General features: G+C 61.0%; 1 protein-coding gene across 1 annotated transcript; it reads right to left on the bottom strand.

Moving 5' to 3' along the window:
- Positions 1-14,920: 14,920 nt before the first annotated feature.
- LOC309599225 (uncharacterized protein) lies at positions 14,921-44,151 on the bottom strand (the record flags this gene model as incomplete). Its single annotated transcript, XM_082338049.1, has 12 exons — positions 14,921-15,052; positions 15,571-15,660; positions 16,021-16,188; positions 16,794-16,906; positions 17,483-17,558; positions 18,142-18,235; positions 40,828-40,955; positions 41,474-41,563; positions 41,924-42,091; positions 42,698-42,810; positions 43,399-43,474; positions 44,058-44,151. Coding segments are annotated over 12 exons (1,342 nt in total), but the record flags the coding sequence as incomplete, so codon positions are not given.
- Between the last annotated feature and the right edge of the window lie 24,530 nt (positions 44,152-68,681).

Below are 68,681 nucleotides of genomic sequence, written 5' to 3'. Positions count from 1 at the left end.
GGGACTCGGTGCTCAGACAGTATTTCTGATGCTGCCGGCCAGCTCCACGTCTGTCAGTCCTCTCCTCCTCCCCACGCCGCTGGGGGTGCCCAGCTGTGCAGGGGAATGACAGCAGCCACCGGCCTGGTGGTGACTGCTTCTCTCACAGCGCCAGGAGGAGAAGGTCTGAGGGTTCTGGGAGACAGCGGGCGCCCACGTGAATGACAGCACACCAAAACTGAGGGCTTGCGGCATGGGCAGCAAAGGGTGGCCCAGCCGTTCCCTCTTCCAATGCAGTGGAGAGGAAGAGAGCCCTTCCAACAGCACAGGAACACGTGCGGGGGCAGCGGCGGAGGCACCCGTGCGCAGGCCCCCGTGCGGAGGCCGAGGGCAGGACTGGGAGGGAGTCTGAGAGAGCCACTGTGCCACAGCCTTGCTCTTGGACCCCATGAAGCATTGAAGCTCCCCCACTTTGGAGAGCAGCGCCCGGAGCACAGGCTTCTTTGGGGAGTGCTGCAGACAAGCGCAGGGCAAGGAGATTGGGCTGCTTGTGTCCATACCAGAGCTTTTCAGGGCCCAGTCAGACATCTCGACGTAGACTTCCGAAGCCATCTGGGACACTGCCTGGTTCACTTCCTGGGAACGCCATAAACGAACACAGAAAAGGACCACATCAGCAGGCACTTCAGCGTGGCTGCTAGCGCCGGCAGAGGCAAAGGGCCAGTGTCAGAAAGGCAAGGCAAGCCTCGTCCACAGAGCTGCAAGACTCTCTGCTGCTGATGTGAGCCACGAGGACTGAGGAAGAGAATCTGTGTCCACGGCCACGGCCATGGCCGCGAGGTGGGTTGACGAGGGTCGCCACACCCTCATCGCCACCCTCCACGCTCTGCAGGTCAGCGGGGAGATGGGCTCGGGCCCTGCAAGCGACGGCTGGCCCCGTCAGCGTGCCTGGGTCTCATCCCTGCCTCAGGAGCCCAGCCAGAGGAGCCAGAGTGCCGGCGTGCCAAGGGAAGGCTCTCGGGAGTCCTCTGCTGCCTCAAGCAGCCTGCTTAAACTGGGCCTGGAGAAGGGCCTGTGCAGCGCAGAAGCTCACCCAGCAAGCCCCTGGGGCAAAGGCTGGCTTGCTGCAGTCAGCAGTCTGACCCCACCAACAAGCCCAAGGAGTGCTTTCTCGGGGGTTCTGCCCAGCCAAGCCTCCTTCCCCAAAACGCAGCATCACCTTTGCCCTGCTGATCTCCGCCCTCAGTTGAGCCACCTCCTCCAGCAGAAGCTGCATCATTTGTCTTTGCTCCGCCAACAAAACGCAAAAGTTCCTGCATGACAGGAAAGCAGATCTTGTCAGAGAGCGGCCAGTCCCCTCTGGGGAGCGTCTCAGCTCAGCAAGAAGGAGAGACACGTGTGCTTCCCCTGCTTTGCGAGCGCTTCCCTTCCACACCAGTTTGAGCAGAAGGCAAAGGCAGGTAGGAGGTACGGGAGCCCTGGCTGTTAGCAAAACGAGTGCTGGTAGCACGAGGTCGGCTGACGCTTCTGCACAGAACCAATGCCAGCTCAGGAAACGTCTCTTACCGCAGGGTCTTCAGGTCTTCTGCAGACACAAGTGCCGGCGCCTGAAAGGGAAAAACGCTCGGTTCGAGCATCCGCTACCAGAGCCGCCGGGGCTTCCCAGGAGAGGCTTCCCTAGGAAGACTCGGCACAAGCTGCTGCTTCTTTGGGTCACCCTGCGTGGCAGCAGGAGAGCCCGTGATTTATCCAGCCGCTCTCAGCGATGCTCTGTTGCGAGAGGTGCCTGTGCCACAGGAGTCACCGACCTCCAGCAGTCCCTTTGGCTGCATTGTCCACGCTGACAGTGAGGTCCCGCAGTAAACAGCAGCTGCAATTCACATCATCAAGAGAGAGTTATTTTACTGGGGTCGCTAGCGATGCCTGCAGTCGCGTTGTCTCCGGCCTGTTGCCTTAGGGGTGGGGCAGCAGGTGAGCTGAGGAGGTGGGGAACGCGGGGTGCGGAGAGAGGACGCGCCTCTGCCCGGAAGCCATCGGCCCAGGCTTGAGGGGACTGCGCAGCCGTGAGCCTCAGGTGTGCTCAGTGCCCCAGAGCTATTCCCCGCTTCCCCTCGCTGCTTCAGGGAGCCCCGAGACCAGGCTGCATGGGCTAGGAGAGGTACGTACCTCCCCATGGGTCCCCCTGCACGGCCCCTCCCCTCTGGGAATGCCCAGTTCAGGCTTGGAAGTAGCTACGCCCTTCTCTCGCGGACTTGCAGACGAAGCAAGCCATGTGGTCCAGTGGCCAGAGCAGCAGCATGGCTGGGAGACTCCCAGTCTTACTGGCAGGCCAAAAGGCAGGCCCAGTCCGGGACGTACTCGGGAAGCGCTTGGGCCATGGGAGCTTCCGCCCATACTGGCCCAAAAGGAAAGCTGGCCAGCGGAAAGCTGGCATGCAGCACAGCCTGGCTGTCGCTCTCAGGTGTCTGCTCATGCAAACTCACCAAGAGCCACGGGGAGCAACAAGAAGACGACTTGGAAGATCCTCTTCTTCTGCAGGGCCACCTTTTGCCTGAAAAAGAGGGACTCCTGTCGAAAGGGTTAAAAACCACAAGAGCAAGAAAGATGTGGTAAATACCTTAGTCTCTTCATTAGCTCAGAAGACACCCTGGTGTGATTTAAGGGTGTTGTGAATGCCTTACAGTTTGATGTGATTTAGGGAGTAGCTAGAAGAACAGTTATAAGATAAGAGGGGGCTCCGGGATAATCTCGTTACAGACAACTCGGCCTTGGGAGAACAGATGCACGGAACCATGAAGATAGGAAGAAACAGAAGAATGGCAACAGTAGTCTTGAAGGACAACGTCTACGTGATCCTAGGACTGCGTTTGCGCAGAAGCAAGGGTCAATCGGCGAGCACAGTGAAGAAGGCGGGCAGGAGTAGCCTGAGTGGCGGCCCTTGCCAGAGGACGGGCCAGCACAGCTGGGCTGCTCCCAGCGGGCCCCCCCCCTCCTTTCCCCATCCTTTGCTTTACAGGCCTGCAGTGGGAGCAAGCTGGCAGCAGCAGACCCCCCGCCTCGGGAAGCCCACCCGGCAGCACAGCCCGATTCTCAGCCCGTCCCTCCCTGCTCCCTGGCCCCTGGCCCCACCCTGCCCCGCGGCAGACACCTCCCAGTGGCCGTTCGGGGAGGGGGCACGGGCTGCTGTCCCCCCCCACCGCCCCCTCCACCTCTTCCCCGGGCACTCCCAGGTCTCCCGACCCCTCTCTGCCCCGCACAGCTGCTCCCATCAGCCAGGCAGGATCGCGCCTCAACTTCCCGAGGGGGCCAGTCTCAGGCCCCAGGGGCTTGGCCTCCCCGTGCAGCAGGGCTGGGCTCCGACCCTGCAGCACGAGGCTACCGCCTCCCCAAAAGCCCCTGCTGCACACTGCCTTTTGGCTGCGAGAGTGAGCCAGGCTTTCCGCCGAGACCCGTCCCCACAGAAGGGGGGCGTCGCAAGCCACGGGGCTCTTCTTCAGAAAACTTCTGTCGGCTTCCCCAGGCTGCTCCGCACCCCACTGACCGTGCTAGGCCACGTCCGTGCTACCAGCCCAACCTGATGCCCCGGGCACATGCCAGGCTTCGTACCTACTCGTCTGGCAGCGGCTCGGCCCCGCTGCCTCCCCTGCCGGCTGTTGGCCGGCCTCGTTCCCCAAGGAGCCTTGGGAGGGCCCTTGGCGTCTTCTCTCGGCGGCCTTTCTCCTCGCCATCTCTGGGCAAAGGCAGGCTCCCCGCTCCGCTCTTCCCCCTCAGCCCCAGCAGCGTGGCCTGCCCAGGCAAAAACAGCTCCGGCAGCAGCCCCACGCTGCCCCACAGCAGGAGCGCGCCTGCCCAGGGCAAGAGCCACACGGCAGCTGGGGGCTCCTTGCCCGCGCGCCACAGGGCTGTGCGGGCGGCCAGCTCTGACCTCACACTGGTGGCTCTGACATCACACTGGGGCTCCCCAGGGCGCAGCAGGGCGGGGAGAGCCGGTGGGCTCCCCTGGGGCAGCACGGCTGCCGCTCTCCTGGGCGGTGGGAGCACATGCCTCTGGGCCCGCCAAACCCTGCCACGCTCCTGTGCCGGGCGGCTGCCTGGCCTGTGCTGCCGGGCAGGGTTCCAGCTCTCCTGGGCACCCCCGGGAAACCAGAAAGCAGCCTGGAACGGGGGCTTTGCTCTCAACCCGTGGGGCAGCTGCTTCTGCCAGCGTTTCTCCTTTCGGAACTCTTTTGTATGCCAAGAAGAAAAACCCAGTAAGAGGCAAGATGGGCTTGTACGAAAGGAGCGGATTTTCTACAAGCAGAACCCCATCGTTTTAAATTCCTACCCCTCCCCTCCTTTTCTAGAGCCAAGATCAGAGGATCCTGTGGGATTATTCTGCGTTCCTTCTGCCATTCCGGGTGGTTCCTTAGTGTGAAAAATAAATCCACGTCTGCTACTTCATCCCATTTACCCTCCCGCCTGCAAAGTACCATCAGTTGTACTATAGTAGTATATCTCAGAGTTCCATTCTTTGGCCATTTTGCCTGATCTTCGAGACTATACATTGGCCACCAATTGTTACCATATTCTAGAAGCTGTTTCCGAGTGAGAGGCTCCCCTCCCAATTTCCTCCAATGTTTCACGATACGTCCTAGGGGAGATCTTTTCCGAATCCCCCCTCCCGCAGCGGGCTTAGTGCCCGCCATAAAAGATACAGCAACACCAAACAGAGAAACAATAACTTGGCACAAAATAGTCAGAGGCATTCCCCAGAAGGGGACTCGAACCCCTAGATTACCTTCAGTGGGACTCCAACCCACCCCTTCGGCCAAAGGTTTCCAGACACAGGTGTCCTAGGGACTTGGGCCCCATAGGATCCAATCCTTCCCTTAGGTACCTTTACAGCCCAACCCTGCGAGGCCTTCGCCGCGCCTGACGGGCAGGCAACCGCCCTTTTAATCAGAAAAGGGATGCCTTTACCTTCCCAGGGGTCCTGCTCACAGCTCTTCGGTCCGGGCTTCGGAGGTTCTTCCCGAGAATCCCTCGGTGCCGGCTGGGGGTCCTGCGATCCCGCGGATCCGTCGAGATTCAGAAGCGGAGTCCCATCTGGGTCGCCCAAACTGTCACCGAAATGGGGAATCAGCCTCTTCACACCAACGTAGCATCGAGAAGCAGGCATTCTCTTTATTACGGCGCTGGATGCACGGGGGATGGTCCCACCTAAGGTGCCTACCGTCATACAAAGCTAATGGCACAATTGCCGTTTCTGCTTAGCTTTACAAACCATTTCCAGCAGCATGAGAACCCCCCCGAGCATCCTGGGATGCCCACTCCCCAGCCCCATCTCTCAGGAACCCCTTGGGAGCCTCCAGCACCCCGCAGGGAATGCTCCTGCCACCCTGACCCCCTCCCAATACTCCCTGCTGTTAGACAGCTGCCAGGAAGACGGGGTTCTAACCCTCCCCATCCCTGGAACCCTTTGGACGAGCTTTCCGACTGGCTGCCCGGGATGTCCTTAGCGCAGGCGGCGTTGTAGCCCAGGACACGATGCCCATGATAGCAACAGCGGGAGGGAACAGCCAAGTGTTGCACAATGCAGCACTGGGGGACCGAGGGGCCTCGAGTGTTACATGGTGGAGCCCATGACGGGAACAGCCCAAGGGCTGCAGAACCGCACAGCCTTTCTGGGAACCCCAGAGAGGGTGGTCCGTCAAGAGGAAAGACGGGTCAGGGTCGTCCCAATGCCAAGGGGAGAATAACCAGGGGCCAAGCGCTGGAAAATTCCCCGTCGACACTACTCAATGTGACACAAAAGGACCCCCGACAGAGAGCAGCCAGCTCTAGAGCGGGGACGTTGATGGGCCGAGGAACGGGGGGCTTTCCCACAGGCCGCTCAGACAGGCTCCCCACCCCCCTTTCACAGAAACTGGGGGGGTCACCGACAAACCGACAGCCGGGATGCTGGGAAGGTGCTAGGCCAAACGGTTCCATCTGCTCCTGCGGCGCCGCCGTCGGGAAAGTAAGGGAGGAGCTCCCAGCCCCCGGCCCTGGCAGCCCCGAAGAGCTGCCCCAAGGCTCCTCGCTCGGCCCGCAGGCCGTGCCTGCAGTCGGCCCCGTTGCCACGGCAGCGGGCCGGAGGGGGCGGGGACAGAGAAGGGCGCTGCACTGGCTGGGGGCGGGCCCTGCCTGTCACTGCCTGGCGGGCGCCATTGGCTGAGAGGCCAGGAAGAGGGTGGGCGGGCTCCGGGGAGAGCTCCTGCAGAGCCCGCTCGGGGCCGGGTGGCCGTCTGCCTGTGGTAAACTGCAGCCGGGCCCCTCTGCCCGCCCTGGGCCGGTGCCGCTTGCGGAGCCTCCCGGGGTGGCGGGAGAAGGAGCGGTGCCAGGCTGGGCCTCTCCTCTCTGGAGTAAACCTTAGGAGTGCTTACTGCCTTCCTCAGGTTGCAGAAAAAATTAAGGAGAGGTCCTAACGGTTCCCGCACGCTCCCGCCCTCCCCCCAAAGGGCCTTCTTGCGCACCCCACTTTGGAGACAGAGCTTCTGCACCAATCTGAATTGCCACATCTTTTTTATTTTCTTGTTCCTTCCCCTTCTGCTGCTCTTTTCTGTATGCCCTTCTCTTTTTCCTCTGGCTTTAGTCGAGGCTTTCTGGTTTTGCCATCTTCCCGTGAACCTGCACTCGATAAATGCAGGTGTACGCTGGGTTTCCCCAGTTGCTCTTCACCAGAAGTTTGACACGTGCAAAGGCTCTGGGAAGCGGCGCGTTCTGGGAAGAAAAGCGGGAAAAGGAAGCGGGGGTGTTAGGAGCGACAATGCAATGAAGGTGCCTCCCCCTGCCAGCCCTGCTCCTGCTCAGGAACGAGCTCCTGAAAGTGGGTGGGAGCGGCTGTGGCAATCTGAGGCTCGCTGCTGGTACCGGGGCTGCTGGGGACACGGGAAGGGGGAAGGCAGCTGGCATCCTCTGCATGCCAGCCCTGCTGGGGCTCAGTCTCCCTCCCCTCTGCCCCTTCCCTCTGCTGCTTGCTCTGTGCTGGCAGAGAGGCCGGGGAGGTGCTCCTGTGTGGGGGGCGGCTGCTGTGCAACCCCACCAAGCTCCCGCTGTCTGCTCTGCCCGCTTTCCTCCTGGCAGGCGTGAGAGCACGGAGAGAGAAGGGGCACGCTGTGCTGGGAGGAGAGGACACTGTCCCTCGGCCCAGGGAGAAAGCATTCACGCTCTTCCTGCCATGGACTTGCAGGCAAACCTGGTTTGCTCCCTGGCACCTTGCCCCTGCGCGTGGCCCGTACCTTCAGAGGGAAGGTCTGAATGGTCTCCTTTGCCACGTTGTACGTGAACGTCCCAAGGAGAGTTTCCTCTTCTCCGTCCGCATCCACTCCCTCAGGGGCAAAGCACAAGGAGAGCAGCTCAGACTCGTCCCCACAAAGAGGGAACCTACGTGCTGGATCAGCCCTGCTATCTCCCCACCCTCTCCTGGGGCTCTAGCAGTAGGCTAGCACTCGCTGTGGTGGAGCTCAGGCTCGGCCTTGACTTCTGCTCAGGAACCCTGAGGTGCTTGTCCCAAACAAGTCTCAAGAGGGATGAAACCCCTAGAGCCCTTGAAGTGTCCCGCTAGGGCACTGCAGTGCTCAGGAGAGAGCAGGACGCAAACCTCAGAGGACACACAAAAGCAAGCAAGACCCTGCCATGGCTTTCCCCCAGGGCCAGATCCCCGCCAGAAGCGCCCAGCAGAGACTCACAAAGACAGCGACGTCTCTGGGGGCGCTGATGACGGTCCCAGATGGAGAGACTTCTTTGGAGATGTGCTGCACAGTGACGGCAGTCAGATGGACTCGTGCTGGCAACCTGATGACCACCTGGCCCTGATCCCCTTGTAAAGGCCAGCAGTTTCCTGGGGAAACATCCGGCTGCAAGCAGAACGCGAGAGCAAGGAAGAGTGAGAGAGTGTTGGGGCCAACACAGTGGCCCGCGTAGCTTGAAGCGTAGGCACCGTTGTTTCCTTGGGGTCTATTTTGGCTTGAAAATGAGGCACGTGGGAGGAAATGGACAGAAGCAGGAGGCCTTCGTCCCTGCCTGACTGAAAGGGGGCTCTCAGGATTATGGGGCAGAGGAGACCAGCGGTTATGAAACCGTCCCAGTCAGAGCCTAGCAGAAACACCTCTCTGCCCAGTGGCTCTGCAGGGCACCCCCACCTCCCGCCTGCCAGCCCCAAAAAGGCGCTGTTAGGGATGGGCGTGGAAACGGGGTCACCAGGGAGAAAGTCTTTCACCCAGCTGGGGCAGAGCACTGTGGGCGAGATGCAGCGGTTTGGCTCCGTTCAGCTCCATTCCCCTCCTGAGGGGAAGCGCTGATTGCTAGCAAGCCCAGCCCTGTGTGCGAGCTTTGCTTTCAGGAACCTGATCAACACTGTGGGCTTGAGCAGTGCCACTGGAGCGAGGGCAGAGCCCCTGAGGTCGGTCCCCAACTTCAGCGGGAGGCAGGAAACCTTCCCTGAGGAGTTCTGCTACGATACCTGCAAAATAGTGTCGGGGGGGTTGGCAGTGCGAAAGAGCCATAAAAGCCTGCAGCCCCAATTCTCTTTGCAGATGTAGGTCTCGGAAGTTCTCTGCATGTCGATGGTGGCACCTGGAAGGGAGGGAGAGCAGGTGACGGGAAGAGGCCACATTCTAGGGGGACTCGGTGCTCAGACAGTATTTCTGATGCTGCCGGCCAGCTCCACGTCTGTCAGTCCTCTCCTCCTCCCCACGCCGCTGGGGGTGCCCAGCTGTGCAGGGGAATGACAGCAGCCACCGGCCTGGTGGTGACTGCTTCTCTCACAGCGCCAGGAGGAGAAGGTCTGAGGGTTCTGGGAGACAGCGGGCGCCCACGTGAATGACAGCACACCAAAACTGAGGGCTTGCGGCATGGGCAGCAAAGGGTGGCCCAGCCGTTCCCTCTTCCAATGCAGTGGAGAGGAAGAGAGCCCTTCCAACAGCACAGGAACACGTGCGGGGGCAGCGGCGGAGGCACCCGTGCGCAGGCCCCCGTGCGGAGGCCGAGGGCAGGACTGGGAGGGAGTCTGAGAGAGCCACTGTGCCACAGCCTTGCTCTTGGACCCCATGAAGCATTGAAGCTCCCCCACTTTGGAGAGCAGCGCCCGGAGCACAGGCTTCTTTGGGGAGTGCTGCAGACAAGCGCAGGGCAAGGAGATTGGGCTGCTTGTGTCCATACCAGAGCTTTTCAGGGCCCAGTCAGACATCTCGACGTAGACTTCCGAAGCCATCTGGGACGCTGCCTGGTTCACTTCCTGGGAACGCCATAAACGAACACAGAAAAGGACCACATCAGCAGGCAGTTCAGCGTGGCTGCTAGCGCCGGCAGAGGCAAAGGGCCAGTGTCAGAAAGGCAAGGCAAGCCTCGTCCACAGAGCTGCAAGACTCTCTGCTGCTGATGTGAGCCACGAGGACTGAGGAAGAGAATCTGTGTCCACGGCCACGGCCATGGCCGCGAGGTGGGTTGACGAGGGTCGCCACACCCTCATCGCCACCCTCCACGCTCTGCAGGTCAGCGGGGAGATGGGCTCGGGCCCTGCAAGCGACGGCTGGCCCCGTCAGCGTGCCTGGGTCTCATCCCTGCCTCAGGAGCCCAGCCAGAGGAGCCAGAGTGCCGGCGTGCCAAGGGAAGGCTCTCGGGAGTCCTCTGCTGCCTCAAGCAGCCTGCTTAAACTGGGCCTGGAGAAGGGCCTGTGCAGCGCAGAAGCTCACCCAGCAAGCCCCTGGGGCAAAGGCTGGCTTGCTGCAGTCAGCAGTCTGACCCCACCAACAAGCCCAAGGAGTGCTTTCTCGGGGGTTCTGCCCAGCCAAGCCTCCTTCCCCAAAACGCAGCATCACCTTTGCCCTGCTGATCTCCGCCCTCAGTTGAGCCACCTCCTCCAGCAGAAGCTGCATCATTTGTCTTTGCTCCGCCAACAAAACGCAAAAGTTCCTGCATGACAGGAAAGCAGATCTTGTCAGAGAGCGGCCAGTCCCCTCTGGGGAGCGTCTCAGCTCAGCAAGAAGGAGAGACACGTGTGCTTCCCCTGCTTTGCGAGCGCTTCCCTTCCACACCAGTTTGAGCAGAAGGCAAAGGCAGGTAGGAGGTACGGGAGCCCTGGCTGTTAGCAAAACGAGTGCTGGTAGCACGAGGTCGGCTGACGCTTCTGCACAGAACCAATGCCAGCTCAGGAAACGTCTCTTACCGCAGGGTCTTCAGGTCTTCTGCAGACACAAGTGCCGGCGCCTGAAAGGGAAAAACGCTCGGTTCGAGCATCCGCTACCAGAGCCGCCGGGGCTTCCCAGGAGAGGCTTCCCTAGGAAGACTCGGCACAAGCTGCTGCTTCTTTGGGTCACCCTGCGTGGCAGCAGGAGAGCCCGTGATTTATCCAGCCGCTCTCAGCGATGCTCTGTTGCGAGAGGTGCCTGTGCCACAGGAGTCACCGACCTCCAGCAGTCCCTTTGGCTGCATTGTCCACGCTGACAGTGAGGTCCCGCAGTAAACAGCAGCTGCAATTCACATCATCAAGAGAGAGTTATTTTACTGGGGTCGCTAGCGATGCCTGCAGTCGCGTTGTCTCCGGCCTGTTGCCTTAGGGGTGGGGCAGCAGGTGAGCTGAGGAGGTGGGGAACGCGGGGTGCGGAGAGAGGACGCGCCTCTGCCCGGAAGCCATCGGCCCAGGCTTGAGGGGACTGCGCAGCCGTGAGCCTCAGGTGTGCTCAGTGCCCCAGAGCTATTCCCCGCTTCCCCTCGCTGCTTCAGGGAGCCCCGAGACCAGGCTGCATGGGCTAGGAGAGGTACGTACCTCCCCATGGGTCCCCCTGCACGGCCCCTCCCCTCTGGGAATGCCCAGTTCAGGCTTGGAAGTAGCTACGCCCTTCTCTCGCGGACTTGCAGACGAAGCAAGCCATGTGGTCCAGTGGCCAGAGCAGCAGCATGGCTGGGAGACTCCCAGTCTTACTGGCAGGCCAAAAGGCAGGCCCAGTCCGGGACGTACTCGGGAAGCGCTTGGGCCATGGGAGTTTCCGCCCATACTGGCCCAAAAGGAAAGCTGGCCAGCGGAAAGCTGGCATGCAGCACAGCCTGGCTGTCGCTCTCAGGTGTCTGCTCATGCAAACTCACCAAGAGCCACGGGGAGCAACAAGAAGACGACTTGGAAGATCCTCTTCTTCTGCAGGGCCACCTTTTGCCTGAAAAAGAGGGACTCCTGTCGAAAGGGTTAAAAACCACAAGAGCAAGAAAGATGTGGTAAATACCTTAGTCTCTTCATTAGCTCAGAAGACACCCTGGTGTGATTTAAGGGTGTTGTGAATGCCTTACAGTTTGATGTGATTTAGGGAGTAGCTAGAAGAACAGTTATAAGATAAGAGGGGGCTCCGGGATAATCTCGTTACAGACAACTCGGCCTTGGGAGAACAGATGCACGGAACCATGAAGATAGGAAGAAACAGAAGAATGGCAACAGTAGTCTTGAAGGACAACGTCTACGTGATCCTAGGACTGCGTTTGCGCAGAAGCAAGGGTCAATCGGCGAGCACAGTGAAGAAGGCGGGCAGGAGTAGCCTGAGTGGCGGCCCTTGCCAGAGGACGGGCCAGCACAGCTGGGCTGCTCCCAGCGGGCCCCCCCCCTCCTTTCCCCATCCTTTGCTTTACAGGCCTGCAGTGGGAGCAAGCTGGCAGCAGCAGACCCCCCGCCTCGGGAAGCCCACCCGGCAGCACAGCCCGATTCTCAGCCCGTCCCTCCCTGCTCCCTGGCCCCTGGCCCCACCCTGCCCCGCGGCAGACACCTCCCAGTGGCCGTTCGGGGAGGGGGCACGGGCTGCTGTCCCCCCCCACCGCCCCCTCCACCTCTTCCCCGGGCACTCCCAGGTCTCCCGACCCCTCTCTGCCCCGCACAGCTGCTCCCATCAGCCAGGCAGGATCGCGCCTCAGCGTCCCGAGGGGGCCAGTCTCAGGCCCCAGGGGCTTGGCCTCCCCGTGCAGCAGGGCTGGGCTCCGACCCTGCAGCACGAGGCTACCGCCTCCCCAAAAGCCCCTGCTGCACACTGCCTTTTGGCTGCGAGAGTGAGCCAGGCTTTCCGCCGAGACCCGTCCCCACAGAAGGGGGGCGTCGCAAGCCACGGGGCTCTTCTTCAGAAAACTTCTGTCGGCTTCCCCAGGCTGCTCCGCACCCCACTGACCGTGCTAGGCCACGTCCGTGCTACCAGCCCAACCTGATGCCCCGGGCACATGCCAGGCTTCGTACCTACTCGTCTGGCAGCGGCTCGGCCCCGCTGCCTCCCCTGCCGGCTGTTGGCCGGCCTCGTTCCCCAAGGAGCCTTGGGAGGGCCCTTGGCGTCTTCTCTCGGCGGCCTTTCTCCTCGCCATCTCTGGGCAAAGGCAGGCTCCCCGCTCCGCTCTTCCCCCTCAGCCCCAGCAGCGTGGCCTGCCCAGGCAAAAACAGCTCCGGCAGCAGCCCCACACTGCCCCACAGCAGGAGCGCGCCTGCCCAGGGCAAGAGCCACACGGCAGCTGGGGGCTCCTTGCCCGCGCGCCACAGGGCTGTGCGGGCGGCCAGCTCTGACCTCACACTGGTGGCTCTGACATCACACTGGGGCTCCCCAGGGCGCAGCAGGGCGGGGAGAGCCGGTGGGCTCCCCTGGGGCAGCACGGCTGCCGCTCTCCTGGGCGGTGGGAGCACATGCCTCTGGGCCCGCCAAACCCTGCCACGCTCCTGTGCCGGGCGGCTGCCTGGCCTGTGCTGCCGGGCAGGGTTCCAGCTCTCCTGGGCACCCCCGGGAAACCAGAAAGCAGCCTGGAACAGGGGCTTTGCTCTCAACCCGTGGGGCAGCTGCTTCTGCCAGCGTTTCTCCTTTCGGAACTCTTTTGTGTGCCAAGAAGAAAAACCCAGTAAGAGGCAAGACGGGCTTGTACGAAAGGAGCGGATTTTCTACAAGCAGAACCCCATCGTTTTAAATTCCTACCCCTCCCCTCCTTTTCTAGAGCCAAGATCAGAGGATCCTGTGGGATTATTCCGCGTTCCTTCTGCCATTCCGGGTGGTTCCTTAGTGTGAAAAATAAATCCACGTCTGCTACTTCATCCCATTTACCCTCCCGCCTGCAAAGTACCATCAGTTGTACTATAGTAGTATATCTCAGAGTTCCATTCTTTGGCCATTTTGCCTGATCTTCGAGACTATACATTGGCCACCAATTGTTACCATATTCTAGAAGCTGTTTCCGAGTGAGAGGCTCCCCTCCCAATTTCCTCCAATGTTTCACGATACGTCCTAGGGGAGATCTTTTCCGAATCCCCCCTCCCGCAGCGGGCTTAGTGCCCGCCATAAAAGATACAGCAACACCAAACAGAGAAACAATAACTTGGCACAAAATAGTCAGAGGCATTCCCCAGAAGGGGACTCGAACCCCTAGATTACCTTCAGTGGGACTCCAACCCACCCCTTCGGCCAAAGGTTTCCAGACACAGGTGTCCTAGGGACTTGGGCCCCATAGGATCCAATCCTTCCCTTAGGTACCTTTACAGCCCAACCCTGCGAGGCCTTCGCCGCGCCTGATGGGCAGGCAACCGCCCTTTTAATCAGAAAAGGGATGCCTTTACCTTCCCAGGGGTCCTGCTCAGAGCTCTTCGGTCCGGGCTTCGGAGGTTCTTCCCGAGAATCCCTCGGTGCCGGCTGGGGGTCCTGCGATCCCGCGGATCCGTCGAGATTCAGAAGCGGAGTCCCATCTGGGTCGCCCAAACTGTCACCGAAATGGGGAATCAGCCTCTTCACACCAACGTAGCATCGAGAAGCAGGCATTCTCTTTATTACGGCGCTGGATGCACGGGGGATGGTCCCACCTAAGGTGCCTACCGTCATACAAAGCTAATGGCACAATTGCCGTTTCTGCTTAGCTTTACAAACCATTTCCAGCAGCATGAGAACCCCCCCGAGCATCCTGGGATGCCCACTCCCCAGCCCCATCTCTCAGGAACCCCTTGGGAGCCTCCAGCACCCCGCAGGGAATGCTCCTGCCACCCTGACCCCCTCCCAATACTCCCTGCTGTTAGACAGCTGCCAGGAAGACGGGGGTTCTAACCCTCCCCATCCCTGGAACCCTTTGGACGAGCTTTCCGACTGGCTGCCCGGGATGTCCTTAGCGCAGGCAGCGTTGTAGCCCAGGACACGATGCCCATGATAGCAACAGCGGGAGGGAACAGCCAAGTGTTGCACAATGCAGCACTGGGGGACCGAGGGGCCTCGAGTGTTACATGGTGGAGCCCATGACGGGAACAGCCCAAGGGCTGCAGAACCGCACAGCCTTTCTGGGAACCCCAGAGAGGGTGGTCCGTCAAGAGCAAAGACGGGTCAGGGTCGTCCCAATGCCAAGGGCAGAATAACCAGGGGCCAAGCGCTGGAAAATTCCCCGTCGACACTACTCAATGTGACACAAAAGGACCCCCGACAGAGAGCAGCCAGCTCTAGAGCGGGGACGTTGATGGGCCGAGGAACGGGGGGCTTTCCCACAGGCCGCTCAGACAGGCTCCCCACCCCCCTTTCACAGAAACTGGGGGGTCACCGACAAACCGACAGCCGGGATGCTGGGAAGGTGCTAGGCCAAACGGTTCCATCTGCTCCTGCGGAACTTGTAAACTGCAGCCGGCCCCCTCTGCCTGCCCTGGGCTGGTGCCACTTGCGGAGCCTCCCGGGGTGGCGGGAGAAGGAGCGGTGCCAGGCTGGGCCTCTCCTCTCTGGAGTAAACCTTAGGAGTGCTTACTGCCTTCCTCAGGTTGCAGAAAAAATTAAGGAGAGGTCCTAACGGTTCCCGCACGCTCCCGCCCTCCCCCCAAAGGGCCTTCTTGCGCACCCCACTTTGGAGACAGAGCTTCTGCACCAATCTGAATTGCCACATCTTTTTTATTTTCTTGTTCCTTCCCCTTCTGCTGCTCTTTTCTGTATGCCCTTCTCTTTTTCCTCTGGCTTTAGTCGAGGCTTTCTGGTTTTGCCATCTTCCCGTGAACCTGCACTCGATAAATGCAGGTGTACGCTGGGTTTCCCCAGTTGCTCTTCACCAGAAGTTTGACACGTGCAAAGGCTCTGGGAAGCGGCGCGTTCTGGGAAGAAAAGCGGGAAAAGGAAGCGGGGGTGTTAGGAGCGACAATGCAATGAAGGTGTCCCTCCCTGCCAGCCCTGCTCCTGCTCAGGAACGAGCTCCTGAAAGTGGGTGGGAGCGGCTGTGGCAATCTGAGGCTCGCTGCTGGTACCGGGGCTGCTGGGGACACGGGAAGGGGGAAGGCAGCTGGCATCCTCTGCATGCCAGCCCTGCTGGGGCTCAGTCTCCCTCCCCTCTGCCCCTTCCCTCTGCTGCTTGCTCTGTGCTGGCAGAGAGGCCGGGGAGGTGCTCCTGTGCGGGGGGCGGCTGCTGTGCAACCCCACCAAGCTCCCGCTGTCTGCTCTGCCCGCTTTCCTCCTGGCAGGCGTGAGAGCACGGGGAGAGAAGGGGCACGCTGTGCTGGGAGGAGAGGACACTGTCCCTCGGCCCAGGGAGAAAGCATTCACGCTCTTCCTGCCATGGACTTGCAGGCAAACCTGGTTTGCTCCCCGGCACCTTGCCCCTGCGCGTGGCCCGTACCTTCAGAGGGAAGGTCTGAATGGTCTCCTTTGCCACGTTGTACGTGAACGTCCCAAGGAGAGTTTCCTCTTCTCCGTCCGCATCCACTCCCTCAGGGGCAAAGCACAAGGAGAGCAGCTCAGACTCGTCCCCACAAAGAGGGAACCTACGTGCTGGATCAGCCCTGCTATCTCCCCACCCTCTCCTGGGGCTCTAGCAGTAGGCTAGCACTCGCTGTGGTGGAGCTCAGGCTCGGCCTTGACTTCTGCTCAGGAACCCTGAGGTGCTTGTCCCAAGCAAGTCTCAAGAGGGATGAAACCCCTAGAGCCCTTGAAGTGTCCCGCTAGGGCACTGCAGTGCTCAGGAGAGAGCAGGACGCAAACCTCAGAGGACGCACAAAAGCAAGCAAGACCCTGCCATGGCTTTCCCCCAGGGCCAGATCCCCGCCAGAAGCGCCCAGCAGAGACTCACAAAGACAGCGACGTCTCTGGGGGCGCTGATGACGGTCCCAGATGGAGAGACTTCTTTGGAGATGTGCTGCACAGTGACGGCAGTCAGGTGGACTCGTGCTGGCAACCTGATGACCACCTGGCCCTGATCCCCTTGTAAAGGCCAGCAGTTTCCTGGGGAAACATCCGGCTGCAAGCAGAACGCGAGAGCAAGGAAGAGTGAGAGAGTGTTGGGGCCAACACAGTGGCCCGCGTAGCTTGAAGCGTAGGCGCCGTTGTTTCCTTGGGGTCTATTTTGGCTTGAAAATGAGGCGCGTGGGAGGAAATGGACAGAAGCAGGAGGCCTTCGTCCCTGCCTGACTGAAAGGGGGCTCTCAGGATTATGGGGCAGAGGAGACCAGCGGTTATGAAACCGTCCCAGTCAGGGCCTAGCAGAAACACCTCTCTGCCCAGTGGCTCTGCAGGGCACCCCCACCTCCCACCTGCCAGCCCCAAAAAGGCGCTGTTAGGGATGGGCGTGGAAACGGGGTCACCAGGGAGAAAGTCTTTCACCCAGCTGGGGCAGAGCACTGTGGGCGAGATGCAGCGGTTTGGCTCCGTTCAGCTCCATTCCCCTCCTGAGGGGAAGCGCTGATTGCTAGCAAGCCCAGCCCTGTGTGCGAGCTTTGCTTTCAGGAACCTGATCAACACTGTGGGCTTGAGCAGTGCCACTGGAGCGAGGGCAGAGCCCCTGAGGTCGGTCCCCAACTTCAGCGGGAGGCAGGAAACCTTCCCTGAGGAGTTCTGCTACGATACCTGCAAAATAGTGTCGGGGGGGTTGGCAGTGCGAAAGAGCCATAAAAGCCTGCAGCCCCAATTCTCTTTGCAGATGTAGGTCTCGGAAGTTCTCTGCATGTCGATGGTGGCACCTGGAAGGGAGGGAGAGCAGGTGACTACTGGAAGAGGCCACATTCTAGGGGGACTCGGTGCTCAGACAGTATTTCTGATGCTGCCGGCCAGCTCCACGTCTGTCAGTCCTCTCCTCCTCCCCATGCCCAGCTGCGCAGGGGAATGACAGCAGCCACCGGCCTGGTGGTGACTGCTTCTCTCACAGCGCCAGGAGGAGAAGGTCTGAGGGTTCTGGGAGACAGCGGGCGCCCACGTGAATGACAGCACACCAAAACTGAGGGCTTGCGGCATGGGCAGCAAAGGATGGCCCAGCCGTTCCCTCTTCCAATGCAGTGGAGAGGAAGAGAGCCCTTCCAACAGCACAGGAACACGTGCGGGGGCAGCGGCGGAGGCACCCGTGCGCAGGCCCCCGTGCGGAGGCCGAGGGCAGGACTGGGAGGGAGTCTGAGAGAGCCACTGTGCCACAGCCTTGCTCTTGGACCCCATGAAGCATTGAAGCTCCCCCACTTTGGAGAGCAGCGCCCGGAGCACGGGCTTCTTTGGGGAGTGCTGCAGACAAGCGCAGGGCAAGGAGACTGGGCTGCTTGTGTCCATACCAGAGCTTTTCAGGGCCCAGTCAGACATCTCGATGTAGACTTCCGAAGCCATCTGGGACGCTGCCTGGTTCACTTCCTGGGAACGCCATAAACGAACACAGAAAAGGACCACATCAGCAGGCAGTTCAGCGTGGCTGCTAGCGCCGGCAGAGGCAAAGGGCCAGTGTCAGAAAGGCAAGGCAAGCCTCGTCCACAGAGCTGCAAGACTCTCTGCTGCTGATGTGAGCCACGAGGACTGAGGAAGAGAATCTGTGTCCACGGCCACGGCCATGGCCACGAGGTGGGTTGACGAGGGTCGCCACACCCTCATCCCCACCCTCCACGCTCTGCAGGTCAGCGGGGAGATGGGCTCGGGCCCTGCAAGCGACGGCTGGCCCCGTCAGCGTGCCTGGGTCTCATCCCTGCCTCAGGAGCCCAGCCAGAGGAGCCAGAGTGCCGGCGTGCCAAGGGAAGGCTCTCGGGAGTCCTCTGCTGCCTCAAGCAGCCTGCTTAAACTGGGCCTGGAGAAGGGCCTGTGCAGCGCAGAAGCTCACCCAGCAAGCCCCTGGGGCAAAGGCTGGCTTGCTGCCGTCAGCAGTCTGACCCCACCAACAAGCCCAAGGAGTGCTTTCTCGGGGGTTCTGCCCAGCCAAGCCTCCTTCCCCAAAACGCAGCATCACCTTTGCCCTGCTGATCTCCGCCCTCAGTTGAGCCACCTCCTCCAGCAGAAGCTGCATCATTTGTCTTTGCTCCGCCAACAAAACGCAAAAGTTCCTGCATGACAGGAAAGCAGATCTTGTCAGAGAGCGGCCAGTCCCCTCTGGGGAGCGTCTCAGCAAGAGGAGAGACACGTGTGCTTCCCCTGCTTTGCGAGCACTTCCCTTCCACACCAGTTTGAGCAGAAGGCAAAGGCAGGTAGGAGGTATGGGAGCCCTGGCTGTTAGCAAAACGAGTGCAGGTAGCACGAGGTCGGCTGACGCTTCTGCACAGAACCAATGCCAGCTCAGGAAACGTCTCTTACCGCAGGGTCTTCAGGTCTTCTGCAGACACAAGTGCCGGCGCCTGAAAGGGAAAAACGCTCGGTTCGAGCATCCGCTACCAGAGCCGCCGGGGCTTCCCAGGAGAGGCTTCCCTAGGAAGACTCGGCACAAGCTGCTGCTTCTTTGGGTCACCCTGCGTGGCAGCAGGAGAGCCCGTGATTTATCCAGCCGCTCTCAGCGATGCTCTGTTGCGAGAGGTGCCTGTGCCACAGGAGTCACCGACCTCCAGCAGTCCCTTTGGCTGCATTGTCCACGCTGACAGTGAGGTCCCGCAGTAAACAGCAGCTGCAATTCACATCATCAAGAGAGAGTTATTTTACTGGGGTCGCTAGCGATGCCTGCAGTCGCGTTGTCTCCGGCCTGTTGCCTTAGGGGTGGGGCAGCAGGTGAGCTGAGGAGGTGGGGAACGCGGGGTGCGGAGAGAGGACGCGCCTCTGCCCGGAAGCCATCGGCCCAGGCTTGAGGGGACTGCGCAGCCGTGAGCCTCAGGTGTGCTCAGTGCCCCAGAGCTATTCCCCGCTTCCCCTCGCTGCTTCAGGGAGCCCCGAGACCAGGCTGCATGGGCTAGGAGAGGTACGTACCTCCCCATGGGTCCCCCTGCACGGCCCCTCCCCTCTGGGAATGCCCAGTTCAGGCTTGGAAGTAGCTACGCCCTTCTCTCGCGGACTTGCAGACGAAGCAAGCCATGTGGTCCAGTGGCCAGAGCAGCAGCATGGCTGGGAGACTCCCAGTCTTACTGGCAGGCCAAAAGGCAGGCCCAGTCCGGGACGTACTCGGGAAGCGCTTGGGCCATGGGAGTTTCCGCCCATACTGGCCCAAAAGGAAAGCTGGCCAGCGGAAAGCTGGCATGCAGCACAGCCTGGCTGTCGCTCTCAGGTGTCTGCTCATGCAAACTCACCAAGAGCCACGGGGAGCAACAAGAAGACGACTTGGAAGATCCTCTTCTTCTGCAGGGCCACCTTTTGCCTGAAAAAGAGGGACTCCTGTCGAAAGGGTTAAAAACCACAAGAGCAAGAAAGATGTGGTAAATACCTTAGTCTCTTCATTAGCTCAGAAGACACCCTGGTGTGATTTAAGGGTGTTGTGAATGCCTTACAGTTTGATGTGATTTAGGGAGTAGCTAGAAGAATAGTTATAAGATAAGAGGGGGCTCCGGGATAATCTCGTTACAGACAACTCGGCCTTGGGAGAACGGATGCACGGAACCATGAACATAGGAAGAAACAGAAGAATGGCAACAGTAGTCTTGAAGGACAACGTCTACGTGATCCTAGGACTGCGTTTGCGCAGAAGCAAGGGTCAATCGGCGAGCACAGTGAAGAAGGCGGGCAGGAGTAGCCTGAGTGGCGGCCCTTGCCAGAGGACGGGCCGTCCCAGCAGCAGCGAGAGAGGCCAGCACAGCTGGGCTGCTCCCAGCGGGCCCCCCCTCTCCTTTCCCCATCCTTTGCTTTACAGGCCTGCAGTGGGAGCAAGCTGGCAGCAGCAGACCCCCCGCCTCGGGAAGCCCACCCGGCAGCACAGCCCGATTCTCAGCCCGTCCCTCCCTGCTCCCTGGCCCCTGGCCCCACCCTGCCCCGCGGCAGACACCTCCCAGTGGCTGTTTGGGGAGGGGGCACGGGCTGCTGTCCCCCCCCACCGCCCCCCCCACCTCTTCCCTGGGCACTCCCAGGTCTCCCGACCCCTCTCTGCCCCGCACAGCTGCTTCCATCAGCCAGGCAGGATCGCGCCTCAGCGTCCCGAGGGGGCCAGTCTCAGGCCCCAGGGGCTTGGCCTCCCCGTGCAGCAGGGCTGGGCTCCGACCCTGCAGCACGAGGCTACCGCCTCCCCAAAAGCCCCTGCTGCACACTGCCTTTTGGCTGCGAGAGTGAGCCAGGCTTTCCGCCGAGACCCGTCCCCACAGAAGGGGGGCGTCGCAAGCCACGGGGCTCTTCTTCAGAAAACTTCTGTCGGCTTCCCCAGGCTGCTCCGCACCCCACTGACCGTGCTAGGCCACGTCCGTGCTACCAGCCCAACCTGATGCCCCGGGCACATGCCAGGCTTCGTACCTACTCGTCTGGCAGCGGCTCGGCCCCGCTGCCTCCCCTGCCGGCTGTTGGCCGGCCTCGTTCCCCAAGGAGCCTTGGGAGGGCCCTTGGCGTCTTCTCTCGGGGGCCTTTCTCCTCGCCATCTCTGGGCAAAGGCAGGCTCCCCGCTCCGCTCTTCCCCCTCAGCCCCAGCAGCGTGGCCTGCCCAGGCAAAAACAGCTCCGGCAGCAGCCCCACGCTGCCCCACAGCAGGAGCGCGCCTGCCCAGGGCAAGAGCCACACGGCAGCTGGGGGCTCCTTGCCCGCGCGCCACAGGGCTGTGCGGGCGGCCAGCTCTGACCTCACACTGGTGGCTCTGACATCACACTGGGGCTCCCCAGGGCGCAGCAGGGCGGGGAGAGCCGGTGGGCTCCCCTGGGGCAGCACGGCTGCCGCTCTCCTGGGCGGTGGGAGCACATGCCTCTGGGCCCGCCAAACCCTGCCACGCTCCTGTGCCGGGCGGCTGCCTGGCCTGTGCTGCCGGGCAGGGTTCCAGCTCTCCTGGGCACCCCCGGGAAACCAGAAAGCCGCCTGGAACGGGGGCTTTGCTCTCAACCCGTGGGGCAGCTGCTTCTGCCAGCGTTTCTCCTTTCGGAACTCTTTTGTGTGCCAAGAAGAAAAACCCAGTAAGAGGCAAGACGGGCTTGTACGAAAGGAGCGGATTTTCTACAAGCAGAACCCCATCGTTTTAAATTCCTACCCCTCCCCTCCTTTTCTAGAGCCAAGATCAGAGGATCCTGTGGGATTATTCTGCATTCCTTCTGCCATTCCGGGTGGTTCCTTAGTGTGAAAAATAAATCCACGTCTGCTACTTCATCCCATTTAACCTCCCGCCTGCAAAGTACCATCAGTTGTACTATAGTAGTATATCTTAGAGTTCCATTCTTTGGCCATTTTGCCTGATCTTCGAGACTATACATTGGCCACCAATTGTTACCATATTCTAGAAGCTGTTTCCGAGTGAGAGGCTCCCCTCCCAATTTCCTCCAATGTTTCACGATACGTCCTAGGGGAGATCTTTTCCGAATCCCCCCTTCCGCAGCGGGCTTAGTGCCCGCCATAAAAGATACAGCAACACCAAACAGAGAAACAATAACTTGGCACAAAATAGTCAGAGGCATTCCCCAGAAGGGGACTCGAACCCCTAGATTACCTTCAGTGGGACTCCAACCCACCCCTTCGGCCAAAGGTTTCCAGACACAGGTGTCCTAGGGACTTGGGCCCCATAGGATCCAATCCTTCCCTTAGGTACCTTTAGAGCCCAACCCTGCGAGGCCTTCGCCGCGCCTGACGGGCAGGCAACCGCCCTTTTAATCAGAAAAGGGATGCCTTTACCTTCCCAGGGGTCCTGCTCAGAGCTCTTCGGTCCGGGCTTCGGAGGTTCTTCCCGAGAATCCCTCGGTGCCGGCTGGGGGTCCTGCGATCCCGCGGATCCGTCGAGATTCAGAAGCGGAGTCCCATCTGGGTCGCCCAAACTGTCACCGAAATGGGGAATCAGCCTCTTCACACCAACGTAGCATCGAGAAGCAGGCATTCTCTTTATTACGGCGCTGGATGCACGGGGGATGGTCCCACCTAAGGTGCCTACCGTCATACAAAGCTAATGGCACAATTGCCGTTTCTGCTTAGCTTTACAAACCATTTCCAGCAGCATGAGAACCCCCCCGAGCATCCTGGGATGCCCACTCCCCAGCCCCATCTCTCAGGAACCCCTTGGGAGCCTCCAGCACCCCGCAGGGAATGCTCCTGCCACCCTGACCCCCTCCCAATACTCCCTGCTGTTAGACAGCTGCCAGGAAGACGGGGTTCTAACCCTCCCCATCCCTGGAACCCTTTGGACGAGCTTTCCGACTGGCTGCCGAGGATGTCCTTAGCGCAGGCGGCGTTGTAGCCCAGGACACGATGCCCATGATAGCAACAGCGGGAGGGAACAGCCAAGTGTTGCACAATGCAGCACTGGGGGACCGAGGGGCCTCGAGTGTTACATGGTGGAGCCCATGACGGGAACAGCCCAAGGGCTGCAGAACCGCACAGCCTTTCTGGGAACCCCAGAGAGGGTGGTCCGTCAAGAGGAAAGACGGGTCAGGGTCGTCCCAATGCCAAGGGGAGAATAACCAGGGGCCAAGCGCTGGAAAATTCCCCGTCGACACTACTCAATGTGACACAAAAGGACCCCCGACAGAGAGCAGCCAGCTCTAGAGCGGGGACGTTGATGGGCCGAGGAACGGGGGGCTTTCCCACAGGCCGCTCAGACAGGCTCCCCACCCCCCTTTCACAGAAACTGGGGGGTCACCGACAAACCGACAGCCGGGATGCTGGGAAGGTGCTAGGCCAAACGGTTCCATCTGCTCCTGCGGCGCCGCCGTCGGGAAAGTAAGGGAGGAGCTCCCAGCCCCCGGCCCTGGCAGCCCCGAAGAGCTGTCCCAAGGCTCCTCGCTCGGCCCGCAGGCCGTGCCTGCAGTCGGCCCCGTTGCCACGGCAGCGGGCCGGAGGGGGCGGGGACAGAGAAGGGCGCTGCACTGGCTGGGGGCGGGCCCTGCCTGTCACTGCCTGGCGGGCGCCATTGGCTGAGAGGCCAGGAAGAGGGTGGGCGGGCTCCGGGGAGAGCTCCTGCAGAGCCCGCTCGGGGCCGGGTGGCCGTCTGCCTGTGGTAAACTGCAGCCGGGCCCCTCTGCCCGCCCTGGGCCGGTGCCGCTTGCGGAGCCTCCCGGGGTGGCGGGAGAAGGAGCGGTGCCAGGCTGGGCCTCTCCTCTCTGGAGTAAACCTCAGGAGTGCTTACTGCCTTCCTCAGGTTGCAGAAAAAATTAAGGAGAGGTCCTAACGGTTCCCGCACGCTCCCGCCCTCCCCCCAAAGGGCCTTCTTGCGCACCCCACTTTGGAGACAGAGCTTCTGCACCAATCTGAATTGCCACATCTTTTTTATTTTCTTGTTCCTTCCCCTTCTGCTGCTCTTTTCTGTATGCCCTTCTCTTTTTCCTCTGGCTTTACTCGAGGCTTTCTGGTTTTGCCATCTTCCCGTGAACCTGCACTCGATAAATGCAGGTGTACGCTGGGTTTCCCCAGTTGCTCTTCACCAGAAGTTTGACACGTGCAAAGGCTCTGGGAAGCGGCGCGTTCTGGGAAGAAAAGCGGGAAAAGGAAGCGGGGGTGTTAGGAGCGACAATGCAATGAAGGTGTCCCTCCCTGCCAGCCCTGCTCCTGCTCAGGAACGAGCTCCTGAAAGTGGGTGGGAGCGGCTGTGGCAATCTGAGGCTCGCTGCTGGTACCGGGGCTGCTGGGGACACGGGAAGGGGGAAGGCAGCTGGCATCCTCTGCATGCCGGCCCTGCTGGGGCTCAGTCTCCCTCCCCTCTGCCCCTTCCCTCTGCTGCTTGCTCTGTGCTGGCAGAGAGGCCGGGGAGGTGCTCCTGTGCGGGGGGCGGCTGCTGTGCAACCCCACCAAGCTCCCGCTGTCTGCTCTGCCCGCTTTCCTCCTGGCAGGCGTGAGAGCACGGGGAGAGAAGGGGCACGCTGTGCTGGGAGGAGAGGACACTGTCCCTCGGCCCAGGGAGAAAGCATTCACGCTCTTCCTGCCATGGACTTGCAGGCAAACCTGGTTTGCTCCCCGGCACCTTGCCCCTGCGCGTGGCCCGTACCTTCAGAGGGAAGGTCTGAATGGTCTCCTTTGCCACGTTGTACGTGAACGTCCCAAGGAGAGTTTCCTCTTCTCCGTCCGCATCCACTCCCTCAGGGGCAAAGCACAAGGAGAGCAGCTCAGACTCGTCCCCACAAAGAGGGAACCTACGTGCTGGATCAGCCCTGCTATCTCCCCACCCTCTCCTGGGGCTCTAGCAGTAGGCTAGCACTCGCTGTGGTGGAGCTCAGGCTCGGCCTTGACTTCTGCTCAGGAACCCTGAGGTGCTTGTCCCAAGCAAGTTTCAAGAGGGATGAAACCCCTAGAGCCCTTGAAGTGTCCCGCTAGGGCACTGCAGTGCTCAGGAGAGAGCAGGACGCAAACCTCAGAGGACGCACAAAAGCAAGCAAGACCCTGCCATGGCTTTGCCCCAGGGCCAGATCCCCGCCAGAAGCGCCCAGCAGAGACTCACAAAGACAGCGACGTCTCTGGGGGCGCTGATGACGGTCCCAGATGGAGAGACTTCTTTGGAGATGTGCTGCACAGTGACGGCAGTCAGGTGGACTCGTGCTGGCAACCTGATGACCACCTGGCCCTGATCCCCTTGTAAAGGCCAGCAGTTTCCTGGGGAAACATCCGGCTGCAAGCAGAACGCGAGAGCAAGGAAGAGTGAGAGAGTGTTGGGGCCAACACAGTGGCCCGCGTAGCTTGAAGCGTAGGCGCCGTTGTTTCCTTGGGGTCTATTTTGGCTTGAAAATGAGGCGCGTGGGAGGAAATGGACAGAAGCAGGAGGCCTTCGTCCCTGCCTGACTGAAAGGGGGCTCTCAGGATTATGGGGCAGAGGAGACCAGCGGTTATGAAACCGTCCCAGTCAGGGCCTAGCAGAAACACCTCTCTGCCCAGTGGCTCTGCAGGGCACCCCCCACCTCCCGCCTGCCAGCCCCAAAAAGGCGCTGTTAGGGATGGGCGTGGAAACGGGGTCACCACGGAGAAAGTCTTTCACCCAGCTGGGGCAGAGCACTGTGGGCGAGATGCAGCAGTTTGGCTCCGTTCAGCTCCATTCCCCTCCTGAGGGGAAGCGCTGATTGCTAGCAAGCCCAGCCCTGTGTGCGAGCTTTGCTTTCAGGAACCTGATCAACACTGTGGGCTTGAGCAGTGCCACTGGAGCGAGGGCAGAGCCCCTGAGGTCGGTCCCCAACTTCAGCGGGAGGCAGGAAACCTTCCCTGAGGAGTTCTGCTACGATACCTGCAAAATAGTGTCGGGGGGGTTGGCAGTGCGAAAGAGCCATAAAAGCCTGCAGCCCCAATTCTCTTTGCAGATGTAGGTCTCGGAAGTTCTCTGCATGTCGATGGTGGCACCTGGAAGGGAGGGAGAGCAGGTGACTACTGGAAGAGGCCACATTCTAGGGGGACTCGGTGCTCAGACAGTATTTCTGATGCTGCCGGCCAGCTCCACGTCTGTCAGTCCTCTCCTCCTCCCCATGCCCAGCTGCGCAGGGGAATGACAGCAGCCACCGGCCTGGTGGTGACTGCTTCTCTCACAGCGCCAGGAGGAGAAGGTCTGAGGGTTCTGGGAGACAGCGGGCGCCCACGTGAATGACAGCACACCAAAACTGAGGGCTTGCGGCATGGGCAGCAAAGGATGGCCCAGCCGTTCCCTCTTCCAATGCAGTGGAGAGGAAGAGAGCCCTTCCAACAGCACAGGAACACGTGCGGGGGCAGCGGCGGAGGCACCCGTGCGCAGGCCCCCGTGCGGAGGCCGAGGGCAGGACTGGGAGGGAGTCTGAGAGAGCCACTGTGCCACAGCCTTGCTCTTGGACCCCATGAAGCATTGAAGCTCCCCCACTTTGGAGAGCAGCGCCCGGAGCACGGGCTTCTTTGGGGAGTGCTGCAGACAAGCGCAGGGCAAGGAGACTGGGCTGCTTGTGTCCATACCAGAGCTTTTCAGGGCCCAGTCAGACATCTCGATGTAGACTTCCGAAGCCATCTGGGACGCTGCCTGGTTCACTTCCTGGGAACGCCATAAACGAACACAGAAAAGGACCACATCAGCAGGCAGTTCAGCGTGGCTGCTAGCGCCGGCAGAGGCAAAGGGCCAGTGTCAGAAAGGCAAGGCAAGCCTCGTCCACAGAGCTGCAAGACTCTCTGCTGCTGATGTGAGCCACGAGGACTGAGGAAGAGAATCTGTGTCCACGGCCACGGCCATGGCCACGAGGTGGGTTGACGAGGGTCGCCACACCCTCATCCCCACCCTCCACGCTCTGCAGGTCAGCGGGGAGATGGGCTCGGGCCCTGCAAGCGACGGCTGGCCCCGTCAGCGTGCCTGGGTCTCATCCCTGCCTCAGGAGCCCAGCCAGAGGAGCCAGAGTGCCGGCGTGCCAAGGGAAGGCTCTCGGGAGTCCTCTGCTGCCTCAAGCAGCCTGCTTAAACTGGGCCTGGAGAAGGGCCTGTGCAGCGCAGAAGCTCACCCAGCAAGCCCCTGGGGCAAAGGCTGGCTTGCTGCCGTCAGCAGTCTGACCCCACCAACAAGCCCAAGGAGTGCTTTCTCGGGGGTTCTGCCCAGCCAAGCCTCCTTCCCCAAAACGCAGCATCACCTTTGCCCTGCTGATCTCCGCCCTCAGTTGAGCCACCTCCTCCAGCAGAAGCTGCATCATTTGTCTTTGCTCCGCCAACAAAACGCAAAAGTTCCTGCATGACAGGAAAGCAGATCTTGTCAGAGAGCGGCCAGTCCCCTCTGGGGAGCGTCTCAGCAAGAGGAGAGACACGTGTGCTTCCCCTGCTTTGCGAGCGCTTCCCTTCCACACCAGTTTGAGCAGAAGGCAAAGGCAGGTAGGAGGTATGGGAGCCCTGGCTGTTAGCAAAACGAGTGCAGGTAGCACGAGGTCGGCTGACGCTTCTGCACAGAACCAATGCCAGCTCAGGAAACGTCTCTTACCGCAGGGTCTTCAGGTCTTCTGCAGACACAAGTGCCGGCGCCTGAAAGGGAAAAACGCTCGGTTCGAGCATCCGCTACCAGAGCCGCCGGGGCTTCCCAGGAGAGGCTTCCCTAGGAAGACTCGGCACAAGCTGCTGCTTCTTTGGGTCACCCTGCGTGGCAGCAGGAGAGCCCGTGATTTATCCAGCCGCTCTCAGCGATGCTCTGTTGCGAGAGGTGCCTGTGCCACAGGAGTCACCGACCTCCAGCAGTCCCTTTGGCTGCATTGTCCACGCTGACAGTGAGGTCCCGCAGTAAACAGCAGCTGCAATTCACATCATCAAGAGAGAGTTATTTTACTGGGGTCGCTAGCGATGCCTGCAGTCGCGTTGTCTCCGGCCTGTTGCCTTAGGGGTGGGGCAGCAGGTGAGCTGAGGAGGTGGGGAACGCGGGGTGCGGAGAGAGGACGCGCCTCTGCCCGGAAGCCATCGGCCCAGGCTTGAGGGGACTGCGCAGCCGTGAGCCTCAGGTGTGCTCAGTGCCCCAGAGCTATTCCCCGCTTCCCCTCGCTGCTTCAGGGAGCCCCGAGACCAGGCTGCATGGGCTAGGAGAGGTACGTACCTCCCCATGGGTCCCCCTGCACGGCCCCTCCCCTCTGGGAATGCCCAGTTCAGGCTTGGAAGTAGCTACGCCCTTCTCTCGCGGACTTGCAGACGAAGCAAGCCATGTGGTCCAGTGGCCAGAGCAGCAGCATGGCTGGGAGACTCCCAGTCTTACTGGCAGGCCAAAAGGCAGGCCCAGTCCGGGACGTACTCGGGAAGCGCTTGGGCCATGGGAGTTTCCGCCCATACTGGCCCAAAAGGAAAGCTGGCCAGCGGAAAGCTGGCATGCAGCACAGCCTGGCTGTCGCTCTCAGGTGTCTGCTCATGCAAACTCACCAAGAGCCACGGGGAGCAACAAGAAGACGACTTGGAAGATCCTCTTCTTCTGCAGGGCCACCTTTTGCCTGAAAAAGAGGGACTCCTGTCGAAAGGGTTAAAAACCACAAGAGCAAGAAAGATGTGGTAAATACCTTAGTCTCTTCATTAGCTCAGAAGACACCCTGGTGTGATTTAAGGGTGTTGTGAATGCCTTACAGTTTGATGTGATTTAGGGAGTAGCTAGAAGAATAGTTATAAGATAAGAGGGGGCTCCGGGATAATCTCGTTACAGACAACTCGGCCTTGGGAGAACGGATGCACGGAACCATGAAGATAGGAAGAAACAGAAGAATGGCAACAGTAGTCTTGAAGGACAACGTCTACGTGATCCTAGGACTGCGTTTGCGCAGAAGCAAGGGTCAATCGGCGAGCACAGTGAAGAAGGCGGGCAGGAGTAGCCTGAGTGGCGGCCCTTGCCAGAGGACGGGCCGTCCCAGCAGCAGCGAGAGAGGCCAGCACAGCTGGGCTGCTCCCAGCGGGCCCCCCCTCTCCTTTCCCCATCCTTTGCTTTACAGGCCTGCAGTGGGAGCAAGCTGGCAGCAGCAGACCCCCCGCCTCGGGAAGCCCACCCGGCAGCACAGCCCGATTCTCAGCCCGTCCCTCCCTGCTCCCTGGCCCCTGGCCCCACCCTGCCCCGCGGCAGACACCTCCCAGTGGCTGTTTGGGGAGGGGGCACGGGCTGCTGTCCCCCCCCACCGCCCCCCCCACCTCTTCCCTGGGCACTCCCAGGTCTCCCGACCCCTCTCTGCCCCGCACAGCTGCTTCCATCAGCCAGGCAGGATCGCGCCTCAGCGTCCCGAGGGGGCCAGTCTCAGGCCCCAGGGGCTTGGCCTCCCCGTGCAGCAGGGCTGGGCTCCGACCCTGCAGCACGAGGCTACCGCCTCCCCAAAAGCCCCTGCTGCACACTGCCTTTTGGCTGCGAGAGTGAGCCAGGCTTTCCGCCGAGACCCGTCCCCACAGAAGGGGGGCGTCGCAAGCCACGGGGCTCTTCTTCAGAAAACTTCTGTCGGCTTCCCCAGGCTGCTCCGCACCCCACTGACCGTGCTAGGCCACGTCCGTGCTACCAGCCCAACCTGATGCCCCGGGCACATGCCAGGCTTCGTACCTACTCGTCTGGCAGCGGCTCGGCCCCGCTGCCTCCCCTGCCGGCTGTTGGCCGGCCTCGTTCCCCAAGGAGCCTTGGGAGGGCCCTTGGCGTCTTCTCTCGGGGGCCTTTCTCCTCGCCATCTCTGGGCAAAGGCAGGCTCCCCGCTCCGCTCTTCCCCCTCAGCCCCAGCAGCGTGGCCTGCCCAGGCAAAAACAGCTCCGGCAGCAGCCCCACGCTGCCCCACAGCAGGAGCGCGCCTGCCCAGGGCAAGAGCCACACGGCAGCTGGGGGCTCCTTGCCCGCGCGCCACAGGGCTGTGCGGGCGGCCAGCTCTGACCTCACACTGGTGGCTCTGACATCACACTGGGGCTCCCCAGGGCGCAGCAGGGCGGGGAGAGCCGGTGGGCTCCCCTGGGGCAGCACGGCTGCCGCTCTCCTGGGCGGTGGGAGCACATGCCTCTGGGCCCGCCAAACCCTGCCACGCTCCTGTGCCGGGCGGCTGCCTGGCCTGTGCTGCCGGGCAGGGTTCCAGCTCTCCTGGGCACCCCCGGGAAACCAGAAAGCCGCCTGGAACGGGGGCTTTGCTCTCAACCCGTGGGGCAGCTGCTTCTGCCAGCGTTTCTCCTTTCGGAACTCTTTTGTGTGCCAAGAAGAAAAACCCAGTAAGAGGCAAGACGGGCTTGTACGAAAGGAGCGGATTTTCTACAAGCAGAACCCCATCGTTTTAAATTCCTACCCCTCCCCTCCTTTTCTAGAGCCAAGATCAGAGGATCCTGTGGGATTATTCTGCATTCCTTCTGCCATTCCGGGTGGTTCCTTAGTGTGAAAAATAAATCCACGTCTGCTACTTCATCCCATTTAACCTCCCGCCTGCAAAGTACCATCAGTTGTACTATAGTAGTATATCTTAGAGTTCCATTCTTTGGCCATTTTGCCTGATCTTCGAGACTATACATTGGCCACCAATTGTTACCATATTCTAGAAGCTGTTTCCGAGTGAGAGGCTCCCCTCCCAATTTCCTCCAATGTTTCACGATACGTCCTAGGGGAGATCTTTTCCGAATCCCCCCTTCCGCAGCGGGCTTAGTGCCCGCCATAAAAGATACAGCAACACCAAACAGAGAAACAATAACTTGGCACAAAATAGTCAGAGGCATTCCCCAGAAGGGGACTCGAACCCCTAGATTACCTTCAGTGGGACTCCAACCCACCCCTTCGGCCAAAGGTTTCCAGACACAGGTGTCCTAGGGACTTGGGCCCCATAGGATCCAATCCTTCCCTTAGGTACCTTTACAGCCCAACCCTGCGAGGCCTTCGCCGCGCCTGACGGGCAGGCAACCGCCCTTTTAATCAGAAAAGGGATGCCTTTACCTTCCCAGGGGTCCTGCTCAGAGCTCTTCGGTCCGGGCTTCGGAGGTTCTTCCCGAGAATCCCTCGGTGCCGGCTGGGGGTCCTGCGATCCCGCGGATCCGTCGAGATTCAGAAGCGGAGTCCCATCTGGGTCGCCCAAACTGTCACCGAAATGGGGAATCAGCCTCTTCACACCAACGTAGCATCGAGAAGCAGGCATTCTCTTTATTACGGCGCTGGATGCACGGGGGATGGTCCCACCTAAGGTGCCTACCGTCATACAAAGCTAATGGCACAATTGCCGTTTCTGCTTAGCTTTACAAACCATTTCCAGCAGCATGAGAACCCCCCCGAGCATCCTGGGATGCCCACTCCCCAGCCCCATCTCTCAGGAACCCCTTGGGAGCCTCCAGCACCCCGCAGGGAATGCTCCTGCCACCCTGACCCCCTCCCAATACTCCCTGCTGTTAGACAGCTGCCAGGAAGACGGGGTTCTAACCCTCCCCATCCCTGGAACCCTTTGGACGAGCTTTCCGACTGGCTGCCCGGGATGTCCTTAGCGCAGGCGGCGTTGTAGCCCAGGACACGATGCCCATGATAGCAACAGCGGGAGGGAACAGCCAAGTGTTGCACAATGCAGCACTGGGGGACCGAGGGGCCTCGAGTGTTACATGGTGGAGCCCATGACGGGAACAGCCCAAGGGCTGCAGAACCGCACAGCCTTTCTGGGAACCCCAGAGAGGGTGGTCCGTCAAGAGCAAAGACGGGTCAGGGTCGTCCCAATGCCAAGGGGAGAATAACCAGGGGCCAAGCGCTGGAAAATTCCCCGTCGACACTACTCAATGTGACACAAAAGGACCCCCGACAGAGAGCAGCCAGCTCTAGAGCGGGGACGTTGATGGGCCGAGGAACGGGGGGCTTTCCCACAGGCCGCTCAGACAGGCTCCCCACCCCCCTTTCACAGAAACTGGGGGGTCACCGACAAACCGACAGCCGGGATGCTGGGAAGGTGCTAGGCCAAACGGTTCCATCTGCTCCTGCGGCGCCGCCGTCGGGAAAGTAAGGGAGGAGCTCCCAGCCCCCGGCCCTGGCAGCCCCGAAGAGCTGTCCCAAGGCTCCTCGCTCGGCCCGCAGGCCGTGCCTGCAGTCGGCCCCGTTGCCACGGCAGCGGGCCGGAGGGGGCGGGGACAGAGAAGGGCGCTGCACTGGCTGGGGGCGGGCCCTGCCTGTCACTGCCTGGCGGGCGCCATTGGCTGAGAGGCCAGGAAGAGGGTGGGCGGGCTCCGGGGAGAGCTCCTGCAGAGCCCGCTCGGGGCCGGGTGGCCGTCTGCCTGTGGTAAACTGCAGCCGGGCCCCTCTGCCCGCCCTGGGCCGGTGCCGCTTGCGGAGCCTCCCGGGGTGGCGGGAGAAGGAGCGGTGCCAGGCTGGGCCTCTCCTCTCTGGAGTAAACCTCAGGAGTGCTTACTGCCTTCCTCAGGTTGCAGAAAAAATTAAGGAGAGGTCCTAACGGTTCCCGCACGCTCCCGCCCTCCCCCCAAAGGGCCTTCTTGCGCACCCCACTTTGGAGACAGAGCTTCTGCACCAATCTGAATTGCCACATCTTTTTTATTTTCTTGTTCCTTCCCCTTCTGCTGCTCTTTTCTGTATGCCCTTCTCTTTTTCCTCTGGCTTTACTCGAGGCTTTCTGGTTTTGCCATCTTCCCGTGAACCTGCACTCGATAAATGCAGGTGTACGCTGGGTTTCCCCAGTTGCTCTTCACCAGAAGTTTGACACGTGCAAAGGCTCTGGGAAGCGGCGCGTTCTGGGAAGAAAAGCGGGAAAAGGAAGCGGGGGTGTTAGGAGCGACAATGCAATGAAGGTGTCCCTCCCTGCCAGCCCTGCTCCTGCTCAGGAACGAGCTCCTGAAAGTGGGTGGGAGCGGCTGTGGCAATCTGAGGCTCGCTGCTGGTACCGGGGCTGCTGGGGACACGGGAAGGGGGAAGGCAGCTGGCATCCTCTGCATGCCAGCCCTGCTGGGGCTCAGTCTCCCTCCCCTCTGCCCCTTCCCTCTGCTGCTTGCTCTGTGCTGGCAGAGAGGCCGGGGAGGTGCTCCTGTGCGGGGGGCGGCTGCTGTGCAACCCCACCAAGCTCCCGCTGTCTGCTCTGCCCGCTTTCCTCCTGGCAGGCGTGAGAGCACGGGGAGAGAAGGGGCACGCTGTGCTGGGAGGAGAGGACACTGTCCCTCAGCCCAGGGAGAAAGCATTCACGCTCTTCCTGCCATGGACTTGCAGGCAAACCTGGTTTGCTCCCCGGCACCTTGCCCCTGCGTGTGGCCCGTACCTTCAGAGGGAAGGTCTGAATGGTCTCCTTTGCCACGTTGTACGTGAACGTCCCAAGGAGAGTTTCCTCTTCTCCGTCCGCATCCACTCCCTCAGGGGCAAAGCACAAGGAGAGCAGCTCAGACTCGTCCCCACAAAGAGGGAACCTACGTGCTGGATCAGCCCTGCTATCTCCCCACCCTCTCCTGGGGCTCTAGCAGTAGGCTAGCACTCGCTGTGGTGGAGCTCAGGCTCGGCCTTGACTTCTGCTCAGGAACCCTGAGGTGCTTGTCCCAAGCAAGTCTCAAGAGGGATGAAACCCCTAGAGCCCTTGAAGTGTCCCGCTAGGGCACTGCAGTGCTCAGGAGAGAGCAGGACGCAAACCTCAGAGGACGCACAAAAGCAAGCAAGACCCTGCCATGGCTTTGCCCCAGGGCCAGATCCCCGCCAGAAGCGCCCAGCAGAGACTCACAAAGACAGCGACGTCTCTGGGGGCGCTGATGACGGTCCCAGATGGAGAGACTTCTTTGGAGATGTGCTGCACAGTGACGGCAGTCAGGTGGACTCGTGCTGGCAACCTGATGACCACCTGGCCCTGATCCCCTTGTAAAGGCCAGCAGTTTCCTGGGGAAACATCCGGCTGCAAGCAGAACGCGAGAGCAAGGAAGAGTGAGAGAGTGTTGGGGCCAACACAGTGGCCCGCGTAGCTTGAAGCGTAGGCGCCGTTGTTTCCTTGGGGTCTATTTTGGCTTGAAAATGAGGCGCGTGGGAGGAAATGGACAGAAGCAGGAGGCCTTCGTCCCTGCCTGACTGAAAGGGGGCTCTCAGGATTATGGGGCAGAGGAGACCAGCGGTTATGAAACCGTCCCAGTCAGGGCCTAGCAGAAACACCTCTCTGCCCAGTGGCTCTGCAGGGCACCCCCCACCTCCCGCCTGCCAGCCCCAAAAAGGCGCTGTTAGGGATGGGCGTGGAAACGGGGTCACCACGGAGAAAGTCTTTCACCCAGCTGGGGCAGAGCACTGTGGGCGAGATGCAGCAGTTTGGCTCCGTTCAGCTCCATTCCCCTCCTGAGGGGAAGCGCTGATTGCTAGCAAGCCCAGCCCTGTGTGCGAGCTTTGCTTTCAGGAACCTGATCAACACTGTGGGCTTGAGCAGTGCCACTGGAGCGAGGGCAGAGCCCCTGAGGTCGGTCCCCAACTTCAGCGGGAGGCAGGAAACCTTCCCTGAGGAGTTCTGCTACGATACCTGCAAAATAGTGTCGGGGGGGTTGGCAGTGCGAAAGAGCCATAAAAGCCTGCAGCCCCAATTCTCTTTGCAGATGTAGGTCTCGGAAGTTCTCTGCATGTTGATGGTGGCACCTGGAAGGGAGGGAGAGCAGGTGACTACTGGAAGAGGCCACATTCTAGGGGGACTCGGTGCTCAGACAGTATTTCTGATGCTGCCGGCCAGCTCCACGTCTGTCAGTCCTCTCCTCCTCCCCACGCCGCTGGGGGTGCCCAGCTGCGCAGGGGAATGACGGCAGCCACCGGCCTGGTGGTGACTGCTTCTCTCACAGCGCCAGGAGGAGAAGGTCTGAGGGTTCTGGGAGACAGCGGGCGCCCACGTGAATGACAGCACACCAAAACTGAGGGCTTGCGGCATGGGCAGCAAAGGGTGGCCCAGCCGTTCCCTCTTCCAATGCAGTGGAGAGGAAGAGAGCCCTTCCAACAGCACAGGAACACGTGCGGGGGCAGCGGCGGAGGCCCCCGTGCGCAGGCCCCCGTGCGGAGGCCAAGGGCAGGACTGGGAGGGAGTCTGAGAGAGCCACTGTGCCACAGCCTTGCTCTTGGACCCCATGAAGCATTGAAGCTCCCCCACTTTGGAGAGCAGCGCCCGGAGCACAGGCTTCTTTGGGGAGTGCTGCAGACAAGCGCAGGGCAAGGAGACTGGGCTGCTTGTGTCCATACCAGAGCTTTTCAGGGCCCAGTCAGACATCTCGACGTAGACTTCCGAAGCCATCTGGGACGCTGCCTGGTTCACTTCCTGGGAACGCCATAAACGAACACAGAAAAGGACCACATCAGCAGGCAGTTCAGCGTGGCTGCTAGCGCCGGCAGAGGCAAAGGGCCAGTGTCAGAAAGGCAAGGCAAGCCTCGTCCACAGAGCTGCAAGACTCTCTGCTGCTGATGTGAGCCACGAGGACTGAGGAAGAGAATCTGTGTCCACGGCCACGGCCATGGCCACGAGGTGGGTTGACGAGGGTCGCCACACCCTCATCCCCACCCTCCACGCTCTGCAGGTCAGCGGGGAGATGGGCTCGGGCCCTGCAAGCGACGGCTGGCCCCGTCAGCGTGCCTGGGTCTCATCCCTGCCTCAGGAGCCCAGCCAGAGGAGCCAGAGTGCCGGCGTGCCAAGGGAAGGCTCTCGGGAGTCCTCTGCTGCCTCAAGCAGCCTGCTTAAACTGGGCCTGGAGAAGGGCCTGTGCAGCGCAGAAGCTCACCCAGCAAGCCCCTGGGGCAAAGGCTGGCTTGCTGCCGTCAGCAGTCTGACCCCACCAACAAGCCCAAGGAGTGCTTTCTCGGGGGTTCTGCCCAGCCAAGCCTCCTTCCCCAAAACGCAGCATCACCTTTGCCCTGCTGATCTCCGCCCTCAGTTGAGCCACCTCCTCCAGCAGAAGCTGCATCATTTGTCTTTGCTCCGCCAACAAAACGCAAAAGTTCCTGCATGACAGGAAAGCAGATCTTGTCAGAGAGCGGCCAGTCCCCTCTGGGGAGCGTCTCAGCTCAGCAAGAAGGAGAGACACGTGTGCTTCCCCTGCTTTGCGAGCGCTTCCCTTCCACACCAGTTTGAGCAGAAGGCAAAGGCAGGTAGGAGGTACGGGAGCCCTGGCTGTTAGCAAAACGAGTGCAGGTAGCACGAGGTCGGCTGACGCTTCTGCACAGAACCAATGCCAGCTCAGGAAACGTCTCTTACCGCAGGGTCTTCAGGTCTTCTGCAGACACAAGTGCCGGCGCCTGAAAGGGAAAAACGCTCGGTTCGAGCATCCGCTACCAGAGCCGCCGGGGCTTCCCAGGAGAGGCTTCCCTAGGAAGACTCGGCACAAGCTGCTGCTTCTTTGGGTCACCCTGCGTGGCAGCAGGAGAGCCCGTGATTTATCCAGCCGCTCTCAGCGATGCTCTGTTGCGAGAGGTGCCTGTGCCACAGGAGTCACCGACCTCCAGCAGTCCCTTTGGCTGCATTGTCCACCCTGACAGTGAGGTCCCGCAGTAGACAGCAGCTGCAATTCACATCATCAAGAGAGAGTTATTTTACTGGGGTCGCTAGCGATGCCTGCAGTCGCGTTGTCTCCGGCCTGTTGCCTTAGGGGTGGGGCAGCAGGTGAGCTGAGGAGGTGGGGAACGCGGGGTGCGGAGAGAGGACGCGCCTCTGCCCGGAAGCCATCGGCCCAGGCTTGAGGGGACTGCGCAGCCGTGAGCCTCAGGTGTGCTCAGTGCCCCAGAGCTATTCCCCGCTTCCCCTCGCTGCTTCAGGGAGCCCCGAGACCAGGCTGCATGGGCTAGGAGAGGTACGTACCTCCCCATGGGTCCCCCTGCACGGCCCCTCCCCTCTGGGAATGCCCAGTTCAGGCTTGGAAGTAGCTACGCCCTTCTCTCGCGGACTTGCAGACGAAGCAAGCCATGTGGTCCAGTGGCCAGAGCAGCAGCATGGCTGGGAGACTCCCAGTCTTACTGGCAGGCCAAAAGGCAGGCCCACTCCGGGACGTACTCGGGAAGCGCTTGGGCCATGGGAGCTTCCGCCCATACTGGCCCAAAAGGAAAGCTGGCCAGCGGAAAGCTGGCATGCAGCACAGCCTGGCTGTCGCTCTCAGGTGTCTGCTCATGCAAACTCACCAAGAGCCACGGGGAGCAACAAGAAGACGACTTGGAAGATCCTCTTCTTCTGCAGGGCCACCTTTTGCCTGAAAAAGAGGGACTCCTGTCGAAAGGGTTAAAAACCACAAGAGCAAGAAAGATGTGGTAAATACCTTAGTCTCTTCATTAGCTCAGAAGACACCCTGGTGTGATTTAAGGGTGTTGTGAATGCCTTACAGTTTGATGTGATTTAGGGAGTAGCTAGAAGAACAGTTATAAGATAAGAGGGGGCTCCGGGATAATCTCGTTACAGACAACTCGGCCTTGGGAGAACAGATGCACGGAACCATGAAGATAGGAAGAAACAGAAGAATGGCAACAGTAGTCTTGAAGGACAACGTCTACGTGATCCTAGGACTGCGTTTGCGCAGAAGCAAGGGTCAATCAGCGAGCACAGTGAAGAAGGCGGGCAGGAGTAGCCTGAGTGGCGGCCCTTGCCAGAGGACGGGCCGTCCCAGCAGCAGCGAGAGAGGCCAGCACAGCTGGGCTGCTCCCAGCGGGCTCCCCCCCCCCCTCCCCATCCTTTGCTTTACAGGCCTGCAGTGGGAGCAAGCTGGCAGCAGCAGACCCCCCGCCTCGGGAAGCCCACCCGGCAGCACAGCCCGATTCTCAGCCCGTCCCTCCCTGCTCCCTGGCCCCTGGCCCCACCCTGCCCCGCGGCAGACACCTCCCAGTGGCCGTTCGGGGAGGGGGCACGGGCTGCTGTCCCCTCCCACCGCCCCCCCCACCTCTTCCCTGGGCACTCCCAGGTCTCCCGACCCCTCTCTGCCCCGCACAGCTGCTCCCATCAGCCAGGCAGGATCGCGCCTCAACGTCCCGAGGGGGCCAGTCTCAGGCCCCAGGGGCTTGGCCTCCCCGTGCAGCAGGGCTGGGCTCCGACCCTGCAGCACGAGGCTACCGCCTCCCCAAAAGCCCCTGCTGCACACTGCCTTTTGGCTGTGAGAGTGAGCCAGGCTTTCCGCCGAGACCCGTCCCCACAGAAGGGGGGCGTCGCAAACCACGGGGCTCTTCTTCAGAAAACTTCTGTCGGCTTCCCCAGGCTGCTCCGCACCCCACTGACCGTGCTAGGCCACGTCCGTGCTACCAGCCCAACCTGATGCCCCGGGCACATGCCAGGCTTCGTACCTACTCGTCTGGCAGCGGCTCGGCCCCGCTGCCTCCCCTGCCGGCTGTTGGCCGGCCTCGTTCCCCAAGGAGCCTTGGGAGGGCCCTTGGCGTCTTCTCTCGGGGGCCTTTCTCCTCGCCATCTCTGGGCAAAGGCAGGCTCCCCGCTCCGCTCTTCCCCCTCAGCCCCAGCAGCGTGGCCTGCCCAGGCAAAAACAGCTCCGGCAGCAGCCCCACGCTGCCCCACAGCAGGAGCGCGCCTGCCCAGGGCAAGAGCCACACGGCAGCTGGGGGCTCCTTGCCCGCGCGCCACAGGGCTGTGCGGGCGGCCAGCTCTGACCTCACACTGGTGGCTCTGACATCACACTGGGGCTCCCCAGGGCGCAGCAGGGCGGGGAGAGCCGGTGGGCTCCCCTGGGGCAGCACGGCTGCCGCTCTCCTGGGCGGTGGGAGCACATGCCTCTGGGCCCGCCAAACCCTGCCACGCTCCTGTGCCGGGCGGCTGCCTGGCCTGTGCTGCCGGGCAGGGTTCCAGCTCTCCTGGGCACCCCCGGGAAACCAGAAAGCCGCCTGGAACGGGGGCTTTGCTCTCAACCCGTGGGGCAGCTGCTTCTGCCAGCGTTTCTCCTTTCGGAACTCTTTTGTGTGCCAAGAAGAAAAACCCAGTAAGAGGCAAGACGGGCTTGTACGAAAGGAGCGGATTTTCTACAAGCAGAACCCCATCGTTTTAAATTCCTACCCCTCCCCTCCTTTTCTAGAGCCAAGATCAGAGGATCCTGTGGGATTATTCTGCGTTCCTTCTGCCATTCCGGGTGGTTCCTTAGTGTGAAAAATAAATCCACGTCTGCTACTTCATCCCATTTACCCTCCCGCCTGCAAAGTACCATCAGTTGTACTATAGTAGTATATCTTAGAGTTCCATTCTTTGGCCATTCTGCCTGATCTTCGAGACTATACATTGGCCACCAATTGTTACCATATTCTAGAAGCTGTTTCCGAGTGAGAGGCTCCCCTCCCAATTTCCTCCAATGTTTCACGATACGTCCTAGGGGAGATCTTTTCCGAATCCCCCCTCCCGCAGCGGGCTTAGTGCCCGCCATAAAAGATACAGCAACACCAAACAGAGAAACAATAACTTGGCACAAAATAGTCAGAGGCATTCCCCAGAAGGGGACTCGAACCCCTAGATTACCTTCAGTGGGACTCCAACCCACCCCTTCGGCCAAAGGTTTCCAGACACAGGTGTCCTAGGGACTTGGGCCCCATAGGATCCAATCCTTCCCTTAGGTACCTTTACAGCCCAACCCTGCGAGGCCTTCGCCGCGCCTGACGGGCAGGCAACCGCCCTTTTAATCAGAAAAGGGATGCCTTTACCTTCCCAGGGGTCCTGCTCACAGCTCTTCGGTCCGGGCTTCGGAGGTTCTTCCCGAGAATCCCTCGGTGCCGGCTGGGGGTCCTGCGATCCCGCGGATCCGTCGAGATTCAGAAGCGGAGTCCCATCTGGGTCGCCCAAACTGTCACCGAAATGGGGAATCAGCCTCTTCACACCAACGTAGCATCGAGAAGCAGGCATTCTCTTTATTACGGCGCTGGATGCACGGGGGATGGTCCCACCTAAGGTGCCTACCGTCATACAAAGCTAATGGCACAATTGCCGTTTCTGCTTAGCTTTACAAACCATTTCCAGCAGCATGAGAACCCCCCCGAGCATCCTGGGATGCCCACTCCCCAGCCCCATCTCTCAGGAACCCCTTGGGAGCCTCCAGCACCCCGCAGGGAATGCTCCTGCCACCCTGACCCCCTCCCAATACTCCCTGCTGTTAGACAGCTGCCAGGAAGACGGGGTTCTAACCCTCCCCATCCCTGGAACCCTTTGGACGAGCTTTCCGACTGGCTGCCGAGGATGTCCTTAGCGCAGGCGGCGTTGTAGCCCAGGACACGATGCCCATGATAGCAACAGCGGGAGGGAACAGCCAAGTGTTGCACAATGCAGCACTGGGGGACCGAGGGGCCTCGAGTGTTACATGGTGGAGCCCATGACGGGAACAGCCCAAGGGCTGCAGAACCGCACAGCCTTTCTGGGAACCCCAGAGAGGGTGGTCCGTCAAGAGCAAAGACGGGTCAGGGTCGTCCCAATGCCAAGGGCAGAATAACCAGGGGCCAAGCGCTGGAAAATTCCCCGTCGACACTACTCAATGTGACACAAAAGGACCCCCGACAGAGAGCAGCCAGCTCTAGAGCGGGGACGTTGATGGGCCGAGGAACGGGGGGCTTTCCCACAGGCCGCTCAGACAGGCTCCCCACCCCCCTTTCACAGAAACTGGGGGGTCACCGACAAACCGACAGCCGGGATGCTGGGAAGGTGCTAGGCCAAACGGTTCCATCTGCTCCTGCGGCGCCGCCGTCGGGAAAGTAAGGGAGGAGCTCCCAGCCCCCGGCCCTGGCAGCCCCGAAGAGCTGTCCCAAGGCTCCTCGCTCGGCCCGCAGGCCGTGCCTGCAGTCGGCCCCGTTGCCACGGCAGCAGGCCGGAGGGGGCGGGGACAGAGAAGGGCGCTGCACTGGCTGGGGGCGGGCCCTGCCTGTCACTGCCTGGCGGGCGCCATTGGCTGAGAGGCCAGGAAGAGGGTGGGCGGGCTCCGGGGAAAGCTCCTGCAGAGCCCGCTCGGGGCCGGGTGGCCGTCTGCCTGTGGTAAACTGCAGCCGGGCCCCTCTGCCCGCCCTGGGCCGGTGCCGCTTGCGGAGCCTCCCGGGGTGGCGGGAGAAGGAGCGGTGCCAGGCTGGGCCTCTCCTCTCTGGAGTAAACCTCAGGAGTGCTTACTGCCTTCCTCAGGTTGCAGAAAAAATTAAGGAGAGGTCCTAACGGTTCCCGCACACTCCCGCCCTCCCCCCAAAGGGCCTTCTTGCGCACCCCACTTTGGAGACAGAGCTTCTGCACCAATCTGAATTGCCACATCTTTTTTATTTTCTTGTTCCTTCCCCTTCTGCTGCTCTTTTCTGTATGCCCTTCTCTTTTTCCTCTGGCTTTACTCGAGGCTTTCTGGTTTTGCCATCTTCCCGTGAACCTGCACTCGATAAATGCAGGTGTACGCTGGGTTTCCCCAGTTGCTCTTCACCAGAAGTTTGACACGTGCAAAGGCTCTGGGAAGCGGCACGTTCTGGGAAGAAAAGCGGGAAAAGGAAGCGGGGCTGTTAGGAGCGACAATGCAATGAAGGTGCCTCCCCCTGCCAGCCCTGCTCCTGCTCAGGAACGAGCTCCTGAAAGTGGGTGGGAGCGGCTGTGGCAATCTGAGGCTCGCTGCTGGTACCGGGGCTGCTGGGGACACGGGAAGGGGGAAGGCAGCTGGCATCCTCTGCATGCCGGCCCTGCTGGGGCTCAGTCTCCCTCCCCTCTGCCCCTTCCCTCTGCTGCTTGCTCTGTGCTGGCAGAGAGGCCGGGGAGGTGCTCCTGTGCGGGGGGCGGCTGCTGTGCAACCCCACCAAGCTCCCGCTGTCTGCTCTGCCCGCTTTCCTCCTGGCAGGCGTGAGAGCACGGGGAGAGAAGGGGCACGCTGTGCTGGGAGGAGAGGACACTGTCCCTCGGCCCAGGGAGAAAGCATTCACGCTCTTCCTGCCATGGACTTGCAGGCAAACCTGGTTTGCTCCCCGGCACCTTGCCCCTGCGCGTGGCCCGTACCTTCAGAGGGAAGGTCTGAATGGTCTCCTTTGCCACGTTGTACGTGAACGTCCCAAGGAGAGTTTCCTCTTCTCCGTCCGCATCCACTCCCTCAGGGGCAAAGCACAAGGAGAGCAGCTCAGACTCGTCCCCACAAAGAGGGAACCTACGTGCTGGATCAGCCCTGCTATCTCCCCACCCTCTCCTGGGGCTCTAGCAGTAGGCTAGCACTCGCTGTGGTGGAGCTCAGGCTCGGCCTTGACTTCTGCTCAGGAACCCTGAGGTGCTTGTCCCAAGCAAGTCTCAAGAGGGATGAAACCCCTAGAGCCCTTGAAGTGTCCCGCTAGGGCACTGCAGTGCTCAGGAGAGAGCAGGACGCAAACCTCAGAGGACGCACAAAAGCAAGCAAGACCCTGCCATGGCTTTCCCCCAGGGCCAGATCCCCGCCAGAAGCGCCCAGCAGAGACTCACAAAGACAGCGACGTCTCTGGGGGCGCTGATGACGGTCCCAGATGGAGAGACTTCTTTGGAGATGTGCTGCACAGTGACGGCAGTCAGGTGGACTCGTGCTGGCAACCTGATGACCACCTGGCCCTGATCCCCTTGTAAAGGCCAGCAGTTTCCTGGGGAAACATCCGGCTGCAAGCAGAACGCGAGAGCAAGGAAGAGTGAGAGAGTGTTGGGGCCAACACAGTGGCCCGCGTAGCTTGAAGCGTAGGCGCCGTTGTTTCCTTGGGGTCTATTTTGCCTTGAAAATGAGGCGCGTGGGAGGAAATGGACAGAAGCAGGAGGCCTTCATCCCTGCCTGACTGAAAGGGGGCTCTCAGGATTATGGGGCAGAGGAGACCAGCGGTTATGAAACCGTCCCAGTCAGGGCCTAGCAGAAACACCTCTCTGCCCAGTGGCTCTGCAGGGCACCCCCCACCTCCCGCCTGCCAGCCCCAAAAAGGCGCTGTTAGGGATGGGCGTGGAAACGGGGTCACCAGGGAGAAAGTCTTTCACCCAGCTGGGGCAGAGCACTGTGGGCGAGATGCAGCGGTTTGGCTCCGTTCAGCTCCATTCCCCTCCTGAGGGGAAGCGCTGATTGCTAGCAAGCCCAGCCCTGTGTGCGAGCTTTGCTTTCAGGAACCTGATCAACACTGTGGGCTTGAGCAGTGCCACTGGAGCGAGGGCAGAGCCCCTGAGGTCGGTCCCCAACTTCAGCGGGAGGCAGGAAACCTTCCCTGAGGAGTTCTGCTACGATACCTGCAAAATAGTGTCGGGGGGGTTGGCAGTGCGAAAGAGCCATAAAAGCCTGCAGCCCCAATTCTCTTTGCAGATGTAGGTCTCGGAAGTTCTCTGCATGTCGATGGTGGCACCTGGAAGGGAGGGAGAGCAGGTGACTACTGGAAGAGGCCACATTCTAGGGGGACTCGGTGCTCAGACAGTATTTCTGATGCTGCCGGCCAGCTCCACGTCTGTCAGTCCTCTCCTCCTCCCCACGCCGCTGGGGGTGCCCAGCTGCGCAGGGGAATGACGGCAGCCACCGGCCTGGTGGTGACTGCTTCTCTCACAGCGCCAGGAGGAGAAGGTCTGAGGGTTCTGGGAGACAGCGGGCGCCCACGTGAATGACAGCACACCAAAACTGAGGGCTTGCGGCATGGGCAGCAAAGGATGGCCCAGCCGTTCCCTCTTCCAATGCAGTGGAGAGGAAGAGAGCCCTTCCAACAGCACAGGAACACGTGCGGGGGCAGCGGCGGAGGCACCCGTGCGCAGGCCCCCGTGCGGAGGCCGAGGGCAGGACTGGGAGGGAGTCTGAGAGAGCCACTGTGCCACAGCCTTGCTCTTGGACCCCATGAAGCATTGAAGCTCCCCCACTTTGGAGAGCAGCGCCCGGAGCACGGGCTTCTTTGGGGAGTGCTGCAGACAAGCGCAGGGCAAGGAGACTGGGCTGCTTGTGTCCATACCAGAGCTTTTCAGGGCCCAGTCAGACATCTCGATGTAGACTTCCGAAGCCATCTGGGACGCTGCCTGGTTCACTTCCTGGGAACGCCATAAACGAACACAGAAAAGGACCACATCAGCAGGCAGTTCAGCGTGGCTGCTAGCGCCGGCAGAGGCAAAGGGCCAGTGTCAGAAAGGCAAGGCAAGCCTCGTCCACAGAGCTGCAAGACTCTCTGCTGCTGATGTGAGCCACGAGGACTGAGGAAGAGAATCTGTGTCCACGGCCACGGCCATGGCCACGAGGTGGGTTGACGAGGGTCGCCACACCCTCATCCCCACCCTCCACGCTCTGCAGGTCAGTGGGGAGATGGGCTCGGGCCCTGCAAGCGACGGCTGGCCCCGTCAGCGTGCCTGGGTCTCATCCCTGCCTCAGGAGCCCAGCCAGAGGAGCCAGAGTGCCGGCGTGCCAAGGGAAGGCTCTCGGGAGTCCTCTGCTGCCTCAAGCAGCCTGCTTAAACTGGGCCTGGAGAAGGGCCTGTGCAGCGCAGAAGCTCACCCAGCAAGCCCCTGGGGCAAAGGCTGGCTTGCTGCCGTCAGCAGTCTGACCCCACCAACAAGCCCAAGGAGTGCTTTCTCGGGGGTTCTGCCCAGCCAAGCCTCCTTCCCCAAAACGCAGCATCACCTTTGCCCTGCTGATCTCCGCCCTCAGTTGAGCCACCTCCTCCAGCAGAAGCTGCATCATTTGTCTTTGCTCCGCCAACAAAACGCAAAAGTTCCTGCATGACAGGAAAGCAGATCTTGTCAGAGAGCGGCCAGTCCCCTCTGGGGAGCGTCTCAGCTCAGCAAGAAGGAGAGACACGTGTGCTTCCCCTGCTTTGCGTGTGCTTCCCTTCCACACCAGTTTGAGCAGAAGGCAAAGGCAGGTAGGAGGTATGGGAGCCCTGGCTGTTAGCAAAACGAGTGCAGGTAGCACGAGGTCGGCTGACGCTTCTGCACAGAACCAATGCCAGCTCAGGAAACGTCTCTTACCGCAGGGTCTTCAGGTCTTCTGCAGACACAAGTGCCGGCGCCTGAAAGGGAAAAACGCTCGGTTCGAGCATCCGCTACCAGAGCCGCCGGGGCTTCCCAGGAGAGGCTTCCCTAGGAAGACTCGGCACAAGCTGCTGCTTCTTTGGGTCACCCTGCGTGGCAGCAGGAGAGCCCGTGATTTATCCAGCCGCTCTCAGCGATGCTCTGTTGCGAGAGGTGCCTGTGCCACAGGAGTCACCGACCTCCAGCAGTCCCTTTGGCTGCATTGTCCACCCTGACAGTGAGGTCCCGCAGTAGACAGCAGCTGCAATTCACATCATCAAGAGAGAGTTATTTTACTGGGGTCGCTAGCGATGCCTGCAGTCGCGTTGTCTCCGGCCTGTTGCCTTAGGGGTGGGGCAGCAGGTGAGCTGAGGAGGTGGGGAACGCGGGGTGCGGAGAGAGGACGCGCCTCTGCCCGGAAGCCATCGGCCCAGGCTTGAGGGGACTGCGCAGCCGTGAGCCTCAGGTGTGCTCAGTGCCCCAGAGCTATTCCCCGCTTCCCCTCGCTGCTTCAGGGAGCCCCGAGACCAGGCTGCATGGGCTAGGAGAGGTACGTACCTCCCCATGGGTCCCCCTGCACGGCCCCTCCCCTCTGGGAATGCCCAGTTCAGGCTTGGAAGTAGCTACGCCCTTCTCTCGCGGACTTGCAGACGAAGCAAGCCATGTGGTCCAGTGGCCAGAGCAGCAGCATGGCTGGGAGACTCCCAGTCTTACTGGCAGGCCAAAAGGCAGGCCCAGTCCGGGACGTACTCGGGAAGCGCTTGGGCCATGGGAGCTTCCGCCCATACTGGCCCAAAAGGAAAGCTGGCCAGCGGAAAGCTGGCATGCAGCACAGCCTGGCTGTCGCTCTCAGGTGTCTGCTCATGCAAACTCACCAAGAGCCACGGGGAGCAACAAGAAGACGACTTGGAAGATCCTCTTCTTCTGCAGGGCCACCTTTTGCCTGAAAAAGAGGGACTCCTGTCGAAAGGGTTAAAAACCACAAGAGCAAGAAAGATGTGGTAAATACCTTAGTCTCTTCATTAGCTCAGAAGACACCCTGGTGTGATTTAAGGGTGTTGTGAATGCCTTACAGTTTGATGTGATTTAGGGAGTAGCTAGAAGAATAGTTATAAGATAAGAGGGGGCTCCGGGATAATCTCGTTACAGACAACTCGGCCTTGGGAGAACAGATGCACGGAACCATGAAGATAGGAAGAAACAGAAGAATGGCAACAGTAGTCTTGAAGGACAACGTCTACGTGATCCTAGGACTGCGTTTGCGCAGAAGCAAGGGTCAATCGGCGAGCACAGTGAAGAAGGCGGGCAGGAGTAGCCTGAGTGGCGGCCCTTGCCAGAGGACGGGCCGTCCCAGCAGCAGCGAGAGAGGCCAGCACAGCTGGGCTGCTCCCAGCGGGCCCCCCCTCTCCTTTCCCCATCCTTTGCTTTACAGGCCTGCAGTGGGAGCAAGCTGGCAGCAGCAGACCCCCCGCCTCGGGAAGCCCACCCGGCAGCACAGCCCGATTCTCAGCCCGTCCCTCCCTGCTCCCTGGCCCCTGGCCCCACCCTGCCCCGCGGCAGACACCTCCCAGTGGCCGTTCGGGGAGGGGGCACGGGCTGCTGTCCCCCCCCACGGCCCCCCCCCACCTCTTCCCTGGGCACTCCCAGGTCTCCCGACCCCTCTCTGCCCCGCACAGCTGCTTCCATCAGCCAGGCAGGATCGCGCCTCAGCGTCCCGAGGGGGCCAGTCTCAGGCCCCAGGGGCTTGGCCTCCCCGTGCAGCAGGGCTGGGCTCCGACCCTGCAGCACGAGGCTACCGCCTCCCCAAAAGCCCCTGCTGCACACTGCCTTTTGGCTGCGAGAGTGAGCCAGGCTTTCCGCCGAGACCCGTCCCCACAGAAGGGGGGCGTCGCAAGCCACGGGGCTCTTCTTCAGAAAACTTCTGTCGGCTTCCCCAGGCTGCTCCGCACCCCACTGACCGTGCTAGGCCACGTCCGTGCTACCAGCCCAACCTGATGCCCCGGGCACATGCCAGGCTTCGTACCTACTCGTCTGGCAGCGGCTCGGCCCCGCTGCCTCCCCTGCCGGCTGTTGGCCGGCCTCGTTCCCCAAGGAGCCTTGGGAGGGCCCTTGGCGTCTTCTCTCGGGGGCCTTTCTCCTCGCCATCTCTGGGCAAAGGCAGGCTCCCCGCTCCGCTCTTCCCCCTCAGCCCCAGCAGCGTGGCCTGCCCAGGCAAAAACAGCTCCGGCAGCAGCCCCACGCTGCCCCACAGCAGGAGCGCGCCTGCCCAGGGCAAGAGCCACACGGCAGCTGGGGGCTCCTTGCCCGCGCGCCACAGGGCTGTGCGGGCGGCCAGCTCTGACCTCACACTGGTGGCTCTGACATCACACTGGGGCTCCCCAGGGCGCAGCAGGGCGGGGAGAGCCGGTGGGCTCCCCTGGGGCAGCACGGCTGCCGCTCTCCTGGGCGGTGGGAGCACATGCCTCTGGGCCCGCCAAACCCTGCCACGCTCCTGTGCCGGGCGGCTGCCTGGCCTGTGCTGCCGGGCAGGGTTCCAGCTCTCCTGGGCACCCCCGGGAAACCAGAAAGCCGCCTGGAACGGGGGCTTTGCTCTCAACCCGTGGGGCAGCTGCTTCTGCCAGCGTTTCTCCTTTCGGAACTCTTTTGTGTGCCAAGAAGAAAAACCCAGTAAGAGGCAAGACGGGCTTGTACGAAAGGAGCGGATTTTCTACAAGCAGAACCCCATCGTTTTAAATTCCTACCCCTCCCCTCCTTTTCTAGAGCCAAGATCAGAGGATCCTGTGGGATTATTCTGCATTCCTTCTGCCATTCCGGGTGGTTACTTAGTGTGAAAAATAAATCCACGTCTGCTACTTCATCCCATTTAACCTCCCGCCTGCAAAGTACCATCAGTTGTACTATAGTAGTATATCTTAGAGTTCCATTCTTTGGCCATTTTGCCTGATCTTCGAGACTATACATTGGCCACCAATTGTTACCATATTCTAGAAGCTGTTTCCAAGTGAGAGGCTCCCCTCCCAATTTCCTCCAATGTTTCACGATACGTCCTAGGGGAGATCTTTTCCGAATCCCCCCTTCCGCAGCGGGCTTAGTGCCCGCCATAAAAGATACAGCAACACCAAACAGAGAAACAATAACTTGGCACAAAATAGTCAGAGGCATTCCCCAGAAGGGGACTCGAACCCCTAGATTACCTTCAGTGGGACTCCAACCCACCCCTTCGGCCAAAGGTTTCCAGACACAGGTGTCCTAGGGACTTGGGCCCCATAGGATCCAATCCTTCCCTTAGGTACCTTTACAGCCCAACCCTGCGAGGCCTTCGCCGCGCCTGACGGGCAGGCAACCGCCCTTTTAATCAGAAAAGGGATGCCTTTACCTTCCCAGGGGTCCTGCTCAGAGCTCTTCGGTCCGGGCTTCGGAGGTTCTTCCCGAGAATCCCTCGGTGCCGGCTGGGGGTCCTGCGATCCCGCGGATCCGTCGAGATTCAGAAGCGGAGTCCCATCTGGGTCGCCCAAACTGTCACCGAAATGGGGAATCAGCCTCTTCACACCAACGTAGCATCGAGAAGCAGGCATTCTCTTTATTACGGCGCTGGATGCACGGGGGATGGTCCCACCTAAGGTGCCTACCGTCATACAAAGCTAATGGCACAATTGCCGTTTCTGCTTAGCTTTACAAACCATTTCCAGCAGCATGAGAACCCCCCCGAGCATCCTGGGATGCCCACTCCCCAGCCCCATCTCTCAGGAACCCCTTGGGAGCCTCCAGCACCCCGCAGGGAATGCTCCTGCCACCCTGACCCCCTCCCAATACTCCCTGCTGTTAGACAGCTGCCAGGAAGACGGGGTTCTAACCCTCCCCATCCCTGGAACCCTTTGGACGAGCTTTCCGACTGGCTGCCGAGGATGTCCTTAGCGCAGGCGGCGTTGTAGCCCAGGACACGATGCCCATGATAGCAACAGCGGGAGGGAACAGCCAAGTGTTGCACAATGCAGCACTGGGGGACCGAGGGGCCTCGAGTGTTACATGGTGGAGCCCATGACGGGAACAGCCCAAGGGCTGCAGAACCGCACAGCCTTTCTGGGAACCCCAGAGAGGGTGGTCCGTCAAGAGGAAAGACGGGTCAGGGTCGTCCCAATGCCAAGGGCAGAATAACCAGGGGCCAAGCGCTGGAAAATTCCCCGTCGACACTACTCAATGTGACACAAAAGGACCCCCGACAGAGAGCAGCCAGCTCTAGAGCGGGGACGTTGATGGGCCGAGGAACGGGGGGCTTTCCCACAGGCCGCTCAGACAGGCTCCCCACCCCCCTTTCACAGAAACTGGGGGGTCACCGACAAACCGACAGCCGGGATGCTGGGAAGGTGCTAGGCCAAACGGTTCCATCTGCTCCTGCGGCCCCGCCGTCGGGAAAGTAAGGGAGGAGCTCCCAGCCCCCGGCCCTGGCAGCCCCGAAGAGCTGTCCCAAGGCTCCTCGCTCGGCCCGCAGGCCGTGCCTGCAGTCGGCCCCGTTGCCACGGCAGCGGGCCGGAGGGGGCGGGGACAGAGAAGGGCGCTGCACTGGCTGGGGGCGGGCCCTGCCTGTCACTGCCTGGCGGGCGCCATTGGCTGAGAGGCCAGGAAGAGGGTGGGCGGGCTCCGGGGAGAGCTCCTGCAGAGCCCGCTCGGGGCCGGGTGGCCGTCTGCCTGTGGTAAACTGCAGCCGGGCCCCTCTGCCCGCCCTGGGCCGGTGCCGCTTGCGGAGCCTCCCGGGGTGGCGGGAGAAGGAGCGGTGCCAGGCTGGGCCTCTCCTCTCTGGAGTAAACCTCAGGAGTGCTTACTGCCTTCCTCAGGTTGCAGAAAAAATTAAGGAGAGGTCCTAACGGTTCCCGCACGCTCCCGCCCTCCCCCCAAAGGGCCTTCTTGCGCACCCCACTTTGGAGACAGAGCTTCTGCACCAATCTGAATTGCCACATCTTTTTTATTTTCTTGTTCCTTCCCCTTCTGCTGCTCTTTTCTGTATGCCCTTCTCTTTTTCCTCTGGCTTTACTCGAGGCTTTCTGGTTTTGCCATCTTCCCGTGAACCTGCACTCGATAAATGCAGGTGTACGCTGGGTTTCCCCAGTTGCTCTTCACCAGAAGTTTGACACGTGCAAAGGCTCTGGGAAGCGGCGCGTTCTGGGAAGAAAAGCGGGAAAAGGAAGCGGGGCTGTTAGGAGCGACAATGCAATGAAGGTGTCCCTCCCTGCCAGCCCTGCTCCTGCTCAGGAACGAGCTCCTGAAAGTGGGTGGGAGCGGCTGTGGCAATCTGAGGCTCGCTGCTGGTACCGGGGCTGCTGGGGACACGGGAAGGGGGAAGGCAGCTGGCATCCTCTGCATGCCGGCCCTGCTGGGGCTCAGTCTCCCTCCCCTCTGCCCCTTCCCTCTGCTGCTTGCTCTGTGCTGGCAGAGAGGCCGGGGAGGTGCTCCTGTGCGGGGGGCGGCTGCTGTGCAACCCCACCAAGCTCCCGCTGTCTGCTCTGCCCGCTTTCCTCCTGGCAGGCGTGAGAGCACGGGGAGAGAAGGGGCACGCTGTGCTGGGAGGAGAGGACACTGTCCCTCGGCCCAGGGAGAAAGCATTCACGCTCTTCCTGCCATGGACTTGCAGGCAAACCTGGTTTGCTCCCCGGCACCTTGCCCCTGCGCGTGGCCCGTACCTTCAGAGGGAAGGTCTGAATGGTCTCCTTTGCCACGTTGTACGTGAACGTCCCAAGGAGAGTTTCCTCTTCTCCGTCCGCATCCACTCCCTCAGGGGCAAAGCACAAGGAGAGCAGCTCAGACTCGTCCCCACAAAGAGGGAACCTACGTGCTGGATCAGCCCTGCTATCTCCCCACCCTCTCCTGGGGCTCTAGCAGTAGGCTAGCACTCGCTGTGGTGGAGCTCAGGCTCGGCCTTGACTTCTGCTCAGGAACCCTGAGGTGCTTGTCCCAAACAAGTCTCAAGAGGGATGAAACCCCTAGAGCCCTTGAAGTGTCCCGCTAGGGCACTGCAGTGCTCAGGAGAGAGCAGGACGCAAACCTCAGAGGACGCACAAAAGCAAGCAAGACCCTGCCATGGCTTTCCCCCAGGGCCAGATCCCCGCCAGAAGCGCCCAGCAGAGACTCACAAAGACAGCGACGTCTCTGGGGGCGCTGATGACGGTCCCAGATGGAGAGACTTCTTTGGAGATGTGCTGCACAGTGACGGCAGTCAGGTGGACTCGTGCTGGCAACCTGATGACCACCTGGCCCTGATCCCCTTGTAAAGGCCAGCAGTTTCCTGGGGAAACATCCGGCTGCAAGCAGAACGCGAGAGCAAGGAAGAGTGAGAGAGTGTTGGGGCCAACACAGTGGCCCGCGTAGCTTGAAGCGTAGGCGCCGTTGTTTCCTTGGGGTCTATTTTGGCTTGAAAATGAGGCGCGTGGGAGGAAATGGACAGAAGCAGGAGGCCTTCGTCCCTGCCTGACTGAAAGGGGGCTCTCAGGATTATGGGGCAGAGGAGACCAGCGGTTATGAAACCGTCCCAGTCAGGGCCTAGCAGAAACACCTCTCTGCCCAGTGGCTCTGCAGGGCACCCCCCACCTCCCGCCTGCCAGCCCCAAAAAGGCGCTGTTAGGGATGGGCGTGGAAACGGGGTCACCACGGAGAAAGTCTTTCACCCAGCTGGGGCAGAGCACTGTGGGCGAGATGCAGCGGTTTGGCTCCGTTCAGCTCCATTCCCCTCCTGAGGGGAAGCGCCGATTGCTAGCAAGCCCAGCCCTGTGTGCGAGCTTTGCTTTCAGGAACCTGATCAACACTGTGGGCTTGAGCAGTGCCACTGGAGCGAGGGCAGAGCCCCTGAGGTCGGTCCCCAACTTCAGCGGGAGGCAGGAAACCTTCCCTGAGGAGTTCTGCTACGATACCTGCAAAATAGTGTCGGGGGGGTTGGCAGTGCGAAAGAGCCATAAAAGCCTGCAGCCCCAATTCTCTTTGCAGATGTAGGTCTCGGAAGTTCTCTGCATGTCGATGGTGGCACCTGGAAGGGAGGGAGAGCAGGTGACTACTGGAAGAGGCCACATTCTAGGGGGACTCGGTGCTCAGACAGTATTTCTGATGCTGCTGGCCAGCTCCACGTCTGTCAGTCCTCTCCTCCTCCCCACGCCGCTGGGGGTGCCCAGCTGCGCAGGGGAATGACGGCAGCCACCGGCCTGGTGGTGACTGCTTCTCTCACAGCGCCAGGAGGAGAAGGTCTGAGGGTTCTGGGAGACAGCGGGCGCCCACGTGAATGACAGCACACCAAAACTGAGGGCTTGCGGCATGGGCAGCAAAGGATGGCCCAGCCGTTCCCTCTTCCAATGCAGTGGAGAGGAAGAGAGCCCTTCCAACAGCACAGGAACACGTGCGGGGGCAGCGGCGGAGGCCCCCGTGCGCAGGCCCCCGTGCGGAGGCCGAGGGCAGGACTGGGAGGGAGTCTGAGAGAGCCACTGTGCCACAGCCTTGCTCTTGGACCCCATGAAGCATTGAAGCTCCCCCACTTTGGAGAGCAGCGCCCGGAGCACAGGCTTCTTTGGGGAGTGCTGCAGACAAGCGCAGGGCAAGGAGACTGGGCTGCTTGTGTCCATACCAGAGCTTTTCAGGGCCCAGTCAGACATCTCGACGTAGACTTCCGAAGCCATCTGGGACGCTGCCTGGTTCACTTCCTGGGAACGCCATAAACGAACACAGAAAAGGACCACATCAGCAGGCAGTTCAGCGTGGCTGCTAGCGCCGGCAGAGGCAAAGGGCCAGTGTCAGAAAGGCAAGGCAAGCCTCGTCCACAGAGCTGCAAGACTCTCTGCTGCTGATGTGAGCCACGAGGACTGAGGAAGAGAATCTGTGTCCACGGCCACGGCCATGGCCACGAGGTGGGTTGACGAGGGTCGCCACACCCTCATCCCCACCCTCCACGCTCTGCAGGTCAGCGGGGAGATGGGCTCGGGCCCTGCAAGCGACGGCTGGCCCCGTCAGCGTGCCTGGGTCTCATCCCTGCCTCAGGAGCCCAGCCAGAAGAGCCAGAGTGCCGGCGTGCCAAGGGAAGGCTCTCGGGAGTCCTCTGCTGCCTCAAGCAGCCTGCTTAAACTGGGCCTGGAGAAGGGCCTGTGCAGCGCAGAAGCTCACCCAGCAAGCCCCTGGGGCAAAGGCTGGCTTGCTGCCGTCAGCAGTCTGACCCCACCAACAAGCCCAAGGAGTGCTTTCTCGGGGGTTCTGCCCAGCCAAGCCTCCTTCCCCAAAACGCAGCATCACCTTTGCCCTGCTGATCTCCGCCCTCAGTTGAGCCACCTCCTCCAGCAGAAGCTGCATCATTTGTCTTTGCTCCGCCAACAAAACGCAAAAGTTCCTGCATGACAGGAAAGCAGATCTTGTCAGAGAGCGGCCAGTCCCCTCTGGGGAGCGTCTCAGCTCAGCAAGAAGGAGAGACACGTGTGCTTCCCCTGCTTTGCGAGCGCTTCCCTTCCACACCAGTTTGAGCAGAAGGCAAAGGCAGGTAGGAGGTATGGGAGCCCTGGCTGTTAGCAAAACGAGTGCAGGTAGCACGAGGTCGGCTGACGCTTCTGCACAGAACCAATGCCAGCTCAGGAAACGTCTCTTACCGCAGGGTCTTCAGGTCTTCTGCAGACACAAGTGCCGGCGCCTGAAAGGGAAAAACGCTCGGTTCGAGCATCCGCTACCAGAGCCGCCGGGGCTTCCCAGGAGAGGCTTCCCTAGGAAGACTCGGCACAAGCTGCTGCTTCTTTGGGTCACCCTGCGTGGCAGCAGGAGAGCCCGTGATTTATCCAGCCGCTCTCAGCGATGCTCTGTTGCGAGAGGTGCCTGTGCCACAGGAGTCACCGACCTCCAGCAGTCCCTTTGGCTGCATTGTCCACCCTGACAGTGAGGTCCCGCAGTAGACAGCAGCTGCAATTCACATCATCAAGAGAGAGTTATTTTACTGGGGTCGCTAGCGATGCCTGCAGTCGCGTTGTCTCCGGCCTGTTGCCTTAGGGGTGGGGCAGCAGGTGAGCTGAGGAGGTGGGGAACGCGGGGTGCGGAGAGAGGACGCGCCTCTGCCCGGAAGCCATCGGCCCAGGCTTGAGGGGACTGCGCAGCCGTGAGCCTCAGGTGTGCTCAGTGCCCCAGAGCTATTCCCCGCTTCCCCTCGCTGCTTCAGGGAGCCCCGAGACCAGGCTGCATGGGCTAGGAGAGGTACGTACCTCCCCATGGGTCCCCCTGCACGGCCCCTCCCCTCTGGGAATGCCCAGTTCAGGCTTGGAAGTAGCTACGCCCTTCTCTCGCGGACTTGCAGACGAAGCAAGCCATGTGGTCCAGTGGCCAGAGCAGCAGCATGGCTGGGAGACTCCCAGTCTTACTGGCAGGCCAAAAGGCAGGCCCAGTCCGGGACGTACTCGGGAAGCGCTTGGGCCATGGGAGCTTCCGCCCATACTGGCCCAAAAGGAAAGCTGGCCAGCGGAAAGCTGGCATGCAGCACAGCCTGGCTGTCGCTCTCAGGTGTCTGCTCATGCAAACTCACCAAGAGCCACGGGGAGCAACAAGAAGACGACTTGGAAGATCCTCTTCTTCTGCAGGGCCACCTTTTGCCTGAAAAAGAGGGACTCCTGTCGAAAGGGTTAAAAACCACAAGAGCAAGAAAGATGTGGTAAATACCTTAGTCTCTTCATTAGCTCAGAAGACACCCTGGTGTGATTTAAGGGTGTTGTGAATGCCTTACAGTTTGATGTGATTTAGGGAGTAGCTAGAAGAACAGTTATAAGATAAGAGGGGGCTCCGGGATAATCTCGTTACAGACAACTCGGCCTTGGGAGAACAGATGCACGGAACCATGAAGATAGGAAGAAACAGAAGAATGGCAACAGTAGTCTTGAAGGACAACGTCTACGTGATCCTAGGACTGCGTTTGCGCAGAAGCAAGGGTCAATCAGCGAGCACAGTGAAGAAGGCGGGCAGGAGTAGCCTGAGTGGCGGCCCTTGCCAGAGGACGGGCCGTCCCAGCAGCAGCGAGAGAGGCCAGCACAGCTGGGCTGCTCCCAGCGGGCCCCCCCTCTCCTTTCCCCATCCTTTGCTTTACAGGCCTGCAGTGGGAGCAAGCTGGCAGCAGCAGACCCCCCGCCTCGGGAAGCCCACCCGGCAGCACAGCCCGATTCTCAGCCCGTCCCTCCCTGCTCCCTGGCCCCTGGCCCCAGCCTGCCCCGCGGCAGACACCTCCCAGTGGCCGTTCGGGGAGGGGGCACGGGCTGCTGTCCCCTCCCACCGCCCCCCCCACCTCTTCCCTGGGCACTCCCAGGTCTCCCGACCCCTCTCTGCCCCGCACAGCTGCTCCCATCAGCCAGGCAGGATCGCGCCTCAACGTCCCGAGGGGGCCAGTCTCAGGCCCCAGGGGCTTGGCCTCCCCGTGCAGCAGGGCTGGGCTCCGACCCTGCAGCACGAGGCTACCGCCTCCCCAAAAGCCCCTGCTGCACACTGCCTTTTGGCTGTGAGAGTGAGCCAGGCTTTCCGCCGAGACCCGTCCCCACAGAAGGGGGGCGTCGCAAACCACGGGGCTCTTCTTCAGAAAACTTCTGTCGGCTTCCCCAGGCTGCTCCGCACCCCACTGACCGTGCTAGGCCACGTCCGTGCTACCAGCCCAACCTGATGCCCCGGGCACATGCCAGGCTTCGTACCTACTCGTCTGGCAGCGGCTCGGCCCCGCTGCCTCCCCTGCCGGCTGTTGGCCGGCCTCGTTCCCCAAGGAGCCTTGGGAGGGCCCTTGGCGTCTTCTCTCGGGGGCCTTTCTCCTCGCCATCTCTGGGCAAAGGCAGGCTCCCCGCTCCGCTCTTCCCCCTCAGCCCCAGCAGCGTGGCCTGCCCAGGCAAAAACAGCTCCGGCAGCAGCCCCACGCTGCCCCACAGCAGGAGCGCGCCTGCCCAGGGCAAGAGCCACACGGCAGCTGGGGGCTCCTTGCCCGCGCGCCACAGGGCTGTGCGGGCGGCCAGCTCTGACCTCACACTGGTGGCTCTGACATCACACTGGGGCTCCCCAGGGCGCAGCAGGGCGGGGAGAGCCGGTGGGCTCCCCTGGGGCAGCACGGCTGCCGCTCTCCTGGGCGGTGGGAGCACATGCCTCTGGGCCCGCCAAACCCTGCCACGCTCCTGTGCCGGGCGGCTGCCTGGCCTGTGCTGCCGGGCAGGGTTCCAGCTCTCCTGGGCACCCCCGGGAAACCAGAAAGCCGCCTGGAACGGGGGCTTTGCTCTCAACCCGTGGGGCAGCTGCTTCTGCCAGCGTTTCTCCTTTCGGAACTCTTTTGTGTGCCAAGAAGAAAAACCCAGTAAGAGGCAAGACGGGCTTGTACGAAAGGAGCGGATTTTCTACAAGCAGAACCCCATCGTTTTAAATTCCTACCCCTCCCCTCCTTTTCTAGAGCCAAGATCAGAGGATCCTGTGGGATTATTCTGCGTTCCTTCTGCCATTCCGGGTGGTTCCTTAGTGTGAAAAATAAATCCACGTCTGCTACTTCATCCCATTTAACCTCCCGCCTGCAAAGTACCATCAGTTGTACTATAGTAGTATATCTTAGAGTTCCATTCTTTGGCCATTTTGCCTGATCTTCGAGACTATACATTGGCCACCAATTGTTACCATATTCTAGAAGCTGTTTCCGAGTGAGAGGCTCCCCTCCCAATTTCCTCCAATGTTTCACGATACGTCCTAGGGGAGATCTTTTCCGAATCCCCCCTTCCGCAGCGGGCTTAGTGCCCGCCATAAAAGATACAGCAACACCAAACAGAGAAACAATAACTTGGCACAAAATAGTCAGAGGCATTCCCCAGAAGGGGACTCGAACCCCTAGATTACCTTCAGTGGGACTCCAACCCACCCCTTCGGCCAAAGGTTTCCAGACACAGGTGTCCTAGGGACTTGGGCCCCATAGGATCCAATCCTTCCCTTAGGTACCTTTAGAGCCCAACCCTGCGAGGCCTTCGCCGCGCCTGACGGGCAGGCAACCGCCCTTTTAATCAGAAAAGGGATGCCTTTACCTTCCCAGGGGTCCTGCTCAGAGCTCTTCGGTCCGGGCTTCGGAGGTTCTTCCCGAGAATCCCTCGGTGCCGGCTGGGGGTCCTGCGATCCCGCGGATCCGTCGAGATTCAGAAGCGGAGTCCCATCTGGGTCGCCCAAACTGTCACCGAAATGGGGAATCAGCCTCTTCACACCAACGTAGCATCGAGAAGCAGGCATTCTCTTTATTACGGCGCTGGATGCACGGGGGATGGTCCCACCTAAGGTGCCTACCGTCATACAAAGCTAATGGCACAATTGCCGTTTCTGCTTAGCTTTACAAACCATTTCCAGCAGCATGAGAACCCCCCCGAGCATCCTGGGATGCCCACTCCCCAGCCCCATCTCTCAGGAACCCCTTGGGAGCCTCCAGCACCCCGCAGGGAATGCTCCTGCCACCCTGACCCCCTCCCAATACTCCCTGCTGTTAGACAGCTGCCAGGAAGACGGGGTTCTAACCCTCCCCATCCCTGGAACCCTTTGGACGAGCTTTCCGACTGGCTGCCCGGGATGTCCTTAGCGCAGGCGGCGTTGTAGCCCAGGACACGATGCCCATGATAGCAACAGCGGGAGGGAACAGCCAAGTGTTGCACAATGCAGCACTGGGGGACCGAGGGGCCTCGAGTGTTACATGGTGGAGCCCATGACGGGAACAGCCCAAGGGCTGCAGAACCGCACAGCCTTTCTGGGAACCCCAGAGAGGGTGGTCCGTCAAGAGGAAAGACGGGTCAGGGTCGTCCCAATGCCAAGGGCAGAATAACCAGGGGCCAAGCGCTGGAAAATTCCCCGTCGACACTACTCAATGTGACACAAAAGGACCCCCGACAGAGAGCAGCCAGCTCTAGAGCGGGGACGTTGATGGGCCGAGGAACGGGGGGCTTTCCCACAGGCCGCTCAGACAGGCTCCCCACCCCCCTTTCACAGAAACTGGGGGGTCACCGACAAACCGACAGCCGGGATGCTGGGAAGGTGCTAGGCCAAACGGTTCCATCTGCTCCTGCGGCACTTGTAAACTGCAGCCGGCCCCCTCTGCCTGCCCTGGGCTGGTGCCACTTGCGGAGCCTCCCGGGGTGGCGGGAGAAGGAGCGGTGCCAGGCTGGGCCTCTCCTCTCTGGAGTAAACCTTAGGAGTGCTTACTGCCTTCCTCAGGTTGCAGAAAAAATTAAGGAGAGGTCCTAACGGTTCCCGCATGCTCCCGCCCTCCCCCCAAAGGGCCTTCTTGCGCACCCCACTTTGGAGACAGAGCTTCTGCACCAATCTGAATTGCCACATCTTTTTTATTTTCTTGTTCCTTCCCCTTCTGCTGCTCTTTTCTGTATGCCCTTCTCTTTTTCCTCTGGCTTTAGTCGAGGCTTTCTGGTTTTGCCATCTTCCCGTGAACCTGCACTCGATAAATGCAGGTGTACTCTGGGTTTCCCCAGTTGCTCTTCACCAGAAGTTTGACACGTGCAAAGGCTCTGGGAAGCGGCGCGTTCTGGGAAGAAAAGCGGGAAAAGGAAGCGGGGGTGTTAGGAGCGACAATGCAATGAAGGTGTCCCTCCCTGCCAGCCCTGCTCCTGCTCAGGAACGAGCTCCTGAAAGTGGGTGGGAGCGGCTGTGGCAATCTGAGGCTCGCTGCTGGTACCGGGGCTGCTGGGGACACGGGAAGGGGGAAGGCAGCTGGCATCCTCTGCATGCCAGCCCTGCTGGGGCTCAGTCTCCCTCCCCTCTGCCCCTTCCCTCTGCTGCTTGCTCTGTGCTGGCAGAGAGGCCGGGGAGGTGCTCCTGTGCGGGGGGCGGCTGCTGTGCAACCCCACCAAGCTCCCGCTGTCTGCTCTGCCCGCTTTCCTCCTGGCAGGCGTGAGAGCACGGGGAGAGAAGGGGCACGCTGTGCTGGGAGGAGAGGACACTGTCCCTCGGCCCAGGGAGAAAGCATTCACGCTCTTCCTGCCATGGACTTGCAGGCAAACCTGGTTTGCTCCCCGGCACCTTGCCCCTGCGCGTGGCCCGTACCTTCAGAGGGAAGGTCTGAATGGTCTCCTTTGCCACGTTGTACGTGAACGTCCCAAGGAGAGTTTCCTCTTCTCCGTCCGCATCCACTCCCTCAGGGGCAAAGCACAAGGAGAGCAGCTCAGACTCGTCCCCACAAAGAGGGAACCTACGTGCTGGATCAGCCCTGCTATCTCCCCACCCTCTCCTGGGGCTCTAGCAGTAGGCTAGCACTCGCTGTGGTGGAGCTCAGGCTCGGCCTTGACTTCTGCTCAGGAACCCTGAGGTGCTTGTCCCAAACAAGTCTCAAGAGGGATGAAACCCCTAGAGCCCTTGAAGTGTCCCGCTAGGGCACTGCAGTGCTCAGGAGAGAGCAGGACGCAAACCTCAGAGGACGCACAAAAGCAAGCAAGACCCTGCCATGGCTTTGCCCCAGGGCCAGATCCCCGCCAGAAGCGCCCAGCAGAGACTCACAAAGACAGCGACGTCTCTGGGGGCGCTGATGACGGTCCCAGATGGAGAGACTTCTTTGGAGATGTGCTGCACAGTGATGGCAGTCAGATGGACTCGTGCTGGCAACCTGATGACCACCTGGCCCTGATCCCCTTGTAAAGGCCAGCAGTTTCCTGGGGAAACATCCGGCTGCAAGCAGAACGCGAGAGCAAGGAAGAGTGAGAGAGTGTTGGGGCCAACACAGTGGCCCGCGTAGCTTGAAGCGTAGGCGCCGTTGTGTCCGTGGGGTCTATTTTGGCTTGAAAATGAGGCACGTGGGAGGAAATGGACAGAAGCAGGAGGCCTTCGTCCCTGCCTGACTGAAAGGGGGCTCTCAGGATTATGGGGCAGAGGAGACCAGCGGTTATGAAACCGTCCCAGTCAGGGCCTAGCAGAAACACCTCTCTGCCCAGTGGCTCTGCAGGGCACCCCCACCTCCCGCCTGCCAGCCCCAAAAAGGCGCTGTTAGGGATGGGCATGGAAACGGGGTCACCACGGAGAAAGTCTTTCACCCAGCTGGGGCAGAGCACTGTGGGCGAGATGCAGCAGTTTGGCTCCGTTCAGCTCCATTCCCCTCCTGAGGGGAAGCGCTGATTGCTAGCAAGCCCAGCCCTGTGTGCGAGCTTTGCTTTCAGGAACCTGATCAACACTGTGGGCTTGAGCAGTGCCACTGGAGCGAGGGCAGAGCCCCTGAGGTCGGTCCCCAACTTCAGCGGGAGGCAGGAAACCTTCCCTGAGGAGTTCTGCTACGATACCTGCAAAATAGTGTCGGGGGGGTTGGCAGTGCGAAAGAGCCATAAAAGCCTGCAGCCCCAATTCTCTTCGCAGATGTAGGTCTCGGAAGTTCTCTGCATGTCGATGGTGGCACCTGGAAGGGAGGGAGAGCAGGTGACGGGAAGAGGCCACATTCTAGGGGGACTCGGTGCTCAGACAGTATTTCTGATGCTGCCGGCCAGCTCCACGTCTGTCAGTCCTCTCCTCCTCCCCACGCCGCTGGGGGTGCCCAGCTGCGCAGGGGAATGACAGCAGCCACCGGCCTGGTGGTGACTGCTTCTCTCACAGCGCCAGGAGGAGAAGGTCTGAGGGTTCTGGGAGACAGCGGGCGCCCACGTGAATGACAGCACACCAAAACTGAGGGCTTGCGGCATGGGCAGCAAAGGATGGCCCAGCCGTTCCCTCTTCCAATGCAGTGGAGAGGAAGAGAGCCCTTCCAACAGCACAGGAACACGTGCGGGGGCAGCGGCGGAGGCACCCGTGCGCAGGCCCCCGTGCGGAGGCCGAGGGCAGGACTGGGAGGGAGTCTGAGAGAGCCACTGTGCCACAGCCTTGCTCTTGGACCCCATGAAGCATTGAAGCTCCCCCACTTTGGAGAGCAGCGCCCGGAGCACGGGCTTCTTTGGGGAGTGCTGCAGACAAGCGCAGGGCAAGGAGACTGGGCTGCTTGTTTCCATACCAGAGCTTTTCAGGGCCCAGTCAGACATCTCGACGTAGACTTCCGAAGCCATCTGGGACGCTGCCTGGTTCACTTCCTGGGAACGCCATAAACGAACACAGAAAAGGACCACATCAGCAGGCAGTTCAGCGTGGCTGCTAGCGCCGGCAGAGGCAAAGGGCCAGTGTCAGAAAGGCAAGGCAAGCCTCGTCCACAGAGCTGCAAGACTCTCTGCTGCTAATGTGAGCCACGAGGACTGAGGAAGAGAATCTGTGTCCACGGCCACGGCCATGGCCACGAGGTGGGTTGACGAGGGTCGCCACACCCTCATCCCCACCCTCCACGCTCTGCAGGTCAGCGGGGAGATGGGCTCGGGCCCTGCAAGCGACGGCTGGCCCCGTCAGCGTGCCTGGGTCTCCTCCCTGCCTCAGGAGCCCAGCCAGAGGAGCCAGAGTGCCGGCGTGCCAAGGGAAGGCTCTCGGGAGTCCTCTGCTGCCTCAAGCAGCCTGCTTAAACTGGGCCTGGAGAAGGGCCTGTGCAGCGCAGAAGCTCACCCAGCAAGCCCCTGGGGCAAAGGCTGGCTTGCTGCCGTCAGCAGTCTGACCCCACCAACAAGCCCAAGGAGTGCTTTCTCGGGGGTTCTGCCCAGCCAAGCCTCCTTCCCCAAAACGCAGCATCACCTTTGCCCTGCTGATCTCCGCCCTCAGTTGAGCCACCTCCTCCAGCAGAAGCTGCATCATTTGTCTTTGCTCCGCCAACAAAACGCAAAAGTTCCTGCATGACAGGAAAGCAGATCTTGTCAGAGAGCGGCCAGTCCCCTCTGGGGAGCGTCTCAGCAAGAGGAGAGACACGTGTGCTTCCCCTGCTTTGCGAGCGCTTCCCTTCCACACCAGTTTGAGCAGAAGGCAAAGGCAGGTAGGAGGTATGGGAGCCCTGGCTGTTAGCAAAACGAGTGCAGGTAGCACGAGGTCGGCTGACGCTTCTGCACAGAACCAATGCCAGCTCAGGAAACGTCTCTTACCGCAGGGTCTTCAGGTCTTCTGCAGACACAAGTGCCGGCGCCTGAAAGGGAAAAACGCTCGGTTCGAGCATCCGCTACCAGAGCCGCCGGGGCTTCCCAGGAGAGGCTTCCCTAGGAAGACTCGGCACAAGCTGCTGCTTCTTTGGGTCACCCTGCGTGGCAGCAGGAGAGCCCGTGATTTATCCAGCCGCTCTCAGCGATGCTCTGTTGCGAGAGGTGCCTGTGCCACAGGAGTCACCGACCTCCAGCAGTCCCTTTGGCTGCATTGTCCACCCTGACAGTGAGGTCCCGCAGTAGACAGCAGCTGCAATTCACATCATCAAGAGAGAGTTATTTTACTGGGGTCGCTAGCGATGCCTGCAGTCGCGTTGTCTCCGGCCTGTTGCCTTAGGGGTGGGGCAGCAGGTGAGCTGAGGAGGTGGGGAACGCGGGGTGCGGAGAGAGGACGCGCCTCTGCCCGGAAGCCATCGGCCCAGGCTTGAGGGGACTGCGCAGCCGTGAGCCTCAGGTGTGCTCAGTGCCCCAGAGCTATTCCCCGCTTCCCCTCGCTGCTTCAGGGAGCCCCGAGACCAGGCTGCATGGGCTAGGAGAGGTACGTACCTCCCCATGGGTCCCCCTGCACGGCCCCTCCCCTCTGGGAATGCCCAGTTCAGGCTTGGAAGTAGCTACGCCCTTCTCTCGCGGACTTGCAGACGAAGCAAGCCATGTGGTCCAGTGGCCAGAGCAGCAGCATGGCTGGGAGACTCCCAGTCTTACTGGCAGGCCAAAAGGCAGGCCCAGTCCGGGACGTACTCGGGAAGCGCTTGGGCCATGGGAGCTTCCGCCCATACTGGCCCAAAAGGAAAGCTGGCCAGCGGAAAGCTGGCATGCAGCACAGCCTGGCTGTCGCTCTCAGGTGTCTGCTCATGCAAACTCACCAAGAGCCACGGGGAGCAACAAGAAGACGACTTGGAAGATCCTCTTCTTCTGCAGGGCCACCTTTTGCCTGAAAAAGAGGGACTCCTGTCGAAAGGGTTAAAAACCACAAGAGCAAGAAAGATGTGGTAAATACCTTAGTCTCTTCATTAGCTCAGAAGACACCCTGGTGTGATTTAAGGGTGTTGTGAATGCCTTACAGTTTGATGTGATTTAGGGAGTAGCTAGAAGAACAGTTATAAGATAAGAGGGGGCTCCGGGATAATCTCGTTACAGACAACTCGGCCTTGGGAGAACAGATGCACGGAACCATGAAGATAGGAAGAAACAGAAGAATGGCAACAGTAGTCTTGAAGGACAACGTCTACGTGATCCTAGGACTGCGTTTGCGCAGAAGCAAGGGTCAATCAGCGAGCACAGTGAAGAAGGCGGGCAGGAGTAGCCTGAGTGGCGGCCCTTGCCAGAGGACGGGCCGTCCCAGCAGCAGCGAGAGAGGCCAGCACAGCTGGGCTGCTCCCAGCGGGCTCCCCCCCCCCCCCCCCATCCTTTGCTTTACAGGCCTGCAGTGGGAGCAAGCTGGCAGCAGCAGACCCCCCGCCTCGGGAAGCCCACCCGGCAGCACAGCCCGATTCTCAGCCCGTCCCTCCCTGCTCCCTGGCCCCTGGCCCCACCCTGCCCCGCGGCAGACACCTCCCAGTGGCCGTTCGGGGAGGGGGCACGGGCTGCTGTCCCCTCCCACCGCCCCCCCCACCTCTTCCCTGGGCACTCCCAGGTCTCCCGACCCCTCTCTGCCCCGCACAGCTGCTCCCATCAGCCAGGCAGGATCGCGCCTCAACGTCCCGAGGGGGCCAGTCTCAGGCCCCAGGGGCTTGGCCTCCCCGTGCAGCAGGGCTGGGCTCCGACCCTGCAGCACGAGGCTACCGCCTCCCCAAAAGCCCCTGCTGCACGCTGCCTTTTGGCTGCGAGAGTGAGCCAGGCTTTCCGCCGAGACCCGTCCCCACAGAAGGGGGGCGTCGCAAGCCACGGGGCTCTTCTTCAGAAAACTTCTGTCGGCTTCCCCAGGCTGCTCCGCACCCCACTGACCGTGCTAGGCCACGTCCGTGCTACCAGCCCAACCTGATGCCCCGGGCACATGCCAGGCTTCGTACCTACTCGTCTGGCAGCGGCTCGGCCCCGCTGCCTCCCCTGCCGGCTGTTGGCCGGCCTCGTTCCCCAGGGAGCCTTGGGAGGGCCCTTGGCGTCTTCTCTCGGGGGCCTTTCTCCTCGCCATCTCTGGGCAAAGGCAGGCTCCCCGCTCCGCTCTTCCCCCTCAGCCCCAGCAGCGTGGCCTGCCCAGGCAAAAACAGCTCCGGCAGCAGCCCCACGCTGCCCCACAGCAGGAGCGCGCCTGCCCAGGGCAAGAGCCACACGGCAGCTGGGGGCTCCTTGCCCGCGCGCCACAGGGCTGTGCGGGCGGCCAGCTCTGACCTCACACTGGTGGCTCTGACATCACACTGGGGCTCCCCAGGGCGCAGCAGGGCGGGGAGAGCCGGTGGGCTCCCCTGGGGCAGCACGGCTGCCGCTCTCCTGGGCGGTGGGAGCACATGCCTCTGGGCCCGCCAAACCCTGCCACGCTCCTGTGCCGGGCGGCTGCCTGGCCTGTGCTGCCGGGCAGGGTTCCAGCTCTCCTGGGCACCCCCGGAAAACCAGAAAGCCGCCTGGAACGGGGGCTTTGCTCTCAACCCGTGGGGCAGCTGCTTCTGCCAGCGTTTCTCCTTTCGGAACTCTTTTGTGTGCCAAGAAGAAAAACCCAGTAAGAGGCAAGACGGGCTTGTACGAAAGGAGCGGATTTTCTACAAGCAGAACCCCATCGTTTTAAATTCCTACCCCTCCCCTCCTTTTCTAGAGCCAAGATCAGAGGATCCTGTGGGATTATTCTGCATTCCTTCTGCCATTCCGGGTGGTTCCTTAGTGTGAAAAATAAATCCACGTCTGCTACTTCATCCCATTTACCCTCCCGCCTGCAAAGTACCATCAGTTGTACTATAGTAGTATATCTTAGAGTTCCATTCTTTGGCCATTTTGCCTGATCTTCGAGACTATACATTGGCCACCAATTGTTACCATATTCTAGAAGCTGTTTCCGAGTGAGAGGCTCCCCTCCCAATTTCCTCCAATGTTTCACGATACGTCCTAGGGGAGATCTTTTCCGAATCCCCCCTTCCGCAGCGGGCTTAGTGCCCGCCATAAAAGATACAGCAACACCAAACAGAGAAACAATAACTTGGCACAAAATAGTCAGAGGCATTCCCCAGAAGGGGACTCGAACCCCTAGATTACCTTCAGTGGGACTCCAACCCACCCCTTCGGCCAAAGGTTTCCAGACACAGGTGTCCTAGGGACTTGGGCCCCATAGGATCCAATCCTTCCCTTAGGTACCTTTACAGCCCAACCCTGCGAGGCCTTCGCCGCGCCTGACGGGCAGGCAACCGCCCTTTTAATCAGAAAAGGGATGCCTTTACCTTCCCAGGGGTCCTGCTCAGAGCTCTTCGGTCCGGGCTTCGGAGGTTCTTCCCGAGAATCCCTCGGTGCCGGCTGGGGGTCCTGCGATCCCGCGGATCCGTCGAGATTCAGAAGCGGAGTCCCATCTGGGTCGCCCAAACTGTCACCGAAATGGGGAATCAGCCTCTTCACACCAACGTAGCATCGAGAAGCAGGCATTCTCTTTATTACGGCGCTGGATGCACGGGGGATGGTCCCACCTAAGGTGCCTACCGTCATACAAAGCTAATGGCACAATTGCCGTTTCTGCTTAGCTTTACAAACCATTTCCAGCAGCATGAGAACCCCCCCGAGCATCCTGGGATGCCCACTCCCCAGCCCCATCTCTCAGGAACCCCTTGGGAGCCTCCAGCACCCCGCAGGGAATGCTCCTGCCACCCTGACCCCCTCCCAATACTCCCTGCTGTTAGACAGCTGCCAGGAAGACGGGGTTCTAACCCTCCCCATCCCTGGAACCCTTTGGACGAGCTTTCCGACTGGCTGCCCGGGATGTCCTTAGCGCAGGCGGCGTTGTAGCCCAGGACACGATGCCCATGATAGCAACAGCGGGAGGGAACAGCCAAGTGTTGCACAATGCAGCACTGGGGGACCGAGGGGCCTCGAGTGTTACATGGTGGAGCCCATGACAGGAACAGCCCAAGGGCTGCAGAACCGCACAGCCTTTCTGGGAACCCCAGAGAGGGTGGTCCGTCAAGAAGAAAGACGGGTCAGGGTCGTCCCAATGCCAAGGGCAGAATAACCAGGGGCCAAGCGCTGGAAAATTCCCCGTCGACACTACTCAATGTGACACAAAAGGACCCCCGACAGAGAGCAGCCAGCTCTAGAGCGGGGACGTTGATGGGCCGAGGAACGGGGGGCTTTCCCACAGGCCGCTCAGACAGGCTCCCCACCCCCCTTTCACAGAAACTGGGGGGTCACCGACAAACCGACAGCCGGGATGCTGGGAAGGTGCTAGGCCAAACGGTTCCATCTGCTCCTGCGGCGCCGCCGTCGGGAAAGTAAGGGAGGAGCTCCCAGCCCCCGGCCCTGGCAGCCCCGAAGAGCTGTCCCAAGGCTCCTCGCTCGGCCCGCAGGCCGTGCCTGCAGTCGGCCCCGTTGCCACGGCAGCGGGCCGGAGGGGGCGGGGACAGAGAAGGGCGCTGCACTGGCTGGGGGCGGGCCCTGCCTGTCACTGCCTGGCGGGCGCCATTGGCTGAGAGGCCAGGAAGAGGGTGGGCGGGCTCCGGGGAGAGCTCCTGCAGAGCCCGCTCGGGGCCGGGTGGCCGTCTGCCTGTGGTAAACTGCAGCCGGGCCCCTCTGCCCGCCCTGGGCCGGTGCCGCTTGCGGAGCCTCCCGGGGTGGCGGGAGAAGGAGCGGTGCCAGGCTGGGCCTCTCCTCTCTGGAGTAAACCTTAGGAGTGCTTACTGCCTTCCTCAGGTTGCAGAAAAAATTAAGGAGAGGTCCTAACGGTTCCCGCACGCTCCCGCCCTCCCCCCAAAGGGCCTTCTTGCGCACCCCACTTTGGAGACAGAGCTTCTGCACCAATCTGAATTGCCACATCTTTTTTATTTTCTTGTTCCTTCCCCTTCTGCTGCTCTTTTCTGTATGCCCTTCTCTTTTTCCTCTGGCTTTAGTCGAGGCTTTCTGGTTTTGCCATCTTCCCGTGAACCTGCACTCGATAAATGCAGGTGTACGCTGGGTTTCCCCAGTTGCTCTTCACCAGAAGTTTGACACGTGCAAAGGCTCTGGGAAGCGGCGCGTTCTGGGAAGAAAAGCGGGAAAAGGAAGCGGGGCTGTTAGGAGCGACAATGCAATGAAGGTGTCCCTCCCTGCCAGCCCTGCTCCTGCTCAGGAACGAGCTCCTGAAAGTGGGTGGGAGCGGCTGTGGCAATCTGAGGCTCGCTGCTGGTACCGGGGCTGCTGGGGACACGGGAAGGGGGAAGGCAGCTGGCATCCTCTGCATGCCAGCCCTGCTGGGGCTCAGTCTCCCTCCCCTCTGCCCCTTCCCTCTGCTGCTTGCTCTGTGCTGGCAGAGAGGCCGGGGAGGTGCTCCTGTGCGGGGGGCGGCTGCTGTGCAACCCCACCAAGCTCCCGCTGTCTGCTCTGCCCGCTTTCCTCCTGGCAGGCGTGAGAGCACGGGGAGAGAAGGGGCACGCTGTGCTGGGAGGAGAGGACACTGTCCCTCGGCCCAGGGAGAAAGCATTCACGCTCTTCCTGCCATGGACTTGCAGGCAAACCTGGTTTGCTCCCCGGCACCTTGCCCCTGCGCGTGGCCCGTACCTTCAGAGGGAAGGTCTGAATGGTCTCCTTTGCCACGTTGTACGTGAACGTCCCAAGGAGAGTTTCCTCTTCTCCGTCCGCATCCACTCCCTCAGGGGCAAAGCACAAGGAGAGCAGCTCAGACTCGTCCCCACAAAGAGGGAACCTACGTGCTGGATCAGCCCTGCTATCTCCCCACCCTCTCCTGGGGCTCTAGCAGTAGGCTAGCACTCGCTGTGGTGGAGCTCAGGCTCGGCCTTGACTTCTGCTCAGGAACCCTGAGGTGCTTGTCCCAAACAAGTCTCAAGAGGGATGAAACCCCTAGAGCCCTTGAAGTGTCCCGCTAGGGCACTGCAGTGCTCAGGAGAGAGCAGGACGCAAACCTCAGAGGACGCACAAAAGCAAGCAAGACCCTGCCATGGCTTTGCCCCAGGGCCAGATCCCCGCCAGAAGCGCCCAGCAGAGACTCACAAAGACAGCGACGTCTCTGGGGGCGCTGATGACGGTCCCAGATGGAGAGACTTCTTTGGAGATGTGCTGCACAGTGATGGCAGTCAGATGGACTCGTGCTGGCAACCTGATGACCACCTGGCCCTGATCCCCTTGTAAAGGCCAGCAGTTTCCTGGGGAAACATCCGGCTGCAAGCAGAACGCGAGAGCAAGGAAGAGTGAGAGAGTGTTGGGGCCAACACAGTGGCCCGCGTAGCTTGAAGCGTAGGCGCCGTTGTTTCCTTGGGGTCTATTTTGGCTTGAAAATGAGGCGCGTGGGAGGAAATGGACAGAAGCAGGAGGCCTTCGTCCCTGCCTGACTGAAAGGGGGCTCTCAGGATTATGGGGCAGAGGAGACCAGCGGTTATGAAACCGTCCCAGTCAGGGCCTAGCAGAAACACCTCTCTGCCCAGTGGCTCTGCAGGGCACCCCCACCTCCCGCCTGCCAGCCCCAAAAAGGCGCTGTTAGGGATGGGCGTGGAAACGGGGTCACCAGGGAGAAAGTCTTTCACCCAGCTGGGGCAGAGCACTGTGGGCGAGATGCAGCAGTTTGGCTCCGTTCAGCTCCATTCCCCTCCTGAGGGGAAGCGCTGATTGCTAGCAAGCCCAGCCCTGTGTGCGAGCTTTGCTTTCAGGAACCTGATCAACACTGTGGGCTTGAGCAGTGCCACTGGAGCGAGGGCAGAGCCCCTGAGGTCGGTCCCCAACTTCAGCGGGAGGCAGGAAACCTTCCCTGAGGAGTTCTGCTACGATACCTGCAAAATAGTGTCGGGGGGGTTGGCAGTGCGAAAGAGCCATAAAAGCCTGCAGCCCCAATTCTCTTCGCAGATGTAGGTCTCGGAAGTTCTCTGCATGTCGATGGTGGCACCTGGAAGGGAGGGAGAGCAGGTGACGGGAAGAGGCCACATTCTAGGGGGACTCGGTGCTCAGACAGTATTTCTGATGCTGCCGGCCAGCTCCACGTCTGTCAGTCCTCTCCTCCTCCCCACGCCGCTGGGGGTGCCCAGCTGCGCAGGGGAATGACAGCAGCCACCGGCCTGGTGGTGACTGCTTCTCTCACAGCGCCAGGAGGAGAAGGTCTGAGGGTTCTGGGAGAC

This window comes from Platalea leucorodia, assembly GCF_965183815.1.
Source record: "Platalea leucorodia genome assembly, contig: SUPER_19_unloc_1, whole genome shotgun sequence".
NCBI classification, from domain to species: domain Eukaryota; kingdom Metazoa; phylum Chordata; class Aves; order Pelecaniformes; family Threskiornithidae; genus Platalea; species Platalea leucorodia.
Note: the sequence above shows the minus strand (reverse complement) of the source record. Positions and strands in the feature narration are given on the sequence as shown.